Genomic DNA, 63819 nt, shown 5'->3' on the forward strand with positions numbered 1-63819 from the left:
TAATGCTATTGTCCCATACCAAGGAGAGTTGATCTTCTTGAAATCTCATCCACCAGATCAAATTATTGGCAACATCAATGAAGGGGTGCTCACAAGAAGTCAATCCCAAAACATTTGTCTTTTTGCTGGCTTTCTATCTCTCCATCAACCAATCAAGAAGAGCTCCAACAGTTCAAAAGATAACAAGTATGGGAGCTTGTACCACTGCCATAGAATGTAAGTCATATTCGCACAAAGTGGGTCTTCAAAAACAAAACTGATGAAAGGGGCATTGTTGTCAAGAATAAGGCCAGGCTTGTGGTTCAAGGTTACAGACAAGAAGAGGGCATTGACTATGATGAAACATTTGCCCCTGTAGCAAAACTTGAAGCTATCAGATTATTTCTGGCCTTTGCTGTCAACCACAACATCAAGGTGTATCAAATGGACATTAAATGTGCATTCCTCTATGGTAAGATTCAAGAAGAGGTTTATGTTTGTCAACCTCCAGGCTTTGAGGATCCATTTAATCCAGATCTTGTCTACAAGCTAAATAAAGCTTTGTATGGCTTGAAACAAGCACCAAGAGCCTGGTATGAAACTCTTTCCAACTTTCTACTCTCCATTGGTTTCACTAGAGGAAGAATTGATAAAAAAACATTGTTTTTAAAATGAAGAGGGAAGGATTTGATGATTGTCCAAATTTATGTGGATGACATCATCTTTGGAAGCACATGTAACAAAATGTGTGAGGAGTTTAGGCAACTCATGACAACTGAGTTTGAAATGAGTGCAATGGGTGAACTCCAGTGTTTTCTTGGTCTCCAAGTAAAACAACTACAAAATGGCACTTTTATCCATCAAGGCAAATATGCCAAAGAACTTTTAAAGAAATTTGATATGGATGATTGTAAGCCATGCAGTACACCCATTGCAACCAATAAATTAGTCATGTCTGAAGAGAAGGATGATTTGGTTGATCAGACCTTATATAGAAGCATGATTGGGTCCTTATTGTACCAAACTGCATCTAGACCAGACATCATGTTTGCAACATGTGTCTGTGCAAGATCCTAATCAGCCCCTAGAAAGTCAAACCTTATTGCTGTAAAAAGGATATTCAGATACCTCAAAGTTGCTCCCACACTTGGTATCTGGTATCCAGCTGATAGTAAAATTGAGCTTTCAGGTTTCTCAGATAGTGACTTTGCTGGATGTGACAAAACAAGGAAGTCCACTTCAGGAGGGTGCCAATTCCTAGGCAATCGCTTAGTGTCTTGGCAAAGCAAAAAGCAAGCAGCTGTTTCCACATCCACTGCTGAGGCAGAATATATAGCTGCTGCAAGCTGTACAGCCCAACTACTCTGGCTTCACAATCAGTTGCTGGATTTTGGTATCAATGCCTTGAAGACACCACTCATGTTGGACAGCCAGGAAGCAGAAAATATCATCAAAAATCCAGTTTCTCATTCAACCACCAAACACATTGACATCAGACATCACTTTGTGAGGGATTGCTATGAAAAAGGTTTGATTTCTCTGCATCATGTTCCAACTAAGGATCAGCTGGCAGATGTGCTGACCAAAGCATTAGACACATCCACTTTTGAAAGCTTGATCTCTAGGATTGGCATGCTAAACATGGAATAACAGGCAAAATCCTGTTTTTCTATGAATAAAAGCATTGAAAGGTTTTTAGAAAATCAAAAATCCATCCTTAAAAATAGCTAAAAATGAATTTTTCATTAAATCCTTAAAAGTCTGCCATAACCACTGATGAGTTCAAAAGTCTGATCTACTTCAAAAGTCTGTCCACTGCTGAAAGTCATTCCCTGCTCTCTTATTCCTTTGATAAGCACTGATGTTCAAAATCAGTGTTGTATCCACTGATGTGCTATCCACTGATAGTAAAAATCATCCACTGTCCTCATTACCATTGCAACCACTGCCTTCATCAGTAGTTCTCATAAAAGTAATGTCCTTCGCTTCATCAGGGGATGGCACGTGGACAGTACATAATGGTCAGACCTTTTGTAACCGCTGCCATGTCAGCATTCACTTTTTCTCCATAAAACCCCCTTTCAAAACCCCAAACAGGGTTTTACTGTCGAATTGAATTCTTAAAAAATTCTCTTCTCAAAGCAGTTTTTCTTCACATTTCATCAAATTCCTTCACAAATCTCTTCGATCGTCTTCTCCAAAAAATGACTAAATCGAAGTCTTCCGCAAAATCCACCACAAAATCATCTTCAAAAGAAGCCACTCAAAAGGCTAAACCCACAGAAATTCCACACAAACCTTCTCACAATCTTCTGGGTCTTCTCACAAAACCCGGCACCACAGATGCTTTCGATTCCATCCTCGATATGATCACTGCTTCAAAGTACAAAACTTTGTTAACAGTAGATGTACTAATCTACTTGACGACCCAAAGAGAGTTTTGGAAAAATGCAACCCTTGACAAACAAGGTGAGACTGTCATAGCCATTAACTCTTCTCTACAGGGTAAAGTTGTCAAAATAACACCACAATCATCTCGTAAGTCTTTCAGCTCGATGATCAACAAGGTAAAAATTCCTTCCCTAAAAACGAGTTAAAAATTGACTTTCTTGAACGAGGGTATGCAGACACTATGATGAAGAGGGATACCTTACAAAAAGGTTTCTTCCCTTCTGCAACAAGGTTTTTATCCCATACCCTCCTAATGTGTGTTTCAAACAAAACCACTGCTTTTAATGAAATACCATTAAAGATTCAAAATCTGGGATATGTTATTCTTCAAGAAGAAATTTTTAATTATTCCCAGGAAATCTTCAATGATCTGGTTAATAATGTTGAAACAAAATCATTCTTACTGTTTCCGAGATTTCTAAGCTATTATTTTGAAAAGAAATTCAGTAAGGATGATATTTTTGCAATAAACCAAGGTGACTATTTTCAAATGCACAGCTTAACTGCTGAAACTTTTACTAGAATGTCAACACCTTGCAAAACACAAGCAGAGGTGCCTGAGCAGAATTTAGCAGCTACCACTGCTCCTCAGGTATCTGCTGCTGAGCCCACTGCTCAAGGTGATCAAAGTGGCAAAACAACTTCTTTGAAACCCACACCTACAATTCCCAAAAAGCCAAAACAAAAGAAAATTCAAAAACCCCCCAAACCTACCAAAAAGGCAACTCTGGAGGATGAGATACCAGAGCAACTGCCAGTGACAGCACAAAAGTCACAAGAAACCACTGTTGCTACTTCCTCACAGCAGTTGGTAGAAATATCTCAAACCATGGCTGAAACTCCTCCTGCTTCTTCTCAAAAAGAACAAGTTGTACAAATAGGGACACCACAATATGATGCTCTGGAAGCACGTGTTTCCATCATCCACAGCCCAATGCCCGGGGCAAATTCTCTTTCTACACCTACCCTCACTGTCACACCCCCAAAATCCACGTGCGAAGTATCACCGCTTGGGAGCGTGACTGACCAGGATCAAGCCACCAATCATATAGAACAATGTATATAGTTAAAGTAATAGCAATTAAACCAAACCAAATCCATATGAAAGGTGTTTCCAAAACATAAGTAAGTTATCACTGTTTAGCGGAAGCGTATAAGTAAAACCCAATATAAATAAGTATGTAATGTCATAAAGTGTTCAACAAACAATCACGATCCAAGCCCACAACGACCAGCTCCTCCCTGTGCAAGCTCCATGTATCTAACGACCTGCAAGGCATGTAACAGAGGATCAACAACTAGTTGAGCGAGTTCACAGAAAGTAAATGCGTAATAGTAAGTTCGTTTGTAACATGTGGCTCTACTGGGCCGATAGTACGTTCTATTGGTGGGTGTCACACCCCCAAAATCCCACCTGCGGAGTACTACCGCCTAGAGGCGTGACTGACCAGGATCCAGCCACCAATCATACTGAACAAGCATATAAGTAGTTATAAAAGTTTAACCATCACGATTGGTGTTCCAAAACAAATAAGTTTAAGTTGCAAGCGGAAGCATAAGTTTAAAGTTATAACATAAGTTCCAAAAGTTTCAAGTTTAACATAGTCTTGTAGCAATCCCTGTCCCACAACGATCCTCCTCCATGCAAGCTCCCACTGAGTACCTATGGTCCTGCAAAGCATGTAGTAACGAGTCAACAACTAGTTGAGTGAGTTCACGGGTGGGCGTTCGTTTTAGTTGTTTTCGAAAACAGTTTACTTTATCTGGCATCCTGCCGTGGGGGTTACCCCATAGTTTTAAAAACGTGACCAGTTCATTCCCAGTTACTCCGGCACTCCGGCCGTGGGGGCTACCCCATGTACATCATCTGGCTCTCCAGCCGTGGGGGCTACCCCATGTGTATACTAGACTCGTTACCGTATCGATTGCTGACTGTAGTCATGTTTATGTGCCCTGAAAACATCAATGTCTATCATCATTGACGTGCCCCAGATCCATTAGTTCACGCCCGTCCTCTGCGGCACGGTGTGAGGCTTGTCAGACCTAAATAGCGCTATCTAACTAATGACCCGCTCGCCATTGGCCCGGCGATTAGTCGATACAAAAAGGAGGGACTTCGTGATAGAGTTTTAGTCTAGTACGTTTATCCGTCCATCCGGACGAGGAATCACATTCCTGAACCACTGACGTCCTACCCGAGGTAGACGAGGAACCCACGTTCCTTAACCCCGTTCCCAACCCAGGGAATCCCATGCTTTGTAAAGGGTGTGAACTCACCTCGGTTTGCTCGGCAGTTAATCACAGAAAGTCAATCAAGTCGCAAGTATTCAATAACGTCCTATCACGGTTATCACGTATAATCAGAGTCGAACCAAGTAGTGCACAAATGTTCAGTACGTTTGGCAATCACGTATAATCAGTAACAGTTCACAGTTAACATTCAAACACAATCCACAGTCTAAGTGTAAGGCCCAAACAGTTGGGCTTGTGATAACAGGCCCAAGTAACACATCAACAGTAGCACATAAATTCGGCCCACTAACTTAGGCCCAAAAGTGAGTCGCAACCGGACTCGCAAGCATGGTCTCGAGTCATGCTGTGTGTTGATCATGGATGGTTGCGAGTCGCAACCGGTGTCGCAACCATAGTCTCGGTTCATCATGCTAAGGTCTCGAGTCGCAACGGGACTCGTAACCTGTGGTTTCGGCTTGTCCTGTTATGGTTGCGAGTCGCAACCGCGTAGTCTCGAGTTGTAACGCTGTGGTTGCGAGTCGCAACGGGTGATTGCGAGTCGGTAAGCTGTCGTTGTCAAGTTCACGTGTTGATGCAGATATGGTCAGATTAATGGTACATTATAATCAGGCCCAAATCAGGAAACTACCAATAGCATTCCACTAACAGTTTTCCTAATCAGGTTACTAGTCAAAGATGGATCAAAATCACAAGGGTTTTCACATTCTTAACTATCATTCAAAGTGTTCTTCACATATTCAAACACATATTCAACAAGTTCATAACATATTAACCACTTATTCACCCAAAATCATGAACAACTATCAAGATACAATTTTACTAGCATGCATCCTACTTGACAAACATATTCATTAGCCGATTTTCTTAGTATAAACACCCAAACTTTTCGGATCTAATCCAAGTGCAACCAATATCATCATTCACCCTTTTTAACATACAATGAACCCATTTTCATCATCAAATATTTATGTATAGTTCAAGAAACATTCATGAACCGATTTCTTTTCAAAACATTATGTATAACTCATCTTAACATATTGTCACATAATCTCATCTTACAAACATAACATGAACACACTAACATTCAACAAAGCATTAAGAACACTAACCGGTTATGGGTTTCGAGGGTGTGTGAAAAGCTTCCAACCGGGTGTGTGTGTGAGCCGATCCAAGTCCAAAGATCCAAGAATGATGGAGTGTGTTTGTGTTCTAGAGTTTAGGTGAGAGAGAGAAGTAGGAGAGTGTGTGTTGTAATGTTCAACAAAATGGTAACACTAACTAAGGTAGTGTATTTATAGTCAAAGTTCCAAGTGTGTGCACCCTATGGGTTTCGGCTAAGGGTTTTCGGCCCAATGGCCCAACCGGCCAAAGGCCCAAACCGGCCTAATGGTTATGGTTCACTCGAGACCACATGGTCTCGAGTCGGGTCCTTGTTGTTTCGTGTCGGGTTCTCGGTTCACAATAACACACATACATATATACATACAATGCACACAAAACAAAGCACATAAAAGTTCACGTTATCATTAAGTTTAATCATTCAACTAATCACATAACGTACAAGTATATCGCATCAAGACACAACGAAGGTTCTAGGTTTCGGGTTGTCACATCATCCCCAAGTTGAAAGAAATTTCGTCCCGAAATTTGACGGCACTCACTGAGGAAGCTAGTTAGGTTGCAAGGTTTTCCCGGTTATCCTGGGGTGTCACATCCACCCCCCGTTGATCTGGAATTTCGTCCCGAAATTCCGTAGCTTCAGCCTCAGTAGCGTTTGTACTGTTCTCAAACAGTTGGGGATACTTTTGTTTCATCCGATCTTCGCGCTCCCAGGTAAACTCTGGGCCGCGACGTGAGTTCCAACGAACTCGAACAAGAGGTATTCTAGTGTTCTTGAGGACCTTAACATCCCGGTCCGTGATCTCGACAGGTTCTTCGACGAATTTCAACTGTTCGTCGATCGTAAGTTCCTTCAGAGGAACTACGTGCGTCTCATCTGACAGACACTTCTTCAGATTCGACACATGGAAAACGTTGTGAACTGCACCGAGTTCTGTTGGTAATTTCAGTCGGTAGGCCACCTTGCCTATTTTCTCAAGAATCTCAAAAGGTCCAACGTACCGTGGGTTGAGTTTCCCTCGTTTACCAAAACGAACCACACCCTTCCAGGGTGAAACTTTGAGTAATACCCGCTCCCCAACCTGGAGCTCAAGTGGTTTCCTGCCCTTATCGGCGTATGCCTTCTGACGGTCACGAGCGGCCGCCATGCGTTGTCGTATTTGAGCAATCCGCTCAGTAGTGTCTACCACATGTTCTGGACCAGTGATCTGACTATCCCCCACCTCTGCCCAACAGAGGGGTGACCGGCATTTACGTCCGTACAATGCCTCAAACGGAGCAGCTTTAATGCTGGTGTGGTAGCTGTTATTATACGAGAATTCCACGAGTGGCAGATGCCTTTCCCAGCTGTTGCCAAAGTCGATTACACATGCACGAAGCATGTCTTCTAAGGTCTGAATAGTTCGCTCGGACTGCCCGTCCGTCTGTGGGTGATACGCTGTGCTCATATCTAGACGTGAGCCAAAAGACTTGTGCATTGCCTGCCACAGTTCCGAAGTAAAACGTGCATCTCGATCAGAGATAATAGAAGTGGGCACCCCGTGCCTCGAAACAACTTCCTTGAGGTATATTTCCGCCAGAGTGGAGAACTTATCCGTCTCCTTGATTGCCAAGAAATGTGCGGATTTCGTGAGTCGATCCACGATCACCCAGATAGTATCGTTTCCGCGCTGGGATCTAGGTAGGCCAGTAACGAAATCCATGGAAATTTGCTCCCATTTCCATTGTGGTATCTCTGGTTGCTGAAGTAGGCCTGAAGGTTTCTGATATTCCGTCTTGACTCGCGCACAAGTCAAACACTTGCTGACGTAAGTTGCTATGTGGGCCTTCATGCTAGGCCACCAATACGTAGTTTTAATATCGTGGTACATCTTGTCCGAACCAGGGTGTACCGAGTAGCGAGATTTGTGCGCTTCATCCATCACAAGTTCCCGTAAATCGCCATAGTGCGGGACCCAAATGCGTCCTGTTACATAATAAGCACCGTCTTCCTTCTGTTCTAAGCGTTGCCTTGACCCGCGTAGAGCTTCTGCTCTAACGTTTTCTGGTTTCAGTGCTTCTATCTGAGCAGCTCGTATTTGCGAAGGTAGACTAGAATGTATCGTGAGTTGTAAAGCTCTTACACGCTTAGGCGTAGTGTCCTTTCGACTCAGGGCGTCCGCCACTACATTGGCCTTGCCCGGGTGATACCTGATAGAGCACTCGTAATCATTCAGCAGCTCGACCCATCGTCGCTGCCGCATATTCAGTTCCTTCTGTTTGAATATGTGTTCTAAACTTCTGTGGTCGGTGTAGATGGCGCACTTGGTTCCGTAAAGGTAATGCCGCCATAACTTAAGTGCGAAAACAACCGCTCCCAGCTCTAAATCATGTGTCGTGTAGTTCTTCTCGTGAACTTTAAGTTGTCGTGAGGCGTAAGCTATGACTTTATCTCGTTGCATCAATACACAACCAAGACCTTGAATTGATGCATCACAGTAAACCACAAAATCGTCTGTGCCTTCTGGCAGTGAAAGGATAGGTGCACTGCAAAGTCTATCCTTTAGATGCTGAAAAGCTAACTCTTGTGCATTTCCCCAATGATAAACAACGCCTTTCTGCGTTAGTAAGGTGAGAGGCTGCGCGATCTTAGAAAAATCCTTAATGAATCTCCTGTAATATCCTGCCAATCCCAAAAATTGGCGAATTTCCTTTGGTGTGCGAGGCGCAGGCCAGTTCTTAATAGATTCCACTTTGGATGGATCAACGTGAATCCCATCCTTGTTCACCACATGCCCTAGGAAATGGACTTCACGAAGCCAGAAGTCGCATTTCGAGAATTTTGCGTAAAGCTGTTCCTTCCGAAGGAGTTCCAAAATAAGTCGTAGATGCTGTTCGTGCTCTTCTTTACTCTTAGAATAGATCAGGATGTCGTCGATGAAGACTATAACAAACTTGTCCAGGTACGGTTTGCACACTCGATTCATCAAATCCATAAAAACTGCCGGTGCGTTCGTCAGCCCAAACGGCATGACCAAAAACTCATAGTGCCCATATCGAGTCCTAAAGGCCGTCTTAGAGACATCCTCTTCCCGAACTCTCAGCTGGTGATATCCCGATCTCAAATCGATCTTTGAGTAGTAGCTCGACCCCTGCAACTGGTCGAACAAGTCGTCAATACGCGGTAGAGGATAACGATTCTTCACAGTCACCTTGTTGAGTTCGCGATAGTCGATACACATTCTGAAGGTACCATCCTTCTTCTTCACAAATAACACTGGAGCTCCCCAAGGCGATGAGCTAGGACGAATAAAACCCTTATCCAAGAGTTCTTGTAGTTGCGTGGAGAGTTCTTCCAACTCTGATGGCGCTAAACGATAAGGTGCACGGGCTACAGGCGCGGCTCCAGGAGCTAGATCAATCTGAAACTCGACTTGGCGATGGGGCGGAAGACCAGGTAATTCCTCAGGGAATACCTCAGGATAGTCGCGTACAACCGGAAAATCCTCTAGCTTCTTCTCTTTTTCTGTGGTGTCAGTAACTAGAGCCAAAATCGCAGTGTGGCCCTTTCGTAAGCATTTCTGGGCTTTAAGAAGAGAGATAATGTTCTCAACAGCACTTCTCTTGTCGCCACGAATCATGAGAGGTTCATTACCTAGACCAGGAATACGAACGATCTTCTCGTTGCAAAGAATCTCTGCTCGGTGTTGGGATAACCAATCCATCCCAATGACAACGTCGAAACTACCCAAGACAATAGGAATAAGATCGATAGCGAAGGTCTGATTAGCGAGAATAAGCTGGCAACCCTTGACTACGTGCGAGGCTTCCAAACTCTTACCATTAGCTAGCTCTACGGTGTGCTTGTCGCTCAGGGGTGTAGGAATACGCTTAAGCATCTTACTAACTTCTAGTGACACATAGCTAGTATCGGCACCCGAATCAAATAAGACTGTAACATAAAAGTCGTCGAGAAGGAACTTACCCGTCACCACGTTGGGATCATTCCTTGCTTCACCTTGACCAATCACGAACACACGTCCCCTAGCACCATTGTTGTTGTTGTTCCCATTGTTACCATTCCCCTGATTGTTGTTGTTCTGGTTCAGTTGGGGACAATCCTTCTTGAAGTGGCCTTCAGCTCCACACTGAAAGCACCCTTTGTTGTTACCCTGCTGCTGTCGCTGGTTCTGCTGAGGTTGCTGACGATTCTGGTTGACGGGGTATGCGCTTCTGCAATCCTTTGCAACATGACCAGGCTTGTTGCATCGATGACAGTTGCCCCTGGTGCATGGCCCACTGTGGTGTAGGCTACAACGATTGCACTTGGGGTGATTCCCCTTGTATCCACCATGACTTTGACCACTAGATGACTGCTGACCGGGGCTCTTGTGATCATCCGTCTTTCTCTGCTGAGACTGGGTTTGCACTGAAGTTGAACCCCTGCTTGAAGTTCCATCCCATTTCCGTTTATCCCCACTAGAAGCACCAGAAGTAGTTGCAGCACCTATACGCTTCGGTAACTTGTTCTGCTCCACCGCTTGGTCAGTAAGACGGTGAGCCAACTGTACAACCTGCTGGATAGTAGTCAACCTCGCTGAAGTCACATGACTTTGGATCTCTGGCACCAAGCCCTTGAGATAGAGTTCAATTCGCTTGTAGGGAGGATCCACCATAGTAGGACACAACAAAGCAAGCTCATGCGATCTCTTAGTGTATGCCTCAATTTCTGACCCCGACATCTTAAGATTGTAGAACTCATCTTCCAGTTTGTGAATGTCGTCACGACTGCAGTATTCCTCCCTGATCATTTCCTTGAAAGTTTCCCATGGGGTGGCGTTGGCAGCAACCAACCCTAACATCTGCACCTGAGCATTCCACCACGTGAGGGCCAAACCCTCGAGAGTACCAGTAGCATACTTCACCCTGCGCGCTTCAGGGCATTCGCACATTTCGAACACAGACTCCAGTTTCTCAAACCAGTGTAGGAGACCTACTGCTCCTTCAGTGCCGCTAAAAGTCGTGGGTCGACAGTCCATAAAGGTCTTAAAAGTGCACACCGGTGCCTGACCTAAGGTAGGTGAAAGAAAAGACAGAGTTTAACACAAAGGTTGGTTCACGAGAGTAGGATCCAAATGATCCTAGAACAATTTCGGACTGCAGGATATACCTCCTGCGTGTGCAGCTGCGAGCGCTGCGGCAACTCGTTCGTTGATCAAAGCCGTCAACTGGGCTTGTGTCATGTTAACGCGTCCAGACATGGTTCTTCATAACAAGAGTAACACGTGTGAGAGAGGTTCGCGAAAGCACGATAGTAGGACAGAGTAAGCACGCACGTGTTCAAACAACAGTAGCTATACTAATCAAGCATACCATGAGCAGTGTACTACGCAACTAACAAGTAGGCAATATACATACATCATATTACCTAGAACGTCGAGCCTTGCATGAGGAGCGAAGTGTCGTTGTGGACCGTCGAGCGCTATACCGGTTATAGTCTGGTTTTAACAAAAACGTTTCTCCTTTATTAAAACCAAGTTCACTATAACCAATGGCTCTGATACCAATCTGTCACACCCCCAAAATCCCACCTGCGGAGTACTACCGCCTAGAGGCGTGACTGACCAGGATCCAGCCACCAATCATACTGAACAAGCATATAAGTAGTTATAAAAGTTTAACCATCACGATTGGTGTTCCAAAACAAATAAGTTTAAGTTGCAAGCGGAAGCATAAGTTTAAAGTTATAACATAAGTTCCAAAAGTTTCAAGTTTAACATAGTCTTGTAGCAATCCCTGTCCCACAACGATCCTCCTCCATGCAAGCTCCCACTGAGTACCTATGGTCCTGCAAAGCATGTAGTAACGAGTCAACAACTAGTTGAGTGAGTTCACGGGTGGGCGTTCGTTTTAGTTGTTTTCGAAAACAGTTTACTTTATCTGGCATCCTGCCGTGGGGGTTACCCCATAGTTTTAAAAACGTGACCAGTTCATTCCCAGTTACTCCGGCACTCCGGCCGTGGGGGCTACCCCATGTACATCATCTGGCTCTCCAGCCGTGGGGGCTACCCCATGTGTATACTAGACTCGTTACCGTATCGATTGCTGACTGTAGTCATGTTTATGTGCCCTGAAAACATCAATGTCTATCATCATTGACGTGCCCCAGATCCATTAGTTCACGCCCGTCCTCTGCGGCACGGTGTGAGGCTTGTCAGACCTAAATAGCGCTATCTAACTAATGACCCGCTCGCCATTGGCCCGGCGATTAGTCGATACAAAAAGGAGGGACTTCGTGATAGAGTTTTAGTCTAGTACGTTTATCCGTCCATCCGGACGAGGAATCACATTCCTGAACCACTGACGTCCTACCCGAGGTAGACGAGGAACCCACGTTCCTTAACCCCGTTCCCAACCCAGGGAATCCCATGCTTTGTAAAGGGTGTGAACTCACCTCGGTTTGCTCGGCAGTTAATCACAGAAAGTCAATCAAGTCGCAAGTATTCAATAACGTCCTATCACGGTTATCACGTATAATCAGAGTCGAACCAAGTAGTGCACAAATGTTCAGTACGTTTGGCAATCACGTATAATCAGTAACAGTTCACAGTTAACATTCAAACACAATCCACAGTCTAAGTGTAAGGCCCAAACAGTTGGGCTTGTGATAACAGGCCCAAGTAACACATCAACAGTAGCACATAAATTCGGCCCACTAACTTAGGCCCAAAAGTGAGTCGCAACCGGACTCGCAAGCATGGTCTCGAGTCATGCTGTGTGTTGATCATGGATGGTTGCGAGTCGCAACCGGTGTCGCAACCATAGTCTCGGTTCATCATGCTAAGGTCTCGAGTCGCAACGGGACTCGTAACCTGTGGTTTCGGCTTGTCCTGTTATGGTTGCGAGTCGCAACCGCGTAGTCTCGAGTTGTAACGCTGTGGTTGCGAGTCGCAACGGGTGATTGCGAGTCGGTAAGCTGTCGTTGTCAAGTTCACGTGTTGATGCAGATATGGTCAGATTAATGGTACATTATAATCAGGCCCAAATCAGGAAACTACCAATAGCATTCCACTAACAGTTTTCCTAATCAGGTTACTAGTCAAAGATGGATCAAAATCACAAGGGTTTTCACATTCTTAACTATCATTCAAAGTGTTCTTCACATATTCAAACACATATTCAACAAGTTCATAACATATTAACCACTTATTCACCCAAAATCATGAACAACTATCAAGATACAATTTTACTAGCATGCATCCTACTTGACAAACATATTCATTAGCCGATTTTCTTAGTATAAACACCCAAACTTTTCGGATCTAATCCAAGTGCAACCAATATCATCATTCACCCTTTTTAACATACAATGAACCCATTTTCATCATCAAATATTTATGTATAGTTCAAGAAACATTCATGAACCGATTTCTTTTCAAAACATTATGTATAACTCATCTTAACATATTGTCACATAATCTCATCTTACAAACATAACATGAACACACTAACATTCAACAAAGCATTAAGAACACTAACCGGTTATGGGTTTCGAGGGTGTGTGAAAAGCTTCCAACCGGGTGTGTGTGTGAGCCGATCCAAGTCCAAAGATCCAAGAATGATGGAGTGTGTTTGTGTTCTAGAGTTTAGGTGAGAGGGAGAAGTAGGAGAGTGTGTGTTGTAATGTTCAACAAAATGGTAACACTAACTAAGGTAGTGTATTTATAGTCAAAGTTCCAAGTGTGTGCACCCTATGGGTTTCGGCTAAGGGTTTTCGGCCCAATGGCCCAACCGGCCAAAGGCCCAAACCGGCCTAATGGTTATGGTTCACTCGAGACCACATGGTCTCGAGTCGGGTCCTTGTTGTTTCGTGTCGGGTTCTCGGTTCACAATAACACACATACATATATACATACAATGCACACAAAACAAAGCACATAAAAGTTCACGTTATCATTAAGTTTAATCATTCAACTAATCACATAACGTACAAGTATATCGCATCAAGACACAACGAAGGTTCTAGGTTTCGGGTTGTCACAGTGGGGGCTTCCCATGTTGTATAACCACTAGACTATTCGTAACCATAAGTGTTCTACATATCCCGAGAACAGTAATACGTACAAGTTTACGTAGGTTTTATGTAAGTAATCCTTCACAACCGAGGATAGGGGTACGCGGGGGTTTACGTAGGTTTTACGTAAGTGCCTGACACAACCGAGGCAGTAGTGAGTATAAGTTCACGTAGGTTTTACGTGAGTGTCCTTCGCAACCTGAGGACAGTGAGTAGCTTAAGTATACGTAGGTTTTACGTATGTGTCCTGCACAACCGAGGACGGTGGTATGGTAGTCTAGTAACAGTGTATGTACGAATCTATCCAATCTCATTCCTTCAATTCCATTCCCAAACCCTTGGGAATCCCATGCCTTTGTAAGAGTGTGAACTCACCTTGGTTTGCTCGGTATGCTAGGTTATGCACTCACAAGTAATCAATCAAAGCCTAGAGTATGCATGTGTTCACAGTCAGTTCATGTTTGTATGGTTTTGCAAGCAAAGTTCATCACATAGCGTGTGTAACGGTTAACATCATGCATTACAACCAGTTAATCATCTTCATACATTTCATGCTTGATAGGAAGAACAGGCAGTTAACATGCTTCACTAAGTTAACACACTTAACAGGATTCGCATAATAGCAATGTTACATGTCTAGCTGAATTAACATCTTTACAGTCATAACGGGGTTAACGTGTTTAACTGGATTACACTCTAACATAGTTTACTAACTAAGAGAGTTAATAAGGTTAATAACTTAACCAATAATCAAATCATGTGTATAACAAACAATCGGGCTATTTCATTATACCATCAAACATTCAGGCAAAGCTTCCTAGTTAACACTCGGACAATCACCATCCTTATGAAATTCGGATCACAACCATACACAAAAATCGGACCACCTTGCTTGAACCAGAAAGTCGGACCTATGCTACATATATAAAAGTCGGACATGAGGGGGGCAGCCCCCTCCTCAAACTCGGACCACCTTGAGCCCAAACAAAGTCAGACTAGGGGTGGCTCCTCAACAAACTCGGACAGAGGCTTGGGGGGGTTTCCCTTGCTTAAAACTCGGACTAGGGGCTGCCCTTTAAAACTCGGACTAGGGGCTGCCCTTTAAAACTCGGACACCCCTCCCACACTATGAGAAACTCGGACATTTATTCAAGGCACTAAAGCTCGGACATCTTGCAATACATAAAGGTCGGACCTTGTGGTCCTTGTAAAGGTCGGACCACATGATCATAGGTTAAAAGTTGGACATGCTTATTCCATCAAAAGTCGGACCTATGATACATAAAGAGGTCGGACCTATCTCAAACATGTAGAAGTCGGATCTTGTTTTTATCTAAGAAAAATTCGGACTAGAATGTTATTATGAAACTCAGACAAGTGTATTCATTAAAACTCTGACTAAAAGCAACATACATACAAATGTTCAAGTTCAACGTGATTGTATCAGTTACATTCTTATATTCATATGATCTGGAAAACCCTAAATCACATATTTAGCAGAGCAGAATTCAATTTAGTCATCGACAGTTTAAACATATTATACATCAGAATCATCAAGCAATTGATTGCTTAGTAACCTTATTCATTTCTCAATAAATCAGACTCAATCAAAACCACAGAAGTATCAAATGAGAGCTAGGGTTTTCATGAACACATAATCAAGAATTGATACGATCAACCAATCAATTAGGGTTTACAATATCACAATAACCATTAAACAATTACCTTGAATGATTCTAGAGAGAATGTGGAAACAAAAGTGATGATTGTCTTGCCCATGATGATGGTGATGATTGCCAGAGAATGTGAAGTACGTGCTTTGGTTTCTTGTGAAAATGATTAGTGAACAAGGGATTAGGGTTAAGAATCTCTAGGATTTCACTAATTACCCTCTACCTCCCTAAGTATCATATTTTACACATGCACACCATCTCATAACAATTTCATAGTTTCACCACCAAGTTCATATATTTACCAAGTCTTTCACAATTAACAAACAACCATGCACAATCACACAACACGATTCATTGCATCAAAACGTATACAATTCCATAGCAACTAATTGTGCAAATAATTAACTACACAAAAAATGAACGTGTAATAAATGCGAAATAGGAATCTTGGAAATTCGAGTTGTCACACTCACATCCACAATCCCACCAAATACAAAGATTCTGTTGGTTGCAATTGATTTGAACCAGACACAAACCAGTCCTTCTCAATCACCTGTCCATGAGAATATGCTTCAACAAATGACTGGGCCTGATGTATCAATCCTTGCTAACCGACCAACACAACCTGAGGAGGTTACACCCCTTGAGTTACAAGTAACTCTTGGTGGTATTCCAAGTGAAGCAGCCACTACAAGTGTTGAACCCACTGGTTTACACTTGGACAGTGGTTACATCAATAAGACTTCCTTGGAGGCAATTCCATCTATAGCACCTCTGCTAACCACTGGTGAGTTTGTTTTAACCACTGGTACTATCAAAAGGTTATCAAGTGCTGAAGGAAGAAGTCCCTAGTACCAGAAAAAGGGGCATCAGTGGATAATGCTTGGAGTACACTCCCTGTATCAACCACTGATACAACCACTGTTAGTGGGAAATCAGATGATCCCATTCAGTTGGGTGATGGTTTAAAGTACCAGGAATTGACGGCCAGAGTTGAAAAACTAGATACTTCTGTTGCAGAAATCAAAGAAATGCTGCATCAGTTGTTGAAAGTACCAAAGCTGCAATCCCCTGCTGTTCCACCTCAAGCACCTGCTCCACCACAAGCAACTGCTGCAAATGAGATATGGAACTTCTTTCAACCTTTTCTCCAGCAACAACAACAAATGGCTGATCAGCAACATGCTATACATGTACAAGAGCTGAGAAACATGTTGGAGTCTAGGTTTAGAAACACTCAAGCTGATATCAAGGCTATCAAGGCCCACATATTGGAAACCACTGGCACTGCTCCTCCCACAGTTCTCTTCATCGATCAACTGCCCCTAGATAATGCTAAAAAGGGGGAGAAAATTCATGGGTGGAAAAAGAAGGGTATAGATGATGGTTTGTATGTTGAACCTGAAAAGGATGCTATGACCAGAAACATTCCCTTGCCAGATGGTAGCAAAAAGGTTGATGTTACCCAAAATGCACTTGATGAAGCCGTAGCAAGTGTAAAAAGGGACAGAGCGGCAAAGGATTTGTCAAGGTGGAATGAGGAGAAAAGAGCTTACATGGAGCTGAATCCACAGGGTTGTTCTGAATCAGAGGATGTTCAAAATCCTGTGTTAAAAAGAAATCACACTAGAAAAGTGAAGGAACCCAAGTCCATACCATCCAGACTCACAAAGCATACTCTAAAACCACCATCCAAAAGCCCCCAACATCAAACCTCCATCCAAACAGTTGTTGTAACACCTGCTGTGTGAACAGTTGCTGATACTTCAGTGGTTTTAACAATTGTCAGCCAAACACCTGCCATTACTTCAACACACACCACTTCAACACACACCACTACCACTATCTTACCTCCATCACCACCAAAAATCACTTCACATCCAGAAACAGTCACCCCATCATCACCTCCTGCCAAAAAGCAGAAGACATCAGGTGTTACAACATCTGCTGTAATGACAACAGTGGTTGAAACACCAGTTGTTTCAACAACTGTTAGTCAATCACAAACCACTGCCACCAAAATCACTACCACCGCTCCACTCAAAACATCATCAGTCTCTCCTCAACTAAAAAGGAGAAGGCTAATTCTGAAAGATGATGACATTTCACCACCACCAACATCTTCAAAACCTCTATCACTTGTCACAATTCCAAATCCCGTTCCTCTCTCTTCAGCTCAAATTCAAAAAGCCATTACCTCCTGCAGGTGTTCAATTTCCTCTGGAACTCATAGCAGTTAGAGAAGAAATCAAATCTTTCTATTATGAGGATGACCCTGCTAAAAGGAGTTTGCCATCAGTTGAAGGATATCTCAGGCCTAACAATATTGAATAGTATTTGAAGGTAAAGGCTAAGCAAGCAGAGGATATCTCAAAAAGAAATACACAAGGGAAATCTGATAGAGAAATTCAGCAGAACTATCAGTTTCTACTTACACAAGTCAGTGCTTTGGAGCGATTTGCTAAAAATGTATGTCAACAAATCTCAGAAAGGGCAGATGAGACCTTGAGAAAAGACTACATTGATAACATCATGGCTTACAAAAAATACAAAGGAGAGAAGTACATGTATAAGGACGGGACCATTCCTGAGCTTGAAAGTGAAGCAGCCAGGATTCAAGAAATGATCAAAAATAAGGTCAAACATACTCCTCCTGAAAAATTCAAAAAGTTTGTATCTGACAAAGCTTTAGAGTTGATGTCACACCCCCAAAATCCACTCGCGGAGTATCACCGCTTGGAGGCGTGACTGACCAGGATCCAGCCACCAATCATATTGAACAATATATATATATAAATGTAATTCAACCAAACTAATATGAAAGGTGTTCAAAACATAAGTATAATCTCAACGTTTAGCGGAAGCATAAAAGTAAACCCAACATAAGTATAAGTATATAATGTCATAAACGTTTAACAAAGCATTCACGATCCTTATCCACAACGACCGCGCCTCCCTGTGCAAGCTCCAAGTGTACCTAATGACCTGCAAGGCATGTAACAGAGAGTCAACAACTAGTTGAGCGAGTTCACAGTGGGTTGTTTAGTAATAATGTTCATTTCGTAAACTGTTTGTTTGTTTAGTAACCCATGTATCGTTTATAATTACAACGCGGCCCTCCAGGCATGTTTGCGAAGATTAGTGGGAGTTTCCCATGTATTGTAGACTAGTTATGTTTGTATCGCGGCCCTCCAGGCATGTGTGCGAAGTTTAGTATTAGTATCGCGGCCATTCCAGGCATGTGTGTGAAGATCAGTATCAGTATCGCGGCCATTTCAGGCATGTGTGCGAAGAGTAGTGGGGGATTCCCCATGTATCACTAGTCTAGCAGTATCTATAAGTGACCTTTCCCAACCGAGGTCAGTAATCCATAATTCCCAATAACAAAGTAAGTACAGAAAATCATCCAATCCCATTCCCTACCCCGGGAATCCCATGCCTTGGTAAGAGTGTGAACTCACCTTGGTTTGCTCGGTATGCTAAGATATGGGCTCACAGTTAATCAATCAAGTCCTAGAGTATACACGCATACACAATTAGTTTATATTTACTAAGCCCACGTTTGCATATTCAATCATAGTGGTGATAATTCAGCAACCATGAATAACATAGAGCACATATACAAGTTCATACAAGTCATGCTAAACATCTAACAGCAGTTATTTAATCCAGTTAACACTTAACAGAGTTAAATCAAGTTACTGTGCAAATTAACCATCCGACGAAACACCCCTGTTTCGTCGTTAAGCCCCTTCGACGAAACACCCTTTGTGTTTCGTCATATCCGTTTCGTCAAGATTGATTTCGGCGAAACACACTTGTTTCGCCATGCCAGTCTCGTCGCCATTGTTTCGTCACTTAACAGTTACGTACAGAAACCCTAATTGCCGTCATACAGAATCATTCAGTCATTGAGCAAATCATCGATCTCATAGATTAACGAATCATAGTATAATCACACATGTTAATCTTAGGCCGTCTATTCAGGTGATGATCACGTTCACAGGTTTACAATACTACCAATATCCTATTCTGATCAACAATAACAAGCAAATTTGATTTTCGTTACACAGAACTTGTAACCGGTAGAACATATCCTAGTAATGTCAATTTATCAATCAAATACATCGGAATCGTTAAGCATTCATAGATAATCATCACACATAACAGATATCATGATCTCCAAATTCATAAAGTTTACTAATCCTAGTCTACACACACAAGGGTAATCAATTAGCAGATACATGCAAACAGTAGGGTTTTTACACTAACTGATTCGAGATAACAAGTAATGATTCGAGACAGAAAAGTGATGGTGAAGATAGTTGCTGCCGTCACACATAGAGTTCTAGGGTTCTAACTTTTGCCAAAGTGTTACGAATGAAACAGAATACCGGATAAATACCCCGTGTAACGAGTTGGGCCCTTAATGGGCTTCGGCGAATCATGGGCCGGCGAAACACACTGTTTCGTCGAACAAGGGATGGCGAAACAAATCTGTTTCGTCGTGATGTTCGATGGCGAAACACATTAGTGTTTCGTCGGGTTGTTTAAGGGCGAAACACTCTTGTTTCATCTACTCGTTTCGTCTTGTGGGTTATCATATCACTTAAACATATCGCAACGTATACACTTAAACATCCAAACACATAAGCATGCACAATCACAATACACTTTATCATGTCACAACGTATACAGTTACAAAGCAAACAACTTTAAACAAACAGTTAACGTGCATTTAATGCGAAAACAGAATCCTTGAAACTCGAGTTGTCACAGTTGAAGAGAATGAAAGAGGAGCTGATAGCAGCTGACTATGGGTCAAAGAATTCTGTGTCAAAATGGGGAGAAGACAGGGTCAGGGCCACCTACAAAAGGTTGCAGGAACTTAGAAAGAAGGATCCAAAAGTTCCACAGAAACCTGACTATTCCAAAGCAGAGGTCTCAACAAGACCACCAAAGCTGCAAGTCAAAAGAACCACTGCTCCAGTCGGTGCTGCCATCTACAAAAGAAGGAATCAAAACCAATTGGGTGCTGAAACAATCCAAGAATTAATGGCTGGTGATGACCTTGTAAAAGAGGGCATTAAGATAATGATTAAAGAAGATCTTGGATTGGAACAATCTGCAAGTACTGCTCAGACAGTCATGAATAGGCCTGCATCACCAAACACCTCATCTAATAAAAATCTCCCAAGAAACCCACCAGACTCAAAAGTACTAAAGTGGAAAACTGACAAACAGACCCACGTACTGACAGTGATCAAGTCTAGTGGAGAAGTGAAGAAAATATCAAGGGAATAAGCTCTTGGCCTGAGTCTTGAAGATTTGCAGGATCTCCTTGATCTTCCACTTAGCAGGGATGATGATGACACAGATGTCGTAGCCTTTGAACTTCAACTCAAAGGGCAAATAAGGGAACTGTTGATGAGGCAATAAAGATCTTTCAATAATGAAGAGTTTTGGCATTATCTGTTCCAGGGGAGATTGTTGGGATTGAACCCTATCAGAGGAACAGATAATTAAAGCCAAAACTGGATCAGGTCAGTGGATCCAGAATAAGCAGATGTTATGTATACAAGTCTCTCCCCTTGAAAGTGGCTTCAACATCTGCTGACCTCCTATCTACTAATCGTACAAACTGCTGACCTACAAACTGTTGATCAAGTAAAAGACTAATGATAGACTAAAGCTCCGCTGTTCAATCTAGTGCCTTGAGTCAAGCTCTGCTGATCATGACAAGTACTGTTGGGTTCACATCAGTGGAAGGATGCAGCGGTAGTTTAGATGTCTTTATGTAATGAAATGTAATAACAGTAGTTAGCATAGCAGAGGTTGTATAGATCAGAGGTTAGAGTTTGTTAGGAGGTTAGATGTCACTTTCATGGTGACGTCAGCTTAGATGCTTCAGTGGTTTGCTCGTGCCTATAAATAGAACAATGCTCTGTACTGTTCTATTAGCTCTTTCACTATCTTCTTCCTGCACGAACAAATACTGTGAGCTCAGGCTGGGGGGAGTTTGTTGCATACTTGCAAATTCTAATCGTTGTTGAAATTAAATTCAATCATTCGGTTCAATGTTAAACTTGTATGTTAAAAGCAATTCTCCTGTTTGATTGTGAAAAGTTTGCTTCCATCTTAATTCCGCTGCACAACTCATTCATCTTCATCTTAATTCAAACGTAAACACAATCAAAACCAAACTCAGATCCTAACACACATCAAGTTTTTGGCGCCGTTGCCGGGGACACAAGGATTTTAAGAAAGTTAGGAATCAACGGCCTAATCGTTTTTCTTATTTTTCTGTTTTTTTAGGATTTTTCTAAAATTTTAGCTTCTATAGACTGCAGCACGGGGTCGTGCCTGGTCGGACACGGGCCGTGCCCAGCATCATTACAGGCAGTTTTTATTTTCCGAGTTACAGAGAGCTGAGCACGGGGCCGTGTCGGTGCAGCATAGGGGCCGTGTCGAGCTTTCCAGTAACAGGGGTCCGGAAAACAATAACTGTAACTCCGACCACGGGCCGTGTTCATCTGAGCACGGGGCTGTGGTGAAACTTCTGACCAACGTTTTTTTTGTTTTTATTGCAGGACTTGGAACCCAGGCGGCACATCTGAACTTCCCACGTAGTGTATGAGCTCCAGTTCCAGTAGAGACATAAAAGAACCTCTAGACGAACCCGAACGCTTTCTAAGAAAAAAGACTTAAAGCTAAAAACCAAGAGAAAGTTTCGGGGGACCTACTTTCGATGGCGGATCAACGTACCCTCATGGATTACCTACGACCCACTGTACGTAATCTCGGCGCCGCTATCAATGCACCAAATGTCGATGACAACAACTTCGAACTTCGGCCGCATTTGATACAAATGCTCCAAAACTCCACAACCTTCCATGGGCTTGGGGACGAAGATCCCCATCTACATATCACTAACTTCTTGGAAATATGTGATACTTTTTGGATCAATGGAGCATCGAACGACGCCATCCGCCTTCGAATGTTTATGTTTTCGCTAAAAGACCGAGCTAAGGCTTGGCTTAACACCCTCCCAGTTGGCTCGATAAACACCTGGGATGAACTAGCCCAAAAGTTTCTGTATAAGTATTTCCCTCCTAAAACGGCTAAATTAATGACTGAAATTAATACATACTCACAAGAGGATGGGGAATCCTTATATGAAACTTGGGAAAGGTTCAAGGAGCTACTAAGAAAGTGTCCTCATCATGGTCTTGCGGTATGGCTACAAGTATCCACTTTCTATAATGGGTTGTTGCCACACACAAGACAAACACTTGACTCTAGCTCCGGGGGACTTTTAGGTAATCGTCGCCCAAATGAAATTTATAATCAAATTGAGGAAATTGCTTAAAACAATTTTCAGTGGCACACTCCCCGGGGCACTAAATCTATTGCCCCGGGCGCCCATAAGGTTGATGAAAGCACTTCTTTACAAGCCCAAATCGAGGCCCTTTCTTCAAAAATCAAAAAATTAGAAATGGAAAAAACAGCCTCGGTTATGGCTTGTGAAGGGTGTGGAGGGCTACATGAAAATTGGAGTTGTATGAAAGAAATGGATAATCAAACAGAAATGGTAAACTACATTGATAATAGACCTAGGCCGTCAGTTCCTCCGACAGGTACCTACAACCAAGGATGGCGTAACCACCCTAACCTTGGTTGGAAGGAACCTGGCAATAGTAGTAACCAACAAAATCAAAGCCAAAGAACAAACTTTCAACAACCACGCAATGAGTCACAAAATTTCTCTCAACAACAACAAGGGGGACGAGAGAGGCTTGAAGACACCGTCTCACGCCTCATCTCTGACAGCGATAAAGAAAAACTCAGATCGATTTCAACAAATAGAATCAAATTTTTGAAACCAACAAGCTAGTATTCAAAACATTAAAAAACAATTAAATCAACTAGCTCAAAATTTCTCCGAGAGACCACAAGGCGCGTTACCTAGCAATACCGAAACAAACCCAAAGGCGCAAGTACATCTCATCACATTGAGAAACCGTACCGTAGGTCCCGAGAAAGCTCCACTTCCCACAACTAAAAGGAGTTCACCAAGCCAAACCACATCCTCATCAACACCCCAAAAAGAGACGACTCCTACACCAAGCCAGGAGCCAACCAAGAATCCTCCGGTGCTTTATCCCGATTGGTTACTTCGCCAAAAAACCGATGAGCAATTCACAAAATTCGTAAATCTACTAAAACAATTGCATGTCAATATTCCATTTGTAGAAGTCCTGAACCAAATGCATAAATATTCAAAATTCATGAGGGACTTTCTCACTCACAAAAGGAAAATTGAATCATTGCAATTAGTTAATTTAAGCGAGGAATGTTCCGCCTTACTACTCAACAAACTCCCACAAAAGAAGATCGACCCCGGAAGCTTTACCATCCCTTGTTCAATTGGGGACTCACCCATACGCAATGCACTAGCCGATCTTGGGGCTAGCATCAACCTCATGCCCGCATCAATGTTCGACCGACTCGAACTAGGGAAAACAAGCCCTACAAAAATGAACATACAACTAGCCGATAGGTCCATTAAATACCCACAAGGTGTCGCCGAAAATCTATTGGTAAAAGTCGGAGACTTTGTCTTCCCGGCCAACTTTGTCATACTAGATATGGAGGAAGATACCGAAGTACCACTCATCTTAGGGAGACCATTCCTAGCTACGGCCCACGCAGTGGTAGACATGAATGTGGGAACACTAACATTGAAGGTTGCGGACAAGGAAATGAAGTTTGGAGTTGGGAAAAGAGTAGAAGATAATGACCCGGTCAACTACATGAAAGTCATAGACACAAGTTTGGATGATGCTCTCCGACGGTGCAACATGGGATGCAACCCATCCCACTTGGGTAACATATGACTGGCTTTGGGTCTAGCTAAGGACCCTTATAAACGTGGCGCACCACGGAGGCATTCCGCAGAACTATCCTTAGTTTTAGTTTAGATTAACCTTTACGCTTTCTAGTTTAGTTTTAATTTTCAGGAATAAAACACACTCGGGATGGTGAAGGATACTAAGGGAAGCTTGAACCAACACCCCATGCACAAAAACAGAGCCACCCGACATTTTTTCTTCATTACAGCAAGTTCAGCACGGGCCGTGCCCAGCCAACACGCCCCGTGCTCAAGGATCTGCAGAAAAACGCCCAGTTCAGGTAACTGGACACGGGGCGTGCTCACTGAACACGCCCCCGTGCCCAGCCTTCTGTTACTTTTTGTTACTGGCAATCTGAACACGGGGCCATGCCCGGTCACCATGGCCCGTGTCCAGACGCCCAATAACATAAATTTTTGTTTTTACACACCTTTTTACACATTCAATCAACCTAAAAACTTATTTTTGGGACACATTGAGGACAATGTGTAATTTAAGTGTGTGTGTGGGGGGGGGGATGCTAAAACCTTGAATTTTGCAAGTCCTAATTACAAGCCTTACACAAAACTCTATTGGAACCGCTAAACACCCCAAATTTTTTTTCAAAAAAAAAATCATTTTTTTTACTTGTCTTGGTTTAAATTGGGAATAACAAGTTCTAAAAAGGGTTATAGTTTTACGAATTTACAACCGATAGCGTCGTGATAAAAAGAACCAACATAAGAAAATTATGAAACGGCATGACAAATCTACTTAAAATTTGATTATATATACTTGATCACATTAATAAACCAATTCCCACAAAAAGTGAGTTTTGAGCCTCTAATTGAGCATATAAATACACATCTTTAAACTCAATTCTCATTTTTCGTTTCTTGTGTGAATAGCCGCTTGGTTGCTTATGACTCTAGAACTTGCCATGACGATACATTTCGAGTCCTTACCAACTTAAACCCAAGTAAGTAAATGATGGAGGCATTAGGACTAATGCTTTTCTCTTTCAGCACCATCATTTTTTTTAACACCTACCCAAAATCTCCCTAGTTAACCCCTTTGAGCCTAAACCTTTTTATTTCTAAACCCACAAAACAAACACCCGTTACCCACCAAAACCCTTTTTCATTTTAAACCCTTTTATTTTAGTAAAAACTCGGTCTTCATGTGACATTCCTTATCAAAAAAAAATGAAGGTTTAGCAATAAACAAACAAGTTCATCAAAAAGAAACTTTGTTTGAAAATGCTTCATTTAAATAAAAAATCACAAAAACAGAAGGGTTTACGAAAACCGACGCTTTTTACGCCTTTCGCCCTTTTCTACTAACCACTAACCCAAAACCACCTACCTTTAACCCAAGCCTAAGCCTTCCCCAAAGTCCTCTTGATATTTGTAAGGGTTTATAGTTAAAAAGGGGGAGGATTGATTGCTTGGCAAGCATATGGTAGAAGTAAGTTCCATGCCGGTCTCGAGTGTTTCACAAAAATACATCTTCGGCCGAGTGTTGAGTGATCTCCTGTGAGGTACGTGAACATGTATATAAATGGAATTTTAAAAAGGCATGTTATGCCTAAATAAGTAAATTCTCTTATGAAACATTCTAAATAAATCATAATGAATAGGATTGTAAATAACATAAAAATAAAACCAAATAAACATCTTGGAATTCCGAAACTCAAGACAAGCCCAAAACTTTTTCTTCTACCCATTCCATTTGGGTGTGTAAGCCACATTATAAAGAGTTTTGCTTGAGGACAAGCAAAGATTCAAGTGTGGGGGTATTTGATGTGCGTAAAATGCAACATATAAATTACATCAAATGAGGCATAAAACTAATCCTTTTTTAGTAATAACGTTGGAAAAAGTGTATTTTTGTCTTCCTTTTGTATTTTCAGGGTTAAAAGAGCTTAAATGAACAAAAGAAGCAAAAACACAGCCAATTCTAACATAAATACAAGAAAAGGAATAAACGTGGCATGCCCGACCCCTCGGCAGCATCTTCCCAAGTAAAAACAAGATTTCAGAAGGCTGAACACGCCCCGTGCCCAGCTGCGTGCCCAAGTGTCTGCAGAAAAGACAAAAGCGTAGAAGCTTCTATTCCCCAACACGGGGGCGTGCCCAGCTCCACACGGCCGTGGTCAACGCTAAGATTCGCAGAATCCAAGCAAATCTTGATAGTACAGATACGCTTCTGCACACGGGGCCGTGCCTAGCGGACACGAGGGCGTGGTCAACTAATGCAGACAAACTGCAATTAATGAAGAAAGAGAAAGTGGATGGACACGGGGCCGTGTCCGGGCTTCTGTGTAGGCTATAAATAGAGGTGATTGGTTCACTTCAAAAGCATCCCTTGGCAAACCACCTCTCTCACACTTCACCCACACTCCACCACCATCACAACACCCTCATCCACCACCATCATCCATCATCCATCATAGAGTGTCTGTAGTAGTCTCGGGATCCAAGATTGATAGTAAGAGTTCTTGACAATCAAAGGCCATGTTTGCCTAAGTCTCTTACATCACTTGGTGAAGACAAGCATTTAGTGTAATACTTTTGTTTTTTTAATCTTTTCGCACTTTTTATTTGGTTTTGTATTAATGACTTTAATAACTAGTTTCTTATGTTGAATGTGAAACTTCCTTATCATTTGTCCGTAGTGTCTTGGCGTTATTTTACTGTCTATATAAAATAAAAGATTTACACCATTCATATCTCTACGGTCTATATAGAGATATGTTGGCTACCTAGTCAGGGGTTAAGGGAATGGTTTGGTAAGGTTCTTGCCTTGTTCAGTGTATAGATCCTGCAAGGACCTGGGTCAAGCTTACTAGGACCTCCTTCAATACCCACTGGTATTGGATGGCGGGGGTGCGAATGTCTTGATCCCCTCATATGTAAACTACTATTAATACATTAACCCGGCTATTTGGGATTGTATCCCTGCTGACTCAAACCACTTAGCCGAGAGTAACATCACCTTCAAAAGAGGGGCCTACCACATTTCGCATTAAGAACTTAATTAGTTATCTTTCAATAATCCAACCCTTTAGGATTGTATCCTTGCTGACTCAAACTACTGGGTTGAGGGTAACGTCACCTTCAAAAGAGGGGCCTACTACTATAACTAAGATGATCTCTTAAAAAGTGCAAAAGTGCAGAAAACATCAAAGATTACACTAAAGGCGAGTCGGATCCAAGTGATTCATCTTGTCTATCTGTTTTTATTTTCAGCATTTTTAGTTTTTATTTTCATGTTTAAACTTTTTCTAAAATTTTGATTTGATTAGACATTGAGGATAAACCGGTATTAAAAACTCTTGTGTCCTTGGACGACCTCGGTATCTTACCAACGCTATACTACGCTCACAATGGGTGAACTTGGCCATATGTGTGTTTAGTGTTAGTAGAATATCATGTTTTATAAATTTAAAACTTGACTAAAGTGTTAAAAAGGGCTAAAAATATACATAAAAATATATACACACCGACACACATCAAGGTCAATACACATAGTGTAAAGGTGAGCATACAAGTTTAATAGTATAATAGATAGCGAAAATCGGTTTACGCATAACCAGCATGTAACATATAGTAAAGAGATCCTAGTAGGTTATCGACAATGAAATATGCACAGACATGACTGTGAGTTGTAGAATGCGCAACACATATCACCACTGTGACACGTGAAGTAAAACCCTTAAAAAACCCCGTCCACGGCAGGTGCTGAGTCCAAACTATAGTACTATCGTTGCTCAGGTGTCAGGCAAAAATCACTATGTTAACATAACATACAAGCATTCATCAAGTAACATGTATAACATGCAATAACGGTCAGCGTATAAAAGTGTTTGCGTTGTGTGTCGATTGTGATTTGAAATAGGTAACGTATGTAACACCCAAAAGTGCGTAAAGCAAAAAGGGTTCGAGTATACTCACAGATTGTGTTTAATGATAAACACAGCCTTGGATTGGATTGAAGGGAGCGCTGGAAAGTTAGCCTGATTACAGAACGATAGCATAAGCGATGAACAGTGCGCGAAATGGTGTTGAGTGTACTGGGTGACGGAGGGTCATCCGATCGGATGACAATCCGGACGGATGGCCATTCGGTCGGATTGTCATTCGTTTAGGATGGATGTGTTTGTGTATGATGTGACTTTGAAGTTTTCATTGTAGCATTTTAAAATGAGAGAAGTATCTCTACCTTTTAGGTCGTTCGATCGAACGGTCATCCGAACGGATGGCCGTTCGATAGGATGGCGATCCATTCCAAGTGAGATATTTCAAAGTTTTAGGTTCTCGATAGAATAATCATTCGATCGGATGGTCATCCGATCGGATGACTATTCGTTGTGAACTGATGTTTTCTTGAAGTTTGCAAAATTATTTAAGTAATTGAGAGCCACAAGTCATCCGATTGAATTGTCCTTCGATCGGATGGCTATCCGATCAGACGGCAATCCGTTTGGTAACCTGTTCGTTTTGAATTCTGCAAAATTTGTTAAGTTTAGAAAATTTGCGGTTTGACCGAGACGGTATGACAAGGCGTTAAACAACGGAAACTCCAACAAGTCCAAGTCGTCCGATCGGATGGGAATCACCCCGTCCGATCAGTTAACTGTTCTTGACGGTTGTTCATGCTCAACCCGTGAATCGGTTGTCTCTTTGATAGGAATCAGTTCTCAAACCGGCACTTCACTAGAGAATGAGTAGAAGGCCTGAATGAGCTCAGATTCTATCGGTTTTGAGTAGAAAATTAAGAACATTGGAGAAAAGTGGAAATCAGTTGGAAAATGTTTAGTTTAAGACGAAATCAGTGTTTAAACATATTGAAATCTCTTAGATCTGGGTTGTTCTTGGTGGGATGAGATCATACTTCGAAGTTCATGAGAACCCGAGATGACGTCATCAACGAACAGCCCAAATCAGATGGATTTCATGGTGAAAAGTTAAGATTTGATGGTGAAAATGATGAGAAAGTGTGTGCTGATTGAGAAAGTACAAGATTTGAGGTAGAAACTTACAATAATCGCGAGGAATCGAGAGAAAATAGGTCAAAGGTGTGCTGGTCGAACGAAAGCTGTCACATCACATGAACAGTGATGTGATAGGTGCTATTTATAGGTGAGAGGAGAGAAGAGGCGGTGTAGAGGTGCGATTGGAGGTCAATCCGATCGGATGGACATCCAATCGGATGGTCATCCGGACGGATGACCATTCGATCGAATGGTCCTTCGATCGGATGGTTAGTGCCAGTTGGTTTCTGACTTTTCGTTTCGTGCGTTGAGCGTTGCGAGGAAGCGATGCGATAGTATTAAATAATAGTTACACAACTAACATAACTAACATACAACAACATAAGTAAACTTGCGTTTCCAATTCGCGATGAGATTGCGTTGCGATGGAGTTGCGATTGCGTTTTGCGATTAATCACCTCAAACATATAATAAACATGTACAAGTAACACATAATAGCACACACACGTAAAACAATATCCAGAACATGCGATTTAGGTTGCGATGTGATTGCGATAGCGATAATTAGATTAGTGATTTAATAGCGATTAAACTGCGATTATTAGCATTTACTCCACATAATACAACTAAAGTAACACAAATTAAAGTATCGATTAACAAGTCAAGGAGTACAATCAATAATTAAGCAAGGAGTGACAGATCGCATTTAGCAATCTTTTCTTCCTTTGACTTTGACTTTGACTTGTACTTTGACTTCAAAACGCGGGTTGTTACAAAAAATATGTTTTTTGCTCTTTTGTTTAAGCTGATAATCACTACAAGAATAGAAGACTTTGTGGAAGAACTTAAGCTTGCATCATTCGTTTGTTCATGATAAGCCTTGGGTAATTATGGGGGACTTTAACGCATCCTTGTTTCTGGAAGATAATCTCTCGGGTTCGTCCACGATTAATATAGGGATGACAGAGTTTAAAGAATGTGTTAACAAAATAATGATAAAATTAAAGAAATTTCTAAACATTTATTCTGACTTTTCATAAAGTTAAGCTTTCTGATAATGTATAAAAACAAAATCACGATAAAGAAATATAATTTTATCATGGAAAGCATGTAAGAGATTTAAAAAATGCACTAACAGGAATAAGATTGACGCAATCGAATTTTTATCATTATTACATTACCATTAGTGCACTGCACGAGACTCCTACACTGTGTATAAGGTCGTGTGCTCTTATCACCTACAAATCTATACAATATTCAACACACACTCTAACTAGTCTATATGCACAGTAACAGATATACAAAATACACCAACAAATCCCCCCTTGTCTGTTGCAGTCAAATCTTGAACTTTAAACTTTGAAAGTCGTGTTGAATATTCTACAACTTCAATCAAGCATTTTTTGATGTCGTAGACCACGCGTCAACAAATTCCCCCTCAATTGATGCTTCGTGCTTGCCTATGCATGGTTCCTAACATGATCCTCTGGTTGTTATATTTCAATCTTCATGAAAATTAACAAACTTGAAATAACCACGGCATGATCTCCATTTTGAAGATAACCACATCCATGTTTGGTTTTAACGCTATCTTTGCTCGATCCATTGATCTTCAAAACCCAACCGGCAATTGATAGAAACTTTGAAAACTTCAATGTTCAATTTTCAAATACGCGAATTTCCACAAAGATTTCAAATCATGTTTCCATAACCAACAATTTTGCACAATCACCTTCAATAATTGGTCAGTGTAAACGGTGATCTTCACAATAAGCAAACCTTCATCGGATAAAAAACTATTGATAACACACTGTGATCTTCAAAGTTATATTGATAATCGTTCTTCGAAGATCAATTATGTAGTCTTCTCCATAAACAACATTAGGTAAGCAACGTAATCTTCAAACTTCATTATCCCGTGATTGTTAGTTTAGAAAATAACTCATACGTTGAAAATCCAATATATAGTCCTTTCTAGTTAGAGTCGTCATGATCAATCCCCTCTCACTATTTTACTAATGATTTTCTGAGATTGAAAGATCCTTTGAGAACTAGACTTTCAGTACGAAACCAAACAATCTAAAATACTCTGCAAACCAGCTTCATGAAGACTGAGACTTTACTTTGTTTCCAAATTGAAGAATACGAGATACTATGTATTACCGAACAATTTGAGTCAAAACCACCCGAATACTGTTGCAATCTCTCTGTACTTACCAAATCTGAATTTCCAAAAATGCTCTACTTTCAATATTTGACACTGAAATTTTTATTCCCTCTCATTTTTGGTAAATTCTAATCCCGATTCTCTCTATATCTCCACAATGCAGAATATTATACGTTTTGACCCATTAACAGTCACTTCATGCTTCTGTAATCTCCATGTCTACCCCACTATCATCAACTCTCTGTGATTTCATCACCCTAACCTCTCTTTGAAAACTCCGACGTGTCCCGTATAACCCGTATTTGACGCTGAAATTTCGAAAAAAAAAATTCTATCACCATATTTTTCCTGGACGTGTGTCTCCTCAATACGATCACAAAATACCATTTTCACAATTCCTTAATTCGGAATTTCCAAGCCTTTTTTTGATCTCATACTCATCTCAGTGTACCACTTCCCCTGAGTGTATCACTGATGCACGCATATCACTCATGCGTGCATACCAATTATGCGCTCAAACACATTGTATTCAATTCTTCGATCTAAAATCTTCATTTCTTTGAATTTGATGATGAAACCACCACAGATAGGTGCTAAATTCAAATATGATCAAGACTATATCTTTAATTTGACATTTCATCCGTGAATTGACCTTCAATTTAGACATTAACTCGTCGGCACCTTCGTTTTAATCACGAGTGTATGTGATTCAATCAACAATTAAATCGATTGAATCGGTACCGTAGCTCTGATACCACTGTAGCGTCCCAGTGTAGGATCTTTAAACATTACGATCGGTGTTTTGACAGCAGTTTAGATATCTAGCACAATTTCGGCAACATAACATTTAGTCAACACATATATTATTAGCTACCAAAAGAGTTTAGATTGTTAAGCACGGGAGAGAAGACACAGTTCGATCTCCTCTCAATTACAAAACTTATGACTCCTAGCACATGACTCTCCTACATACAGGTCACTGCCTAGTGCACCACTATTGGGCGTATCACTGATACACACGCACCAATCCTGCGCTGCGTATCAGGTTATGTGCTCCTATCACCTACAAATCTATACAATATTCAACACATGCACTAACTAGTCTATTCGCACAGTAACGGACACAAAATACACTAACAATTCACTAATCAATACAACAAATGATCAAACAAGACACATAAAGAATATTGATAAACAAGAAAGATAAATAGAGTTAACTACTACTAAAGTCAAAGGTAATACTTATCAATTGAAAAATTGGATATGGATTTTGGTACCAATTTTCCCCAATTCTTTTAACCTGGTTTCTATTTTGGTATGTTTGTTCTGGGTATCAAATCTTTTTATGGAAATATTAAAAACCAACAAAAAATTTTAGAGTTGAGTGGTAACCTATTTAATTGTCAAAAGTCAAAGGATCATAACTGTTGAAAGAACCATGAGACTTTGTTCATAATAAGGTTTATATGACTGATACTAAAAGCCATGGGGATAAACACGGTTATAAAGCTAAAGAAAACATGCAGAAATTTCCTGAACCTATGTTTTGAACTCTTCTTTTGCGGCGAGTTTTGTTTTTTTACTTGTTGAACTATATGTGTTTTGTGATTAGACTCCAACCTCAAGTTCTATGCTTCAGATAAGGCATTATTTGTAATAGACTGTTCATTCGGTGTCATGGATCAACTAAATAGTTCAACGTTATGTCTTAAAGGAGTTGAGAACAACCCATGTTTAAATATTTAATTGATTAGAAATGACATGTAGAAGTGAAGATAATGATTTTAGTGCCCATACCATAATCATGAAAAGTGGTATCTTCGGTTGTTTCTGGTAGGAATGATTGGAAGTGTAGTGTTTGTTGTTGGGTTATTTTTGGAATGTCCATTAGTTTGGCTACTTTTTAGCCATGTCCGTGGTGGCAGTCATTGGTTCGGTAAACCAAGGAGATTGAAGGGATATAATCACACCTCCTTTTGTTCTTAGTGCCGGGAAAATAGTCCTGGCTAGTGATTCTTCTTCGAATGCCAGAGGGATGATTTGTATGTGGGATCAACAAGATGTTACTTCCAATGATGATGAGGCCCATGATTTCGTCAAAAGGGGCCCGCCTGGTTGGAGCTTGTACACATTTTCTGAAATTTAACAACCATGACATGTTAGGCGATGATGGACCGTTTGATTGGTTCCATCCGTAGCGGATTTTTCTTCTAAACCATCGGACCTGTTAGCGAAGAAAATACAATCCGAACTAACCCGTTTTCAAATAAATTTACTTTAATACAAGAAAATACAACTTAGGACGCCTTTGGTCTTGTGCAGGTCCTCTATCCGAATCACTTTTACGTGAAGGGAGGAGGTAGGTGGTGTCGTCGGTGAGCGCTTTTGCTGTCAGTTTTTAGGCACACACGGGCACAGATTATAAAGAACAAGAAATGCATGGTTTGAAACAAATTTTATTTTCACATACGGTTTGTGTTCTAGTTCTGATAAAAATTCTGAGTTAAACTGCCAACCAGGTTGCAGAAGCTTTGAGCTGTAGATCTGCCGTTGAACTTACCTTTGAATTAACAAATGTCCTCATGTGCAAAGCATGTGACCAAATTTAACTGAAAAAACTAACTGGGTTAGGCCTAAAGGACAAAACGTGTATGATATGAAAACATAAAGGACAAAACTCGTCAATTTTAAATATAAAGGACAGCGCCTGAAAATGGGTATAAAGATAAAAAACAATCCTTGAAATTCACTCTAATTATTAAATAGATCAACCATAACACGGCTAGTTGTTTTGAATAAGTTAACCCAAACACATAACGTCTATAAAACATGTTATTTGTGGTCGGGAATTGCCACAACGTCTTAAAATGCGTAAAGCTATATACGTCATCTTAGAATTACAGGTATACTCTCAACCCCACAGCTCGAAATGAAAATCTCTAAGATCTTGAAAGCAAATCAACAAGTAGCAGAATCAAAACACCTAATGACATCTCACTATCAATGCACCCGATCAAATAAAAAGGGCAAAAAAAATAATAAGAGTAAAAAAGATTTTAGTTCATTGATCTTAAATTTAGGGGGTTGAGATTAGTAATTAGTAAAAGAAAATAGAGAAAGGGTATAAAAAGAATCTTACATTTATTGATTTTCTCTTTCCAAATGCGAGTCACATGTTAATTCCACAATGAGTTTAAAACGCCTATAACTTTTTCATACGACATTTTAAAATAAATCACCATAACAACGAGCATTTTTTATCTTTAATATCAGTATTATATTGCTATATAAAAATAAAATAAAATAAAATTCATATTACTGGGTTTTCTTTGCATTGTGTTAAAGGTTCTTGTTATTACAGTCTTTCAACAACCGGATTTTGGTAATTATGTTTTTATCAGTGTTTCTATACGTTGTCTTATTAACAAAAGTTTTGTCTATTGCGTTTTATTAGAACCTATAACATACGTTGTCTTATTAACAAAAGTTTTGTCTATTGCGTTTTATTAGAACCTATAACACAATGAAGATAGTGTTATATTTGGGTTTTCTATATATTGTGTTATTGGTTCTAGTTATTGTGTTTTTTCCTAGGTTAGTTTTCTATAAATTATGTTATAAGCTCTGGTCATTCTATGTAGTTTGTCATCCGTTGTGTTTTAGTTTTGTTTTTCATTGTTTTAGTCACGTATTCATTGTGTTTTTAGTCTATTGCCATTGTGTTTTAGTTTGTTGTTTGTTGTGTCTTTTATCAACTGTCATCAATTGTGTTTTCAGTCGACTTTCCATTCCATTTTTAATTTGGTACTCATTATGTTTTACGTTATGCTAATTGTGTTTTCATTTCATGTCCGTTAGGTCTTTTATCCAGTGCCATCAAATGTGTTTTATGTTATGTCCAGGGTTTCAATTTTTTTTTAAGTATAACAATAGGATACTCATATTAAAGATAAAAAGACGCTTGATTTTATGGCATAATTTTTTTAATAAATGACGTATAAAAAAGTTACAAACGTTTAAAAATAGAGGAAGTAGCACGTGACTTGGATGTATGTTTTTAAGCATGTAACTTGCATGTTCTCTTAGACAATTACACGTCCCACTTGATTCCTACTTGAACACTTATCACCCTACTCAACCCTTATCCCACAAGCATACGGTTCAGTTTAGGTTTATCCCATAAGCAAAAAGGATTCGGTTAAGAAACTACAAAGCTCACCAGTTTAGCTAGCCTTCCATTCCAGTTAGTTGAGACATTTATTTCTAGAGTGGCTGTTAGCCCTTAAACATTTTAATGTCTGAATATTTCAACTTCATTGTTTGTGAAGTGTTTAACATCAATTAAAACAAGTTATGACAATATATATACCAACTTAAGTGAAGCAATATTTTCTAATAGAACAATATTTAAAACAGCTAATTTTTCTATAGTTTAGTTACGTTTTCTAGGCATGGTAGCCAGATTTTCTCAACCTACAAAAAAAAAACACAGCTCCTATTTAATAACACTTGAAATGAGAAAGAGTTAATTATTGTTTTCGTCCCTGAGGTTTGTCAAAAATAACGGTTTCAGTCCATTAGTTTAAAAATTGCGATTTCAGTCCATTAGTTTCATTTTCGTAACCATTTCAGTCCACTTTTCAAACGGTGTTTGTTTTATGCAGTTAATGGAAGCACGTGTTTGTCACGTGATGGGCAATTTAGAGATGAATTGGGGGTCAAGGTTTGGATGAATAAGGGGTAGGTGGTGTTTAATACAACTGGGTTTGTGAGAATTGGAATGGAAATGACCAAATTGCCCATCACGTGACAAGCACGTGCTTCCATTAACTGCATAAAACAAACGCCGTTTGAAAAGTGGACTGAAATGGTTACGAAAAAGAAACTAATGGACTGAAATCGCAATTTTTAAACTAATGGACTGAAACCGTTATTTTTGACAAACCTCAGGGACGAAAACAGTAATTAACTCAATGAGAAAACTAAACCCACATAATGTCAGCAGCCTCTCGTTCGTCACAAGGTCTTCAAAATAAAAACACTTTTTTGTGTAAGAAGAAGCATAAGTATCATATGACAGCCAGACGACTGCAAATCAAAACTGAGGATTAACAACTCATGATATTCAAAGCTATAAAAATGGTAACTGATACCAAGTCATGATGCATAATAAAGCAACACGAAACCGTACTTGACAATTTACACACGTAAAAAACAAGAGTGTTGTTAAAGCTTATAATTTAAGAAAAAGCAAGGAACCCAAGCAAGACATAAATAAACTCACTTGACCCCCAACGATGGGAACTGACCAACATCCTCAATGGCAGGTGCAGCCACATCATGCATTCTGTTTCCACCTCTAGACCCGCGCCCACGGCCCCTGCCTCTCCCACCTGAACTGTAGAACCTTTCCCCTTCAGCAGGCTTCAGAAACTCGTTTATGCTTAGCGACTGTTCAATTAAATGAAAATCATTCACAGAGCTCAAAATTGTAAAATATATATTTGGAGTTATCAATTTTGGGTTATTAGTGAAACCATATTGACAACATTGTTTTTGTTCACTTGATTATTAAAAACAGTTTGATCAAAGCGCCTTTAAAATCAAACCCTACTCACCAATTTTGCTGGTTTAAATATAATAATAATAGTAGTAGTAGCAGTAAGTAAGTAATGAATATATAAAAAAAAAAAAACTCGCCTTCTTGGCTTTCTCTTCCTTGTCAGCAGCCTCTTTGCGCTTATCCTTCTCATATCCCTATTATACACAGAACAACAATTAAAATACAAAAACAGCTAAAAAGTCATTCTATGCTTGCACAAATAAAGTGTCTTTACCAATTTAACAAAAATCTCGTCTTCGCTCTTTTTGTTTGAAAGCAGCTGCATTTTAGCTAGATCTTTATCCAATGCAACCTTTCTTTCCTCAGCCTTCAGTGGCTGCAATGCTTTTCTCTTCTCTTCCAGCACCTTCTCGTACTCCTCCAGTGTCATTTCCTATAAATAGCACAGTTAAACATCATAAATAGATTGCTCAAAATTGCCTAACTTAGTCTAAAAACCACGTTATAATCAGGGGTATTTTTGGCATTAAATTATTATGAGGTTTATATATTGTGTTGTAAACTACCCCTGGTTATCACTACACAACAGTTATGCCAAAAATACCCCTGGTTATAACCAGATTTTAGACTGAGTTAAGCAATGTGATCAAAATGGCAAGAAAATGGAAAAGTCAGGGACCCAGAGAAGAAAAAAAAACTATTTGGACTAAAATGACAATTTGGACCAAACCTCAAGGACTAAAATGGCAATTTACTCATTTGAAAATTTTGTTGCAGACAAGGAGGCATTAACAATTACATGTATACTTGATACAAGCTTGCAATTAATTTATCTTGTTCAATATATGCTTATTTTGTTCTAAACATAAGACTACAAAACAAACTGTTGATATAAATTTAGGTATGGAAATGCGTTGATTAATAAAAACTGGTTAATTAGTTCTTCTAGTGGTAACCGAACCAAAATTAACCAGTTTTGTGGTCTAGATTATGTTTTAAACAAATTGTGAAACCAATTGATCTACAACTATTATCAGTTTTGACTTCATTACATAAACAGATGTAGAATTATAATCCATTAATCCTCAAAATCTCAAAAGAAGCATAACAAAATATCACCTTCTCCTCAGGCTCCTTCTCTTCTACCTCATCTGCAACATTTTCCTTGTTGGTATCAACTCCGTCATCCGGCTTCTCAGACTCCACATTCTTCTCGCCTTCTACCACAGGTTCTTCAGACTCACTAGAAATAAAAAAAATAATAATAATAACAGTTCCGTCAACAAACTTTCCTTTCTCTGCAAATCCAGCTCTAGAAAAATGAACTGGGAGACTTTGATGATTAATAAATGAATGCTTACAATGCAACCTTGTCAGTAGCAGTTCCCCAGTTGCCACGACCAGCACCTTCTCTCTTGAACTCATTACTGCAAACCAAAAGACAATTAACAAGGTACGACCAACCAATAAAAATGGATATTTCACTTCACTCTGTTAGTGAAACTTTATCATGGCAAAGGGCTCACCCACGGCCAGTCCCACTGCGACGCTCAAACACCCTCCTGGGGCGTTCACCATCTTCTGCATCACCATTAGTGTAGCCACCTCGACGCCCACCACGATACCCCCCACGGGGCCCACTGTACGAACGTCTTTCAGAAGACTTGTCAACTTCTCCATCATCTGAAGGTTTGTAACCTCCATTAAAGCCATTGGTGGTGCCATATAAATTATCATTTTCAGAAGAATCACGGTTAAACCCGCGTCCACCGCGACCATTTCCACGTCCACCAAACCGGCCTCCTCCCCTCTGAACATCAGCTTTCGCCTCTTGCACTACAAACAAAACCATAGTTATCAGTAGGCACGCTTTTCAGGCTACACAAACTTATTGCACTTCTAGTCTCAATGCATTTGTCAACGCCCGTATTTTTATTTAATGGCAATTAATTAATATTGATTAAAGCCTCAACAATACCAACTGTAGCAAGAACAATTAAGATTTCCATCTATTCGCAATTAATATTAATTAATCTTTGATTTTTTTTTTTTTTTTTGAAATTACAAACAGACTTTGCTTAATTTATTTTAAAAAATGTTTAATTTTCAGTGATACAAACATATTTTTTCTCAGACTCAGGCCCTCCCTTTTATGCGCCTAGGCCCCGGACAAAAGCTATCGCCCTTTAACAACTACTTATAAAGCAAAAAAAATTAATGAAAATCAAACGTAAGGTTTCTACAACATCAATATTTACAAATAAATTTAGAGGTTCTTCATTGACAGTTTCATTTCATTCATCACCGCTTAAACCAGATTGTTATTCAACTCAAAAGTAAATAACTCTACGATCCAACTTAATGCACCTCCATTGTAATTGAGTGATGCCAGGCTCTGCTTATAAGGTTTGTGCCATCCACAAAAGATGAGTAAGAAATATTACACATACTCTTTCCAACCAAAGACTCACAATCTAAACATATGAACAACCACTTGTAGTTATATTACTGATTAAAAAGAAATATACCAGGCTTCGAAGGAAGCTTAGCAGTCAAACCCGATTTCTTGGCAACCGGTGGTAGCTTAGCAATAAGCTGGATTGGGTCGTCGTTATCATCGTCAACCAAAAGATCAAAGGGGTTCGCTGTTGCCATTTTTCAAGGAAAAACAAATCGGAAGTTTAAAGATTCTTCTTGGATTCCATTGGATTGGATTGGATGAATTATCAACCAACACAGAGAAAATATAACCCTAACCGAAGCGGCAGAGACGCGACGTGACGTGAAATAAACCCTACAGTACAGGGTTTTGTTTGTTTTACGTCTGGATTGGGTTCTAAATAATTACGGTGGGCTGGCCCAGATTATGAAAATCAAATTTCCCCCTCAAACTCAAACTCAAACCCAAAATTTGTCTTTTTCTTTTTTGCATTCGGGTCCTCGTGATTTCTAAACTGTATCATTTTCGTTCACTTCCATATCTATGTATTAGATAAAAGTGCCAATTTTCACAAAGACAAAAGGACAAAATTGAAGTTTACCTATTTTATATATTAAATAAACTAGGTTTAAAGAAGTTCGTCGCGTTGTAGCGAATTTCTTTTGTTATTTAGTCTGTGTTTACATGTGTTTTGAAATTACTACGAGCACGTTGCGAATAAAACTGCTGACAAGAATAAAAATAAAATGTAAAAAAAACACTAAAAGGTAACCGAAAGAAAATCAACCAAAAAAGTTGTATGGTAACGATGTTCGTATGAAACCCGTGGTCAGAGATGAGCAAATAGTTCTGGGTACCGGTACCAAATTTGCCGAACCGAAAGATCTTAAGTACCAATTCGGTACCGACTTTTGGCGTTCCTAGTATCGGTTCACTACCGTTTTTTATCTTCATATACCGGTACCATAACCTGTATTTTCGGTATCAGTGTCGATTCTGTATCGGTTGGCACCGAGCTCATCCCCACCCATGAAACTAAAAAAAGAAAAAAAAAATAAAAGTTGACGAAAATCAACAAAAAAAAGTTGTACGATACTGTTGTTGTTCGTACGTACCCGTGATCCGGGATAGCAAATGGTACCGAGTAGCAGCACTGAATTTCCCGAACCAAAAGATTTTCAATATCAATTCGGCACCAACTTTTGGTGTTTTCTGTATTAGTGTTGGTTTTTACCTTCATGTACCGATACCAAACAGCACCGTACCGGTATTTTCGATACCAGTACTGGCTCGATACCGGTTGACACCAAGCTTATCCCAACCCGTGATATTAAAAGAATGATTAAAGTTAAAAAAAATAAAGAAAATAATTATTATTATAATATTAAAATAATAACAGTATTAAAAAATTATATATTATTATAATATTGAAATTACTATTCATTAGCTTCTATTTGGTGTTTTCTGTATTAGTGTCGGTTTTTACCTTCATGTATTGATACCGAACAGGACTGTTGGTGCATATTTCGTACGTCTGCCACTGTGCGAATAGCTAGATAGAGCATGTGTTGAATATTGTATAGAATAGGGAGAATGTAACACCCCGATATTTATTTACTTATTTTAAGTACTAATTTACGGGTGTAAAATGTTAAGAAGAAATGTAATGGATAAAATTTAAATTAATTAAGTTATTTGGATGGACTAGTTAGGAAGAAATGGGAAGTTTGAGATAAAAATGAACACACACTAAACTAGAAGGGTTAAAGATGGATTTTTATAAGTAAAATACGTATATAACATAAAAAAATTGAAAAGAAAAAGAATGGGGATGGTGATGGGGGTCGACGACCAGGAGGCAAAAAAAAAGGGCAAAACCTTTGTTCATCCAATTAAAGCTTAAATTCTGTATATTAGAAGGATTTAGGGTTGTTTCCTTGTTGCATGATACATAATCTTCATCCTCAAAACAAGTTCTAAGCAAGGTAAGCCTTAATTTTGGTTTTTGATGAAAACCCATATAGTGGTTAGAAGGAATTGGTGTAAATGATTGAAATTAGAATGAATAGGTGATGAAATCACTATGTTGAAGTTAAAATTATATGTGTTTTTGATTGTCTTGATGAATTGGGGTAAATCCCATTTGAATGAACATGATGATATGATGATGGAACTTGAAATTGTTAAGAATTTAGTTTAGGTTAATGTATAGTATGATAAATGGTAAATTTTGGTAATTAATCATGATGTAGATGCAATGGTAAAGTGATTTTGTTGGTTATAATGGTTTTTGATATGAATTGGGAAAAAGTATGCTTTAATTGCTTGTACCCATGGCTGGAAATCTTGTACGCACGCCATGTGTTCGATGAAATGTCTAAATAGTGATGAAATAGTTATGCATACATAATGCCTTGGAAGAATGTGTAGTATATGAAATGGATGAATAAGAATGATATAAATTAAGGATGATGGTTTAAGAATGTTGGTTTGGAATTGTAGGATTGAAAGAAGGCGGCTCGAGTCAACCGGGACGCAAACAAGACAAGACAAAGGTAAGTTTAATACTTACTCAACTAGTAGGAAATATAGATATTAAAGTTTGATTGTGCATTGATGTTGTTTTGTGATATTGATGGTATGTTGGAATGCTATATAGTCGAACCGTATGAACGGGTCGTAATAATAGAATGTATGTTGGAATGTTATGTAGTCGAACCGTATGAACGGGTCGTACTAATAGAATGTATGTTGGAATGCTATGTAGTCGAACCGAATGAACAGGTCGTACTAATAGAATGTATGTTGGAATGCTATGTAGTCGAACCGTATGAACGGGTCGTGCTAATAGAATGTATGTTGGAATGCTATGTAGTCGAACCGTATGAACGGGTCGTACTTATAGAATGTATGTTGGAATGTTACGTAGTCGAACCGTATGAACGGGTCGTACTAATAGAATGTATGTTGGAATGCTATGTAGTCGAACCGTATGAACGGGTCGTACTAATAGAATGTATGTTGCAATGTTATGTGGTCGAACCGTATGAACGAGTCGTACTTATAGAATGTATGTTGCAATGTTATGTGGTCGAACCGTATGAACGGGTCGTACTAATAGAATGTATGTTGGAATATTATGTAGTCGAACCATATGAACGGGTCGTACTAATAGAATGTATGTTGGATTGTCATGAAGTCGAACTGTGTGAACGGGTCGAATTAATGGAGAATGTTAGAAAGTTAGATGGGTCTTGGATCAAGTCTTAGTGTGTGAACTTGGTTTGTTCATCAAGACCCGTTGAATGGGAAAGTATGTATGATTAAAAAAAGAATGATAATTGTTGAGAGAAAAGAATGAATATGTTAGATTATTGTTTGCATATTTAGTTGACTTGTTAAGAATGTTGTAGGTAAATAGTCATTTGGAGCAAATCTTGGACCGGAGGAACTAACACACATCGCGTTGTTTAATTGCTTCCGCTCGTCAAGTTATAAAGGGTGATAGTGTCTTTTGGTTAATGGATGTTTTTTTTAATTATGATGTAATGGTTACAACTTTTATGTCTTTTGGAACGTGTCGTAGAATTTAGTTTGAATGATAATTGTTAAAAGCAGGGAATCGTTTATAGTACGAACGGGTCATGCCCAATTTTTGTTAAAATTAGTTTGTAGTTATTATTATATTGGATTTGAAATAAGGGCGTTTCAAGTTGGTATCAGAGCGAAGGTTTGAGGGATTCAAGCTGCGTTTGGTCGGCTTGAACTCAAACCGGAGGCTCTTGCGAAGTGTGTGTGTTCGTTCCAAGAAACCGGACAAGAAGGAAGGTACACACATGTTTTTATTTTACCGTAGATATCTTAGTTGGTGGAAATTTAGTAGTCAGGAGGCCGGGGTACTGGTAGTATGTTTTAAACTTGTTAAGAAGCGAACCGGAATCTTGACGGTTTGGTATTTGAATTGGGTCAAGGGGGCTGCCAAACAACTAACAGCAGCTCCTGGATCATGCAAGGCGTGTCGCCGACGCGGCAGGTGGCCGTCGCCGACGCCGCCTGGTTAACCTTGGGGACTAGACGCCTTAACTGGTTGTCTATGTAACACCCCGTGTTACCGAATGTCAAAGTCAAAGTCAAGTATTGACTCCTTTGACTGTAACTAGTCTAATTTGTGTGTTATTAGTTGTATTATGTGGAGTAAGTGTAATTAATCAAAGGAATCGAAGTAATCGAATGTTTAATCGATGCGAAACGCTTTACGAGTGTGAATAGTAGGAAGTAACAATACGATAAAGTTAATCAATCAATAATCAAGCTAATCGAATCATCAATCGAACTCGAAACTCGAATTATGCGAATTTGGTGTTATATTACTTGTGTGTGTGCCTTACGTGTTACCTGTGCGTGTTTACTTTATGTTATGTGTGGTGATCAATCGAATCGAAACTCGAAACTCAATCGAAATCGAATCATGATGAATGGTAGCGAAAAGATAGTGTGAAATATAGATGCTTGTATGTAGATATAGTGGTTGGGACTAAAAGTAATTTGAATAGGAAACTCTATCGTATTCGTATCGTCTTCAAACGAAATCGAAATATCAGAAATCGTCGCACCGAACGCTCAAAGCAGGCTGTGAATCGATCAGGCTCCTAGCCGATCGAACAGCCCAGCCGATCGGACGGACTGTCCGATCGAGCAGGCTGTCCGATCGGGATGCCTGGCTATTCGACCCATCATCACTTGTTTCCATTTAACGCGTTACTCATCGTTATGCTATCGAACTATTCAGGCTAACCCTACTCTCAAGCGCTCCATTCAATCCATCAATCAATCGCTGTGAGTATAATCGAACCCTTTTTGCTTTAGCACTTTTGGGTGTTACATACGTTACTTATCTAAAATCACAATCGAATACACTACTCAATTATTTAAACGCTAACCGTTCTGCATGTATTACGTGACTAAATGAATGCTTGTTGTTATGTTTACACGTGGAATGCTGTCTACCTGCCTTAACGACATAGTACTATAGTTTGGACTCAACACCCGTTCACACGGGGGTTGTTAAGGACAATTACTTGCATGGATTACGGTGGTAATCATGTATTGCGAACTGTCTCGGACAGTCAACTCGTAGTCATTGATATCGATAGATCCATGTCGATAATTAACATGCTTAGTTTTCCTCTGTGTACGTGCTGGTTATGCGTAAACTATTTCGAACTCTATATGCTATTATCAAACTTGTATGCTCACCTTTACATTTTATGTATTGACTTTATTTTAACGTATGTGACAGGCAATTAGGATGCTTATCTGCTAGGAAGGCGAGCTTAGAATAAGCGTCTAAAGCATAGTTGTCTGTAGATCTTGCAGATCGAGTCTCTAGAGGCAATTGAACAATTTTTATATTTATATTTGAATTTGAGTTGTCGGAACAGAACATTTGACTAGTTGTTATCTGTAATAATTTGTTTTACTATTTGGGATACGGTATGGGACGTATTAATTAAACTAAATAGTAATGATAGTTGTTGTGGAAACTTCTGGACAATCTGTTTCGCTCAGTGCCATGCCCCGATGATTCCGCCATCGGTTGGGGTGTGACAGATTGGTATCAGAGCCATAACTATAGGGAATTAGGCTAGACACGACCTAGTCCGGGTCGCTGTCTTAGAGACCTAGACTATAGTTAGGAACCAACAGACCAAGCCTATGTGCTATATCCTGTTACTCTTCGCTATCACTGCACTCGAATTTCCAAATAGAATCAAGCGATTTAGTCAGGATTAGGTGTGAAAACCGCAAACTCTCGACTAAATTGTTTGATCAATGCTGATTTTATCAATTTATCAATGATTTCTTCATTAATTTCTCAATAACAAACGAGGAGAATTATACCAAATCAGGAGTGAAATCCATATTTTGATGAATAATCTCCTTAATTTTGCTAAAACAAGGAAGAAGTTGCTGAGCTAGGGGTGAAACCCTAACCTCGACAACTTGTTCTGATTTATATTTCATCTCACCAAAGCCTCGACGGACTCCAACGACCTGAACTCACAAGTATGACCTAGGGAATACGTGTTGAATGATCGAGGCAGCAACGCGAACCCGAAAGTCGAAAAGTGACGACAAGTCCACTGCGAATAGTCGAATCGCTTTGGGTAGTCGATATCTAGTAGCCGCAGACAATCTATTCCTCGATTTTATGTGTTTCGATCATGAGCTCGCAATTGGCAACCCTGATAACTCGTTGATTTTATGTGTTTTAAGTGTACTTGTCTGTTTACGTGTTTTAATTTTGAAAATTATTCGATTTTTGCTATCACTTCGATCGACACACACGAATCGTATTGCTATTCTATCTCAAGACGCTAACAAGTCGCTGCAATTTTAGACAATATTATGCTACGATTATACTATACTACTCGACGCGCTATACGACTATACGATGCTACTCGATATGCTATTCACGATCACTATATTCGAACGGCACACGAACTTGGAAGGATAGGTTTCTGTATTCTGACCGCATCTGTGATTAAATGCGTAGGTGTTTATGTGTTTATGTGCTACTGTGCTTCTGTGCTCTATGTGCTTCTGTGATTACGTGAATCTGTGGTTTTGTGCCTATGTGTTTATGTGATTCATGCCTTATCGTGTTCCTGAGCTTTAGTAAGTAGTAGACGTGTGGGGCGAGATTCGATTTGTTGTGTCTGAGACCTACGACAATGTCTGTTGCAGACCATGTCGTCATCTGGACACCGAACCCCTCTTACCCGCCAAGAAAAGAGAGACCGTCGTCTTGCTGCTATCATCGCCAAGCAAGTGGCAAAAGCTGTAAGCGAGGTGTATGAAAACGTCAGCAAATCGTCTGAGGAGTCGCGAACCGAAGCTCCTAAAGATGCTAACAAGACCGTTTTTAGCTTCAAACAGTTTAAGGCATGCGGACCAAAAGAGTTTACCAGAGAAGATGGCCCTACCGCCATGTTTCAATGGTTTGATTCGGTCGAAGTCACTCTTCGCCAAAGCGGCTGTCCTGAGAATCTCCGTACCCTAAATGCGACCGGTGTCTTCCAGTCCCGAGCTCTAGACTGGTGGACGGCCGAACGAAACAAACGCGGGAATGATGCAACTTATGAGCTGACTTGGGAAGAGCTGAAAGCCATTATGATGGACGAATTATGCCCTCCCCATGAATGCCAAAAGCTGGAGGACGAGTTTTGGAACATCAAGCAGAAGGACGGAGACAACACTGCTTTAACTGCTCGCTTCAAGCAGCTTAGCATTATCTGTCCCGATCAAGTCAAGACACCAGACATGGCCATCAAGAAGTACATTCGAGCTCTACCTGATTGTGTTGCCGACTTTGTTCACGCCGCCAAGACATCATCAATTGAGGAGACTTACTTGCTTGCCGCCGAGATCAATGATAAGCGAGTAAAATCTGGTTTTTGGGATAAGCCATCCATGTCTCTGCATCAAGCTACTACTGCACCAACCGCTGACACCTCCACTGCTCAACCCTCCAAGTCATCACGCCGAAAGAAGAAGCACAACAACAGCAGCTCCAGCAACAAGAACTGTGCTGTCACAATAACCGCTGCTCCTCTGCAAGCCGTACCGGCTCAGCAGCAGTCGCATCACCGACCAGCTCCAGTGACCAATGCACCGCCAGGAAAGCATGCTTACACAGGTCCCCACCCGCTCTGCCCGACATGCTCATATCATCATCCGGTAGGACTCGGCTGTCGTTTCTGCGCTCACTGCAACCTCTACGGTCATTTCACTGCGGACTGTCGCTATGGTCCCCAAAACACCGCAGCTCTTGCCGCCGCTCATCAAGCTCTACTCCCAGCCCCTCAAGGCCAACCCGCAGCTCAAGCGCCCGCGGTCAATGCTCGAGTCTGCTTTGCATGTGGTGACCCTAACCACTTTGCAAACATGTGCCCGAACAGGGTGGTGAAAGAAGAGCCCCAGCAGCAGCAGCAGCCTCAGCAGCAGCAACAAGCAGCCCGTGCCAGAACCTTCAACATCAATGCCCGTCAAGCCCAGGCTGACAACAACGTGGTTAATGGTACGTTCCTTGTGAATGGTATTTATGCATCGTGTTTGTTTGATACTGGAGCCGATAACTGCTTTGTGTCATTTGAATTCGAGAAGCTCCTTAGTCGTAAGCGCTCTTATCTCCCCTCGTCATTCGAAGTCGAAGTAACTACTGGAAGAACTGTCGCTGTTAACTCTGTTCTCCGTGATTATACTCTCGAGCTCAACAATCACATGTTCCCAATCGACCTTATTCCAATGCAGCTCGGAAGCTTCGATGTCATAGTAGGCATGGACTTTCTTCACGAAAACCATTCTGAAGTTGTGTGCTTTGATAAAATGATTCGATTCTCGCTCGCGAATGGTGATCTATTATGTGTGTACGGTGAAACAGCTTCGAAAGGTCTCAAGCTCATGTCATGCATCCAAGCTAGCAAGTATCTCCGCAAGGAATACAGAGCTTTCTTGGCCAACATTGTAGTAGCGGAGAAGGAAAAGAAAAAGAAGGCCGAAGTTAAAGACGTTCCAGTGGTCCGTGAATTTCCTCAGGTGTTCCCTGATGATCTTCCAGGACTACCGCCAAGTCGTGATATCGATTTTCGTATCGACCTCATTCCTGGAGCTAATTCCGTAGCCAAAGCTCCTTATCGACTCGCGCCATCCGAAATGCGGGAACTTTCGAACCAACTCCAGGAGTTACTTGAAAAAGGCTTTATTCGCCCGAGCACCTCTCCTTGGGGCGCGCCAGTCCTTTTCGTTAAAAAGAAGGATGGGTCGTTCAGGATGTGCATCGATTATCGGGAATTGAATAAGTTAACCATCAAGAACCGTTACCCTTTGCCTCGAATCGATGACTTATTTGATCAGCTGCAAGGTGCCAAGTGTTTCTCGAAGATCGATCTACGTTCAGGTTATCATCAATTGCACATTCAAGAGGAAGACATCCCTAAAACCGCTTTTCGTACTCGATATGGCCACTATGAATTCGTTGTTATGCCTTTTGGTTTAACCAACGCACTCGCGGTTTTCATGGATCTGATGAATCGCGTGTGTAAGCCATTTCTAGACCGTTTCATCATCGTGTTCATCGACGATGTCTTGATCTATTCTAAGTCGAAAACCGAACACGCGCAACATCTACGTTTGGTTCTCGAGTTACTTCAGGGGAACCAACTCTATGCCAAGTTCTCCAAGTGCGAATTCTGGCTAGAGGAGGTTCAATTTCTGGGTCACATCGTTAATAGTCAAGGTATTCATGTCGATCCTGCGAAGATCGAAGCAGTTAAGAGTTGGATTACGCCTAAGAACCCGTCCGAAGTTCGTTCTTTTCTCGGACTAGCGGGCTATTATCGACGATTTATCGAAGGATTCTCTAAAATCGCTATGCCGCTTACCGCCCTTACTCATAAAGACAAGCCTTTTGTTTGGGGAACCGAACAAGAGTCTGCATTTCAAACCCTCAAGCATATGCTTTGCAATACTCCTGTTCTCACGTTGCCAGACGGAAACAACGATTTCATTGTCTATTGTGATGCTTCCAACCTTGGTCTTGGTTGTGTTCTCATGCAACGGGACAAGGTTATAGCTTACGCATCTCGTCAGCTCAAAATCCATGAGAAGAACTATACAACCCATGATCTCGAGCTAGGCACAGTTGTTTTTGCATTAAAGATTTGGCGACACTACTTGTATGGTACCAAGTGTACGATCTTCACCGATCACAGGAGTTTACAACACATCTTTAATCAGAAGGAACTTAACATGCGTCAACGCTGATGGGTAGAACTTCTTAACGATTACGACTGCGAGATTCGTTATCACCCAGGCAAGGCAAATGTTGTTGCCGACGCGCTCAGCAGACGGAGTTATTTGCTCAGTATTCGCAATACCCAAGCCCAACATGAACTCGAAACCCTCATCCGTGAAGCCCAACATGCTTGCTTTAATGAACGCACTTTGAAGAAAGAGAGGATCTATCACGATGGAGCTCAGCTGGTAAGCAAAGCAAATGGGATTTTCTATTATCTGGACCGAATTTGGATCCCTATGTGGACCGATTTGCGAAAGATTATAATGGACGAAGCCCACAAATCCCGATATTCTATTCATCCCGGTGCCGATAAAATGTACCAGGATCTTCGCTACAAGTACTGGTGGCCGGGCATGAAACGGGATATCGCTCTTTATGTTGGAAGTTGCCTGACTTGTGCGAGAGTTAAGGCTGAACATCAACGACCTTCTGGCTTACTTGAACAACCTCCAATCCCCATATGGAAGTGGGAGAGTATAGCTATGGATTTCATAACCAAACTTCCGCCCACGCCATCAGGTCACGACAACATTTGGGTTATAGTTGATCGTCTGACCAAATCAGCCCACTTTTTGCCAATACGGCAAGACTACAAGGTGGAACGACTGGCCCGAATCTACACCGATGAGATCATTTGTAATCATGGTACGCCTCGTGACATCAATTTCAGACCGTGACGCTCGGTTTACCTCGCGATTGTGGGAAACGTTTCAAGCAGCTCTCGGTACGTCGCTTAACTTAAGTACCGCATTCCATCCTCAAACCGACGGACAGACTGAAAGAACGATCCGTACTCTTGAATACATGCTCCATGCGTGTGTCATAGACTTCGGTGGTAGTTGGAACAAATACCTACCGTTAGTCGAATTCTCGTACAACAACAACTATCATGCCAGCATACAAATGGAACCATTCGAAGCCTTATATGGAAGAAGATGTCGTTCGCCTATTGTGTGGCACGAGATCGGTCATTTGCAACTAACCGGTCCCGAATTACTACAAGAAACGACTAACAAAATCCTCCAAATTCGAGATAACTTGTCGAAAGCCCGGGATAGACAGAAAAGTTACAACGATAGAAGACGCAAGCCCCTTGAATTTGACGTTGGCGACTACGTACTCCTAAAGGTATCACCTTGGAAGGGTGTGGTCAGATTCGGCAAGAAAGGGAAACATAGCGCCTCGATATGTTGGACCTTTTAAGATTCTGGAAAGGATCGGAAAAGTCGCCTATAGACTCGAACTACCAGAGGAACTTAGTAACGTCCACCCGACTTTCCATGTGTCAAACCTCCGAAAATGTCTAGCTGATCATGATCTGATTGTACCTCTCGACGACCTTCAAGTCAACGAAAAGCTGCATTTCATGGAAAAGCCTGTCGAAATCATGGATCGCCAAACCAAGCAACTCAGACGCTCGCGCATCCCTATCGTGAAAGTCCGATGGGAAGGCAAACGAGGCGCAGAGTTCACTTGGGAACTCGAAAGCGACATGAAGGCTAAGTACCCGCAGTTGTTTAAATGAAGATCTGAAGCGAGAACTTGGTAAGATCATTCACGGTGCTGTGCAACTTTCAGCCTAATTTCGGGACGAAATTCCCTAAACAAGGGGAGGCTGTAACACCCCGTGTTACCGAATGTCAAAGTCAAAGTCAAAGTCAAGTATTGACTCCTTTGACTGTAACTAGTCTGATTTGTGTGTTATTAGTTGTATTATGTGGAGTAAGTGTTATTAATCAAAGGAATCGAAGTAATCGAATGTTTAATCGACACGAAATGCTTTACGAGTGTGAATAGTAGGAAGTAACAATGCAATAAAGTTAATCAATCAATAATCAAGCTAATCGAATCATCAATCAAACTCGAAACTCGAATTATGCGAATTTGGTGTTATATTACGTGTGTGTGTGCCTTACGTGTTACCTGTGCGTGTTTACTTTATGTTATGTGTGGTGATCAATCGAATCGAAACTCAAAACTTAATCGAACTCAATCGAAATCGAATCATGATGAATGGTAGCGAAAAGATAGTGTGAAATATAGATGCTTGTATGTAGATATAGTGGTTGGGACTAAAAGTAATTTGAATAGGAAACTCTATCGTATTCGTATCGTCTTCAAACGAAATCGAAATATCAGAAATCGTCGCACCGAACGCTCAAAGCAGGCTGTGAATCGATTAGGCTCCTGGCCGATCGAACAGCCCAGCCGATCGGACGGACTGTCCGATCGGGATGCCTGGCCGATCGGCTAGCTCTTTCCCCTTCTGGAAGCCTATAAATAGGCATGTCATTGTCATTCTTTCCACTTTTGGAAACCCTCTGACCGACCAGCTCGTGTTCTTCACTATTTCTCAGATTTCTCTCAATCCCGGTAAGATTTCATCCTAAATCTTGTACGTTTTTGATCTATGCACACTCCTACACCTTCCTATCTTTCAAATCTTGATTTCTAACCGTGAAATCATCAAGATCTAAGTGTTCTAGGATGATGTCATCATGGTGTTCTTCAAGAACTTCATGTTTTTTGCCTCAATCCACTAAGAATCACTTGGATCTAGCCGATTTCCACAGAAACAAACTAAGATCTATCACAGATCTGAACATTCACATGGTGCGAAGGATTGAAAGAAGGATTTCCAACTTTCTTTCAACTCTTTTACACTCAATGCCTTCAACCCGGTAGAAACGAAGCTTGAGCCAACTCACTAATCATTCTAATGGTCGTGTGGTTCAAGATTCGGATTCTATCTACGAGGTTCACCGATTTCGGGTTAAACGTTAAACTACCGTTCTGAACCATTCACCGGCCGGACATTGGGTGATTCCTGTCCGAGCAGGGGAAACAATTAAGAACGAAGGTGTCATGGTTCAGCTCGTTGTCAAAATACCTCGATATAACATCAAACAATCAGAACAGCCAAGTGTTAGACGAACAGGCCGACCAGGTCAGAATGCTGACCGATCGAACAGGCTGTTCGAACGAACAGCCCAACCGATCGGACATGTCAGCCGATCGACCAGGCCAGCCGATCGGCTAGCACATGGCCCCACACTTTAACAAATTTCATGAAGTCTAGTATTGAACGAAGTGCTGTTCGATCGAACTACGGGTTGGGTTGAATTACTCTTCGGATCATGAGATACTATGCTTCAACACTTAATCGATTTTCAACTCGTTCGACGTATTGGAGTGCCACCCGATCGAACATGCTGTTCGATCAGGTGACATCCTGCTGAGGACTTACTACTGAAGTGTCTAACCGATCGGTTAGGCCGTCCGATCGAACGGCCCGTTCGATCGATCGACCTAAAAGGTAAGAACACTTCAATGTTCTCAAATACTACAATGAAAACTTCAAAAGGACAAGCCATCATACACAAACACATCCTACTCAAAAGAAGAAACAATCCACTCGAACAGACCAACCGATCGAGCCTACCGGCCGATCGAACAGGCTGTCCGAATGGACTGTCCAACCGAACGAACGACCCGTTCGATCGACCAGGCTATTCGACCCATCATCACTTGTTTCCATTTAACGTGTTACTCATCGTTATGCTATCGAACTATTCAGGCTAACCCTACTCTCAAGCGCTCCCTTCAATCCATCAATCAATCGCTGTGAGTATACTCGAACCATTTTTGCTTTAGCACTTTTGGGTGTTACATACGTTACTTATCTAACATCACAATCGAACACACTACTCAATTATTTAAACGCTAACCGTTCTGCATGTATTACGTGACTAAATAAATGCTTGTTGTTATGTTTACACGTGGAATGCTGTCTACCTGCCTTAACGACGTAGTACTATAGTTTGGACTCAGCACCCGTTCACACGGGGGTTGTTAAGGACAATTACTTGCATGGATTACGGTGGTAATCATGTATTGCGAACTGTCTCGGACAGTCAACCCGCAGTCATTGGTATCAATAGATCCATGTCGATAATTAACATGCTTCGTTTTCCTCTGTGTGCGTGTTGGTTATGCGTAAACTATTTCGAACTCTATATGCTATTATCAAACTTGTATGCTCACCTTTACATTTTATGTATTGACTTTATTTTAACGTATGTGACAGGCAATTAGGATGCTTATCTGCTAGGAAGGCGAGCTTAGAATAAGCGTCTAGAGCATAGTTGTCTGTAGATCTTGCAGATCGAGTCTCTAGAGGCAATTGAACAATTTTTATATTTATTTTTGAATTGAGTTGTCGGAACGGAACATTTGACTAGTTGTTATCTGTAATAATTTGTTTTACTATTTGGGATACGGTATGGGACGTATTAATTAAACTAAATAGTAATGATAGTTGTTGTGGAAACTTCTGGACAATCTGTTTCGCTCAGTGCCATGCCCCGATGATTTCGCCATCAGTTGGGGTGTGACAGTCTACGCTGTTTCTGACCCGACGCGGTCTTCTGCAACGCTTCGCCAACGCGACGTCTCCTCGTCGCCTACGCGACCTCCAACACGAGGTTTTCAGATTTGTGTTTATGCTTAATTTTCTGCATGAGTCCTTTTCCGGGACCCCGAAAAAGTCCCGAAACGCATTGTAGTGTTATCTAAACCCATAAAACTAAATTAGTCAAGGATGACATGATTGAACGATAAATAATGATCGAAAATTTGAAAGAATTGATATGTCGAAATGATCATAAATGAACTAGAAAGGTATATAATGCAAATGCATGATAGAATGACTAGTATGGTGTGGTTTTAAGAATAATGAAGGATGTATCAAATAGAAAGTAAATGAATGTAGAATGATAATTGATAAGAAGGAAATATCTTGCGGAAACTAAATTCAAAAATGTTGTATAGATGACGTACGAAGGAGATGTTTTGAAAGATATATACGATCAAACTTAGAAAGTATGAAAGTATTTGAATGATAAGTATGAATGAAATTAGGAAGTTATGAACATGAAAACATGAAAGAATTGCAAGTAATGTATGGTTCTGAGGATGAAACACTTGTCAAATTAGAAGTAAACATATGTAGAATGTGAACTAGGAAGGAAGGTAATTATGTGGAAATAGATTCAAATATGCTTTTGTAATCAACGGACGAAAGTGATGCTAGCGCACACGAAGGAGGTCAACAAGAGGGAATAAATAGAATGATGGCGGAGTAAGTGAGAAAGGCTATTCCAAACTAAATCACGTAATGTTGAATTACTTGAATGATAAGCATAAACAATTAGAAAGTCAAGAATGTGAAAGTATGATTGAAAAGCGAGGTAGTATGGACTGGAGGATGCGAGGCTTGACCAGACAGAAAGTAATAGTTAGTAGAGTGTAAATTGTAAAAGAAGATATTTATGTGGAAACACTATGTAAAACAAAATATAGAATGTTGCATAGAACCACAACGTATGAATTAATATGTAGAATGTAGTGTTGGAACATGATGTTTGAAGTTGAATATAGAAGGTTGTTACGAAAAGTACCAAATGAAATGAGATGGGGGAAAGATACGAAGGAAAGAAGAAATGAAAGAATGAACTATTTGAATATGTCATTGAGTGCAGATCAACAGATATGGATGAAAAGTATGAAAGAAAATGTTTGAACCCGTAAGCGAGTACGGACCAGACATACCCAAATAGAACGTCTGAATAAATAGTTAGAACGGAAAGATTGTATCTGGATGGATAAAGCTTTAAGAATGGATTATAAACAAATGACAAATGTGGCATCATGAGAAGGTGTAAGTATGTGTATCTATAGAAAGAATGGTGACTGAATATGTTAGGAATGTAGTGACCGACTCATGAGAATCAGGATGAAAAAAATGGACTGGGATCTAGATGAAGGATTTAAGTACGACAAGGATAGGGATTTTTGCAAGAATGATAAGATGATAGTAAATATGCCAGGATTGAAACGAGATGAGAAGGTAAGGACGCTCACAAGTAGAAACTCATCACAAATATACATAGGAAATCATGGGAAGTAAGTGAAGGATGTACAAAAGGGTAGAGGAGGATGTGAGACACTCAGGTAAATCGAGAACGTTCCATCATAAGAGGGATGGATTGAATGAACAAGAATAAAAGTAGAATACAATTGTATAAAAAAATCGAAAAAGAAAGATAGATTTTGAATGTTGAAATATATGTATGAATTACAAAAAAGAAGAATATAATTTGAATGTTTAAATGACATGTATGAACTTCAAGAACGTAGGATGTTGGCCCAACATGTAAGTGCAATTACATGTTGGACATATTAGTATTTGATTTAAAGGAAATGGCATGGCTGACGGGTTGAGACCCTAACTGGTAGCTTAGTTTTAACAAAGGAAAAACAATTTTTGCGAAGAATGGGAAGAACAACGTTTGCATAAGTATGTATAGAAATGATAAGGAAGTACAAATGTGTGAATTGGTCCATATTGTGGGATTGGAGGTGCAATGACTAAAAGTCATGAGTTGATTAATGAAATTAAGTATGTAACTTAGTATAGAAGTAAAACATTAAATTTATTAAAGTATGGTAGATAACTAGACATTGCATGCGAAAGGAAATTGTGAATGTTTGGAAGCAAGGATTACGTGGAATTGAGTCCAATACAAGTAAGCTGTCGAATGAATTAACGAGCAATTAATAGGAATGGAAGTACCAAGTGTCTGTGGCATGTGTGTGTATATATATATATATATATATATATATGCATATGATGGTAGACAAAATTTTACGTCACAAGGAAAGTGATTAGAAGGGATGATATTAATAATAGAGTAATTGAATAGTAGGCTCATGATGAGCGTTATCGTTACTAATGTTATGGTGAAGGAACAAGTATGGTTAGTAACCTAGAAAGCAGAAGTAAGTGATTGATTATGTTGGAAAGCGAATTATAAACTTCATGTTATTACAAGAACTTAGAGGCGAATGAACTAATCTTAACTTCTTGTCTATTGCAAAGGATAGATATTGGATGTCTTAAGGAGTTGTAGTAGAGTTATAGTAGAAAGGATTGCAAGTAAACTAGTATGAAAACAAAGTAAATGCTTAGTATGTCAAATTTAAGTAATTAGAAAGAATTGAATGGAAAACTGAAAGATAAATGTTGAATGAAGTTCGAATGAAAACATTAGAATGCATAAATATTAGAAAGGTGGAATGTTACATAAAGGATGATTGAGTGGAATGTCAAATAAAGGATACTTGAATGGAATGTGGCATAAAGAATGTTGGTCACAAGTAAGTCTTGCGAAGAATGTAAGATGAGATCATGCTAGGGTATGAAATTTTGGATTTAGTAAGTAAACGAATCCTACCCCTAGATGTGTTTCCTAACATATGTGAGGACCTATTAGAAGGTAAACCTCTCGAGAAATATTCACGAATCAGAAGTTGAATATGTAAGGTTTTGGTCTGTTTTATAGGGCAATCATATGAGGTAGAGTTGTTAACAAGTTATTGAATGGGCTGATGTACTCAGTTTTATGTAATTAGTATGAGTAATGGAACGGCATGTGTAATAATGCTTATAACCTCGTATGTAACAAAACATTAGAAGGTGTAAACATAAAAGTTATTCACTTTAGTACGATGTTGGTACTTGTCTTTGTATCGCAATATCAGAAGGATTGTCGTATGTACGATTGTTATAGAATATGGTGACATATATAGTTTCGTATAACACCTTGAGTGTGTTATAAGATACATGAATGTTAATATATCGGTACAAGATTATGTTGATTATGTGGTTAAATGGTAGGAGGTTGAAGCAAGATAGTATATGTATACGAGAATGTATAAATGTATGTACTGAATTGCGGCTAACCATACAGATATGATAAACTATCAATGAAAGAAATATTGGTCCCGGGTAGAGATCATGCGTAGGTACTATAAGAGAAGTATGAAAGGAATTACCAAGCAAGTGACGTGAAATAAATTTTTACCTGATATTGGCCCAGGAAGGGTGGGGTGTATGTAGAAGCTAAATAGTTAGAAATTATTAAATTGTGATTGACTTATGATGTTTTATGAATGAATAGGAAGGAGTAAGCATGGATATAGTAATAATAGTTTCCCGAAGTGGACATTGGAGGTATGCGGGTATGCATAGTTTGACAGATAATGCGATAGGATCGTATTGAATCACCAAGTTTATTAGATACGTTGTAAAGTAGTAGTGACAAACTCGTCATGATAAGCGATCGGATGAAAACTTTTTGATGAAATACGAGGTATGTATTTACGAAAGTATACAAATAGACTTGTCAGAATGTATGAAACAGGTTTCGAGTACGAAACCTTATTTAAGAGGGGGAGACTTGTAACACCCCGATATTTATTTACTTATTTTAAGTACTAATTTACAGGTGTAAAATGTTAGGAAGAAATGTAATGGATAAAATTTAAATTAATTAAGATATTTGGATGGACTAGTTAGGAAGAAATGGGAAGTTTGAGATAAAAATGAACACACACTAAACTATAAGGGTTAAAGATGGATTTTTATAAGTAAAATACGTACATAACATAAAAAAATTGAAAAGAAAAAAGAATGGGATGGTGATGGGGGTCGACGACCAGGAGGCAAAAAAAAAGGGCAAAACCCTTGTTCATCCAATTAAAGCTTAAATTCTGCATATTAGAAGGATTTAGGGTTGTTTCCTTGTTGCATGATACATAATCTTCATCCTCAAAACAAGTTCTAAGCAAGGTAAGCCTTAATTTTGGTTTTCGATGAAAACCCATATAGTGGTTAGAAGGAATTGGTGTAAATGATTGAAATTAGAATGAATAGGCGATGAAATCACTATGTTGAAGTTGAAATTATATGTGTTTTTGATTGTCTTGATGAATTGGGGTAAAACCCATTTGAATGAACATGATGATATGATGATGGAACTTGAAATTGTCAAGAATTTAGTTTAGGTTAATGTATAGTATGATAAATGGTAAATTTTGGTAATTAATCATGATGTAGATGAAATGGTAAAGCGATTTTGTTGGTTATAATGGTTCTTGATATGAATTGGGAAAAAGTATGCTTTAATTGCTTGTACCCATGGCTGGAAATCTTGTACGCACGCCATGTGTTCGATGAAATGTCTAAATAGTGATGAAATAGTTATGCATACATAATGCCTTTCAAGAATGTGTAGTATATGAAATGGATGAATAAGAATGATATAAATTAAGGATGATGGTTTAAGAATGTTGGTTTGGAATTGTAGGATTGAAAGAAGGCGGCTCGAGCCAACCGGGACGCGAACAAGACAAGACAAAGGTAAGTATAATACTTACTCAACTAGTAGGAAATATAGATATTAAAGTTTGATTGTGCATTGATGTTGTTTTGTGATATTGATGGTATGTTGGAATGCTATATAGTCGAACCGTATGAACGGGTCGTAATAATAGAATGTATGTTGGAATGTTATGTAGTCGAACCATATGAACAGGTCGTACTAATAGAATGTATGTTGGAATGCTATGTAGTCGAACCGAATGAACGGGTCGTACTAATAGAATGTATGTTGGAATGCTATGTAGTCGAACCGTATGAACGGGTCGTGCTAATAGAATGTATGTTGGAATGTTATGTAGTCGAACCATATGAACGGGTCGTACTTATAGAATGTATGTTGGAATGTTATGTAGTCGAACCGTATGAACGTGTCGTACTTATAGAATGTATGTTCGAATGTTATGTAGTCGAACCGTATGAACGGGTCGTACTAATAGAATGTATGTTGGAATGCTATGTAGTCGAACCGTATGAACGGGTCGTACTAATAGAATGTATGTTGGAATGCTATGTAGTCGAACCGTATGAACCGGTCGTACTAAAAGAATGTATGTTGCAATGTTATGTAGTCGAACCGTATGAACGGGTCGTACTTATTGAATGTATGTTGGAATGTTATGTTGTCAAATCGTATGAACGGGCCGTACTAATAGAATGTATGTTGGAATATTATGTAGTCGAACCGTATGAACGGGTCGTACTAATAGAATGTATGTTGGATTGTCATGAAGTTGAATTGTGTGAACGGGTCGAATTAATGGAGAATGTTAGAAAATTAGACGGGTCTTGGTCAAGTCTTAGTGTGTGAACTTGGTTTGTTCATAAAGACCCGTTGAATGGAAAAGTATGTATGATTAAAAAAAAAGAATGATAATTGTTGAGATAAAAGAATGAATATGTTAGATTATTGTTTGCATATTTAGTTGACTTGTTAAGAATGTTGTAGGTAAATAGTCATTTGGAGCAAATCTTGGACCGGAGGAACGAACACACATCACGCCGTTTAATTGCTTCCGCTCGTCAAGTTATAAAGGGTGATAGTGTCTTTTGGTTAGTGGATGTTTTTTTAATTATGATGTGATGGTTACAACTTTTATGTCTTTTGGAACGTGTCGTAGAATTTAGTTTGAATGATAATTGTTAAAAGCAGGGAATCGCTTATAGTACGAACGGGTCATGCCCAATTTTTGTTAAAATTAGTTTGTCATTATTATTATATTGGATTTGAAATAAGGGCGTTTCAGAGAAATCCAGTATGAAACCAAGGTTCTGTAATGTAATAGTGCCTTCGTATGAAGCCAGGAGTAGCTTCGTACGAAGCCATTGCATAATGGGTTCGTAACTGGATATCCAGGACAAAGCTGGGTTCGTACGAAGCCATAGGGGGCCTTCGTACGAAGCCATAACCTCTATATATATGAGGGCTTGGGTCTTGTGTTGGATAAGCTTTTGGATCCCAGAGGGGATACGCTGTCCAACTGGTCTCACGGTGCTGTAACATTGGATTTTCAATACGAGACCAGATTAAAAGTGACTGCTCTGTGTTCTATTCTATCTTCTACTCATTTCTTATCATTTCGTATCATCGAACACGTTGTTTCGGGACCAAAGCTCTGTCAAACTCACTGAATCCTGTTTTCAGAATTGGTATCAGAGCTACAGTACCGATTTAATCGATCTAACAATCGGTTGAATCACCTACGCTCAATATTTTTGGAGGTGTAGTGTGTCACACCCTAACCGATGGCGGAAACATCGGGACGCGGCACTAGGCGAACCAGATTGCTCAAGAGATCCATAACAAATCAATGTTACCAATATTTTTAAGGTCAATTCTCCCATACCAATCAACAAATATTCGACAATTAATTATTACAGATAACGAGTTTCTCTCGAACAAAACAAGTCCGACAACCTAGATTTTCTAATTGATGTAGTTTCTAGACTGCCTATCTTGATTCCATAAAAGATCAGCAAACATAGCATCCTAGAGACCTGTCACATACGTTAAAATAAAGTCAATACACAGAGTGTAAAGGGACGACATTTTCTTAACGGGGGGAGAATGTGACAACCCTCACAATTACAGGCACTGTACAATTAATTAACTTTAATTATGTGCTTAATGATTGTGCTTGATTACAACTGACAGTTTAAAACTGCTTTATGATTTCTGCATCATACATACATATGCATCACATTTCATACTGTCACTCCGTATATTACACACAAACTTAAGTGACATACTTGATGCACAAAGCACAATTAGCACACTGAACAGATGAATCAGAAACATGCTGACACTGCCAGCAATAGACAGACTATGTTTTAAGGCCAGTATGAGCCAGGGATAAGGTACTACACTAGTATGGAGTGTAGGGAAGTGAGGGTCATAAAACTGTGTCAATAGGTGCTAGTTACAGTGCCGGGAAATGCCTAAAACACACTTTAAATGCAGAATTCTGCACTCATTAATAAAATTCAGCATTTTAAAATACTAGTAGAGTGCAAAAATATGGCAGAATGGTCCTGTATACTTTCCTAAGTGCCGGGGATTAAAAGTGTTGCAAAAATATATATAAAAGACACTTTAAGGAATAATTAAACACTTTAACGGAACGGTACCCAACCGAATAACCGGACATTACCCGGAACACTAAATTTTTGCCAAACACATTGTTTCACTATTTCTTGGCTTGTCGTGATCCCCGAACACCCTAACACCCACTAGAAATCAAACAGCTAACATATATAAACATAATACTTGAAATCTAACTATCCATTACCTATTAGTTACAAAATGTTACAACCAACCACCCCCCCCCCCTAGCCGAAATCGGTCCCAAGAGGACCCACACAACATCTCCACCATACCTCAATCTTGCTCAAGATTTATCTCATTATTTTAATGGATGGATTACTTGTGATGATAACCAAAATATTAGAACACATCTATTTAAGCATGGTGCAAAGATCACAACCATACCTCACTACTTCACACCCCTCACCTTCACTCTCTTTCCCTCTTTCTCGGCTCCCCACAACTGCCCCCATCACCACCACTAAACCACCATCATCCTCCATCATTCAAGTTCCATTCAAGCATCTAAGGTGATTCAAGGAAGTGCAAACTTGTGGAGCTTCAAAAGGGCTTTGTTCTTGCTTGTTCATCATCATTTCTCATCATCTTTTTCACTAGATTCTACCATAGCCTTTGTGCTAGTAGTAAGTTCCTTGTGCACCCTTGTTCATCTTGTTTCTTAGTTAAAAATTGTAGTATGATGGTTATATTTAAAGCACACAAGAACTAGAACACTAAAAAGGGTCAAGACAAGAATCATGAACATAAAAGTTTACATGAAAGTGAAAAGTTACTAGTATGATGTTGTAGTAAACATATTGTTGGTTTATTATTGATTCTTGGTTATGTGATATTGATCACCATGTGAATCTTGTTAAATGATATGTAGAAGTATGATCTAACAAGAATAGAAAGTGGTTATGTGTTACGAAAAATAACCACCTTCTAGTTAGACACGAACTTGATAAAAAAATGGTTTTTTCACAAAATATAAATTAACTAGTAAGTTGATGAGTTTGTAAATCCAAGAGTTTACAAAGGATTTTTGTAAGAAACCAAGTTAGAAAAGCGGTTTTTTGGAAAACCATGACGATTACAAACACTTACACTATTTTTTTAGAGATACGACAAGTATGAAAATGTTTTATTTACAAGAAGAGTTCAAGATTTTAAATTTTTGTAAAAAATATTTACAAGTTGTAAACACTAAACCATTTTGTGAGAATGATTTTTAAAGAAATAAATACGTTTCGAAAGGTAACTAAGTCCACTAAAAGTCTTACCAAGTTACTACGCGTTTTCGAAATGAATCAAGTTCATGGTTAGTGTAAAACACATATATTTTGCTCTTGGTAATGTAAGGATTGTTGTTGATTGATTTTGAAAAGAAAATGATATGCTTAATAGCATGGATACCTCCGTTTTTAAGGGAAACTCTGGCGAAATTTCCTAAAAATCCCAAGACTTAGAAAATATTTTTCCAAACAAATATTACAAATATATCTTATGACTTGTGTTTCGAATATAAATTTCGGCATACTTTTTGGAACAAAATAAAAGTATCGGAGGTTGATTTTCGTAAATAAAAATGGATAACTAGTTGATTTGGGAACTAGTTATATTATTTAGAGAAAAATGACATAACTTAACAAAATACCGTTATAGGTATGTTTTGGATAGATAATACTTTGATAACGAAAAATATGAATTATCACAACGTATAATATATTTTTGGAAACAAGTAGAAAATATATTATTTTGAGAACTTATGATATATTTTTCTAGTATACGTGGAAATATATATATTTGGGATATATTATTTTTGGATAAATAAGTTATTGTATATTTTTCTAAAGTGGGACTTAGGAATATATAATGTCAGTACTTTAATCACAAAATACATGTATAAATACCCCCATCCTTGGGAAGGAAATACACATATAAAATACTTGAGAAGTGTGGATACGAAATAGTTGCCTAACTATTTTCCTAAAAACAAAATTTAAGTTAGAATAATTATTATTATTTTAACAAGTAGTCACAAACTTGGGATAATATCAAAGTAACGCAACTCAAAACATTAAACCCTGAATCAAGGCATGACCCGTTCGTCTAAAAGACATTAGTACGTGTAGGTCGTCGCGTAGCAGATCGAGTTTGGATTGATGATTCTATTCAGGAGACACACTGCTGTGAGTTCATGTCCCCCTTTTCTCTTTACTGTTTTCAGTTTTATACTTCGGGGGTGAAATACATGCGACAATTATTACAGACATTCATTTACATGGTATGGTTAGCGTAGGGAGGGTTTTTACTACTAGATCATGTGAAGGGTGGGTACAAAACTTAAGGCCATCAATCCTCGTTGTTAGGACCGATGGACATGAGTGATAGATCTATTTGGGTGTAGCGAGCCCACACCCATGAGGCCGAGGCGGCCCATAGAGGTGACTGTGTCTTACAGCCGAAGCACGGTAACAAATTTGCTAGGTTTGAGTCTTCCTGCACCTT

The 63819-nt window shown here is 39.8% G+C and overlaps 1 protein-coding gene, 2 long non-coding RNA genes and 1 other non-coding gene across 4 annotated transcripts; 2 read left to right on the plus strand and 2 right to left on the minus strand.

Moving 5' to 3' along the window:
- Nucleotides 1-22651: 22651 nt before the first annotated feature.
- Nucleotides 22652-22758, minus strand: LOC118481354. Its single transcript, XR_004865561.1, has one exon. It is a non-coding gene; the product is annotated as a small nucleolar RNA R71 (small nucleolar RNA).
- Nucleotides 22759-36551: 13793 nt separating this feature from the next.
- LOC110885933 (RGG repeats nuclear RNA binding protein A) lies at nucleotides 36552-39975 on the minus strand. Its single transcript, XM_022133670.2, has 8 exons — nucleotides 39674-39975; nucleotides 38672-38981; nucleotides 38507-38572; nucleotides 38265-38388; nucleotides 37420-37578; nucleotides 37283-37339; nucleotides 36867-37033; nucleotides 36552-36670 (listed from the first exon to the last, which is right to left on the minus strand). The coding sequence occupies exons 1-8, from the start codon at nucleotides 39798-39800 to the stop codon at nucleotides 36652-36654; spliced, it is 1029 nt and encodes a 342-aa protein (XP_021989362.1). The 5' UTR covers nucleotides 39801-39975; the 3' UTR covers nucleotides 36552-36651.
- Nucleotides 39976-41436: 1461 nt separating this feature from the next.
- LOC110882840 lies at nucleotides 41437-43221 on the plus strand. Its single transcript, XR_002560248.2, has 3 exons — nucleotides 41437-41570; nucleotides 42088-42140; nucleotides 42999-43221. It is a non-coding gene; the product is annotated as an uncharacterized LOC110882840 (long non-coding RNA).
- A 14774-nt stretch (nucleotides 43222-57995) lies between these two features.
- LOC110882841 lies at nucleotides 57996-59923 on the plus strand. Its single transcript, XR_002560249.2, has 3 exons — nucleotides 57996-58136; nucleotides 58654-58706; nucleotides 59674-59923. It is a non-coding gene; the product is annotated as an uncharacterized LOC110882841 (long non-coding RNA).
- The last annotated feature ends 3896 nt before the right edge of the window (nucleotides 59924-63819 follow it).

The sequence above is a fragment of the Helianthus annuus genome, chromosome 8 (genome assembly GCF_002127325.2).
Source record: "Helianthus annuus cultivar XRQ/B chromosome 8, HanXRQr2.0-SUNRISE, whole genome shotgun sequence".
Lineage (NCBI taxonomy): Eukaryota > Viridiplantae > Streptophyta > Magnoliopsida > Asterales > Asteraceae > Helianthus > Helianthus annuus.

Excerpts from the sequence above, each read along its gene's own strand:
- LOC110885933 (XM_022133670.2), bottom strand. The coding sequence starts at position 39,800 with ATGGCAACAGCGAACCCCTTTGATCTTTTGGTTGACGATGATAACGAC. Across the intron at positions 38,573-38,671 it reads CGCAGTGGGACTGGCCGTGG|TAATGAGTTCAAGAGAGAAG; the intron begins GTGAGCCCTTTG and ends TTTGGTTTGCAG. Across the intron at positions 37,579-38,264 it reads AGAAGGAGCCTGAGGAGAAG|GAAATGACACTGGAGGAGTA; the intron begins GTGATATTTTGT and ends TGCTATTTATAG.